At 45.1% G+C, this 72,089-nt stretch overlaps 4 long non-coding RNA genes across 6 annotated transcripts; 3 read left to right on the forward strand and 1 right to left on the reverse strand.

The window, feature by feature from the left end:
* Nucleotides 1-6,340: 6,340 nt before the first annotated feature.
* Nucleotides 6,341-10,016, forward strand: LOC123157804 (uncharacterized). 2 transcript variants are annotated; one of them, XR_006479083.1, is made up of 2 exons: nucleotides 6,341-6,927; nucleotides 7,182-10,016. It is a non-coding gene; the product is annotated as an uncharacterized lncRNA (long non-coding RNA). The 2 variants fall into 2 exon arrangements; XR_006479082.1 differs by having other exon boundaries at nucleotides 7,209-10,016.
* Nucleotides 10,017-30,314: 20,298 nt separating this feature from the next.
* Nucleotides 30,315-32,083, reverse strand: LOC123157139 (uncharacterized). The gene is made up of 2 exons (XR_006478729.1): nucleotides 31,564-32,083; nucleotides 30,315-30,748 (listed from the first exon to the last, which is right to left on the reverse strand). It is a non-coding gene; the product is annotated as an uncharacterized lncRNA (long non-coding RNA).
* Nucleotides 32,084-32,127: 44 nt separating this feature from the next.
* Nucleotides 32,128-35,657, forward strand: LOC123157140 (uncharacterized). Its single transcript, XR_006478730.1, has 3 exons — nucleotides 32,128-32,314; nucleotides 33,748-33,817; nucleotides 35,371-35,657. It is a non-coding gene; the product is annotated as an uncharacterized lncRNA (long non-coding RNA).
* Nucleotides 35,658-44,811: 9,154 nt separating this feature from the next.
* Nucleotides 44,812-45,767, forward strand: LOC123160093 (uncharacterized). Of its 2 annotated transcripts, XR_006479996.1 has the most exons (3): nucleotides 44,829-45,098; nucleotides 45,173-45,343; nucleotides 45,427-45,767. It is a non-coding gene; the product is annotated as an uncharacterized lncRNA (long non-coding RNA). The 2 variants fall into 2 exon arrangements; XR_006479995.1 differs by having other exon boundaries at nucleotides 44,812-45,343.
* Nucleotides 45,768-72,089: the final 26,322 nt, after the last annotated feature.

The following is a 72,089-nucleotide window of genomic DNA, read 5'->3' on the forward strand; positions in this document are numbered from 1 at the left end:
ACGTGTCTTGCAACCCTTTCTGTCACTGGGTAAGAACACCCCAAGATTGAACCCAAAGCTAAGCACTTCTCCCATGGCAAGAAAGATCAATCTAGTAGGCCAAACCAAACCGATAATTCGAAGAGACTTGCAAAGATAACTCAATCATACATAAAAGAATTCAGAGAAGATTCAATTAATATCCATAGATAAATCTGATCATAAACCCACAATTCATTGGATCTCGACAAACACACCCCAAAAAGAGATTGCATCGAATAGATCTCCACAAGAGAGGGGGAGAACATTGTATTGAGATCAAAAAGAGAGAAGAAGCCATCTAGCTAATAACTATGGACCCGTAGGTCTGAGGTAAACTACTCACGACTCATAGGAGGGGCAAGGATGATGATGTAGAGGCCCTCCATGGTCGATTCCCCCTCCGGCAGAGTGCCGACCAAGGCTCCAAGATGGGATCTCGCGGATACAGAAGGTTACAGTGGTGGAAATTGTGTTTCGTGGTGCCCTCGGATGTTTTCGGGGTCCGTAGGTATATATAGGAGGAAGAAGTATGTCGGTGGACGCCCGAGGGGCCCACGAGACAGGGGGCACACCCTACAGGGGGGCGCCCTCCTATCTCGTGGAGGCTCTGGTTGTTTCTTGACTTGCACTCCAAGCTCTCCGGATCTTCTTCATTCCAAAAATCACGCTCCCGAAGGTTTCATTCCGTTTGGACTCCGTTTGATATTCCTTTTCTTCGAAATACTGAAATAGGAAAAAAACAGCAATATGGGTTGGGCCTCCGGTTAGTAGGTTAGTCCCAAAAATGATAATAATGTATAAAATAAAGCCCATAAACATCCAAAACAGGTAATATAATGGCATGGAACAATAAAAAATTATAGATACGTTGGAGACGTATCAAGCATCCCCAAGCTTAATTCCTGCTTGTCCTCGAGTAGGTAAATGATAAAAAGAGAATTTTTGATGTGGAATGCTACCTAGCATAATTCTCAATTGTAATTTTTTTAATGTGGCATGAATGTTCAGATCCAAATAATACAAAATAAAAGTTCATATTGACATAAGAAATAATAATACTTCAAGCACTAAGCAAAGTAATCATGTCTTCTCAAAATAACATGGCCAAAGAAAGTTATCCCTACAAAATCATATAGTATGGCTGTTGCTCTATCTTCATCACACAAAGTATTTAATCATGCACAACCCCGATGACGAGCCAAGCAATTGTTTCATACTTTAATAATCTCAAACTCTTTCAACTTTCACGCAATACATGAGCGTGAGCCATGGACATAGCACTATATGTCGAATAGAATGGTGGTTGTGGGGAAGACAAAAAAGGAGAAGATAGTCTCACATCAACTAGGCGTATCAACGGGCTATGGAGATGTCCATTAATAGATATTAATGTGAGTGAGTAGGGATTGCCATGCAACGGATGCACTAGAGCTATAAATATATGAAAGCTCAACAAAAGAAAACTAGTGGGTGTGCATCCAACTTGCTTGCTCACGAAGACCTAGGGCATTTTGAGAAAGCCCATCATTGGAATATACAAGCCAAGTTCTATAATGAAAAATTCCCACTAGTATATGAAAGTGACAACATATGAGACTCTCTATCATGAAGATCATGGTGCTATTTTCAAGCACAAGTGTGGAAAAAGAGATAGTAGCATTGTCCCTTCTCTCTTTTTCTCTCATTCTTTTTTTTCTCTTCTTTTTTTCTTTTCTTTCTTTTCTTTGGCATTCTCTTTTTTTTCTTTTTCTTTTTGGCCTTTCTCTTTTTTTTTGTAAAGTCCGAAGTCTCATCCCGACTTGTGGGGGAATCATAGTCTTCATCATCCTTTCCTCACTAGGACAATGCTCTAATAATGGAGATCATCACACTTTTATCGATTTACAACTCAAAAATTACAACTCAAAGCTAGAACAAGATATGACTCTATGTGAATGCCTCCGGCGGTATACCGGGGTATGCAATGAATCAAGAGCGACATGTATGAAGATTATGATGGTGGCTTTGCCACAAATACGATGTCAACTACATGGTCATGCAAAGAGCAATAAGACAATGATGAAACGTGTCATAATAAACGGAACGATGGAAAGTTGCATGGCAATATATCTCGGAAATGTCATAATAGGTAGGTATGGTGGCTGTTTTGAGGAAGGTATATGATGGATGTATGGTACCGACGAAAGTTGCACGGTACAAGAGAAGCTAGCAATAATGGAAGGGTGAAAGGGTGCGTATAATCCATGGACTCAACACTAATCAAAAGAACTCATATACTTGTTGTAAAATTTTAGAAGTCATCAAAAACCAAAGCACTATGCGCATGCTACCATGGGGATAGATTGGTAGGAAAAGACCATCCCTCGTCCCCGACTGCCACTCATAAGGAAGACCTTCAATAAATAAAATTGTGCTCCAACTTCATCACAAAGCGGTTCACCATACGTGCATGCTACGGGAATCACAAACTTCAACACAAGCATTCTTTAAATTCATAATCACCCAACTAGCATGACTTTAATATCACTACCTCCATATCTCAAAACAATTATCAAGCATCAAATTGATCATAGCATCCAATTCACTTTCTATGATAGTTTTTATTATACCCAACTTGGATGCTCATCATTCTAGGACCAAATTTGTAACCAAAGAAAATACCATGCTGTTCTAAGAGACTCTCAAAACAGGAACAAAAACAAAAAACACAAAGGAAATTGGGTTGCCTCCCAACAAGCTCTATCGTTTAACGCCCCTAGCTAGGCATAAAAGTGAAGATAGATCTAACGAGTGCCATCTTTGGTACTTGATTCATAAGTAGCCCGCATGATAGATTCATAAGGTAATTTGACTTTATTTCTTGGAAAGTGCTCCATGCCCTTCTTTAATGGAAATTGGAATCTAATATTCCCTTCCTTCATATCAATAATCGCGCCAATCGTTCTAAGGAAAGGTCTACCAAGAATAATCGGGCAAGAAAGATTGCAATCTATATCAAGAACGATAAAATCCACGGGCACCAAATTTCTATTTGCAACAATAAGAACATCATTGATCCTTCCCATTGGCTTTTTAATGGTGGAATCCGCAAGGTGCAAATTTAACGAGCAATCATTAAGATCATGGAAACCTAGAATATCACATAAAGTTTTCGGAATCGTGGAAACACTAGCACCCAAATCACACAAAGCAAAACACTCATAATCTTTAATTTTAATCTTTATAGTAGGTTCCCACTCATCATTAAGTTTTCTAGGTATAGAAACTTCCAAATTAAGTTTTTCTTCAAAAGATTGCATCAAGGCATCAACAATATGTTTGGTAAAAGCTTTTTTGACTATAAGCACGAGGAGAATTAACAACGGATTGCAACAAGGAAATACAACCTTTTAAAGAGAAATTATCATAGTCAAATTCCTTGAAATCCGAGAGAGTAGGTTCAACATTATTAGAAGTTGAGGATTCTCCAATCTCACTTTTACCAAATTTAGCATTAAGATCTAAAGACTCCGAATTCTTGGGACGCCTTCTAGGCAAAGTTGATTCATCATCAATCCCATAATCATCAAAATTCATATTGCAAAACATAGATCTAATAGGAGACGCATCAATAACTTTAAGATCCTCATCATTATTTTCACGGAAACTAGAAGAACACGCTTTTATAAAGCTATTTTTCTTAGCACACAATCTAGCGGTTCTTTCCTTGCACTCGTCAATGGAAATTCTCATCACTTTGAGAGACTCATTGATATCATGCTTAGGAGGAGAAGGTCTAAGTTTAAGAGAATCAACATCAAGCGAAAGTCTATCAACGTTCCTAGCCAAATCATCTTCAAGCAAAGCATTAAAATTATTTTGAGAAATCATAAATTCTTTCACACTATTCTCAAAATCAGAGGGGCATCTTATTAAAATTACCATAAGAATTATTGTAGGAATTTCCATAATTATTAGAGGAATTACTAGGGAATGGTTTAGCATTAAAATTTCCTCTATAAGAATTGTTTCCAAAACTATTCCTACCAACAAAATTCACACCCATAGATTCATTATTATTCTCAATCAAGGAAGACAAAGGCATATCATTAGGATCAAGAGGAGTATTTTTAGTAGCAAACATCTTCATAAGTTCATCCATCTTTCCACTCAAAACATTGATTTCTTCTATAGCATGCATTTTTTTACTAGAAGATCTTTCGGTGTGCCATTGAAAATAATTAGCCATAATATTATCAAAAAGTTTTGTAGCATCTCCTAACGTGATTTTCATAAAGGTACCTCCCGTGGCCGAATCTAACAGATTTCTAGAAGCAAAGTTCAAACCGACATAAATTTTTTGTATGATCATCCATAAATTCAAACCATGAGTTGGGCAATTGCGAAGCATCAATTTCATTCTTTCCCAAGATTGGGCAACATGCTCATGATCAAGTTGTTTAAAATTCATAATATCGTTCCTAAGAGTGATGATCTTAGTGGGAGGAAAATACTTAGAGATAAAAGCATCTTTGCACTTGTTCCAAGAATCAATACTATTTTTAGGCAAAGACGAAAACCAAACTTTAGCACGATCTCTAAGTGAAAACGGAAATAACTTCAATTTGACAATACTAGTAAGCGTGCACGTGCAACGCACGTTTCTCAAATATGTTTGGAAACCCATATACTACTAAAGTTGATTTTTATTGGGTTGTTTTTAATTTAGTTTTTTCCACCCAAATAGAATATCATGAGCCTAACGGTGTAAGTGTGAGAGTGCAATGTACGATTCACACACATGACAATTTTTAAATTAAGAAAAGCACACAAATATATAATTATTATTTTTTGAAAAATTACAATTCAATCCCAGTGAAGCAACAATTAAAAACAAAATATTAAGCAACACTATACACTATTTATTCTCTAATAAAGGTCCATCTCTTTATGCCCATGGCATAGATATTGTTTGTTGCTTGTGCATCCATGGTAATAATAAATATTATTTAGGGGTGTTTTGGCTCCCGGAAACATTTGCTCCCGAATGGATAGTACCTAAAAAAAGTGGTAAAATGTTTTTTGAAAAAATCTTAATTTTTTTGGATGTTTGTGTTATTGTTGCAACTCGCAAGCATGCTTGACAATTTTCATGCGAAGTGGAGCAACAATGTTTCGTCGATAAAAAATAAATTTAGGGTGATATTTTCGGATAATATTTGGTGTTCAATTGTTGTTGTTTTTTTGCACAAGTCAAAATGTTTAACTGTTTCTTAAAACTTTGCAGGTAGCATTTGGATGTGACTTTGAATACATAATAAATTTGTTGGGATTACTATGACATTTCAAAAATCAATGTTCGCCCGCAAGAGCACATGCACCCAGGAGCCATTTCCGATATTTTCTATGAGCTCTTTTACAGTACCCGGTAATCAGTATGGACCCTTTATTCTCGAAATCCAACGGTGGTCATCCATCTATACCGCTCAATTGGACTAGCACCATCCCCAGCAGTATTCAGTGGCACTGGGCGCTCGGCCTGCAGGAGCACACATCCTGTGAGGATAATTTAGGGAGGGAGAGAAATCGTCCTGCCTCCCGAGTCCCGACGAAGTCAGCCCTTCCTCTTCCATTTCCCGCATGGCTGCACGCACGCCGGCACGCGCCCGTCGGAGCCCAGATCTGGCATCCACCCCTTCCTCTGTCACGCGGCCGCCGATGCATGTCGTCTTCTTCAGGGAATCGCATCCCTTTCCTCGGCCATGCTAATGGTCAGGCACTCCGGCAGGATGGTACAGTTGTCCGAGCCATTACACTTTTCGTCTACGGGGAGTAGCCTGTACCGACGAGGACGAAGCCGTGCGTGTGACGGTGTGCGGGCAATGTGTGCCCCGACAGGAGATGTGGCTGGATATGCAGCGACGCAGCAGCGAGGTCGACGCGCGCGGGCGGAGGGTGGTGGCTGGAGCACTCGCGGATACAGCGATACGACGGGGAGTTCGCTGATGGCGCAGTCGGCGACGAGCAGGGCGACGGGCGACGGCACAGGGCCCGCGATTTTTCTTTTTCCAAGTACAACGAACAGACCGATCGCTGATGGGCTGAAACAGACTAAATTACCCTCACAAAATCAACGGTTGATGATTTTATACTGCTCCATCCCCTCCGTAGCAGTATAGGGTACCATAAAAAAAGCTCATTTTCTATAGCTTCATACTCATCAGACATATACTATTATTCAATAAACAATATCCAACTTTTTAATAATTTGAATTAAAATTTAACTGCCGTCAGGTCCCTGCCTGACTTAATAAAAAATGACACCCGTCGGACACACACACACAACCGTGGCCACACACACCACTGACACACTCTCATCTTGCTCCCGGACAAGCAGCGCCTCCGCCTTCCCCATTGCATCCCGCCGCCGGCGCAGGGACCCTCCCCCTCCCTTGCTGCGCGCTGCTTCGGCAGGGACCATCCCTCCCCTGCCTCCCCACTCCCCACCGCTTGAGACGGCCGCCCTTCTCTTGCCTCTCCACCTCCGCCGGCGGAGGCGCAGACTTCGTCTCCACCAGATCCTCGGTCGCGGGCTCGACGGGAGCTCTCGAGGGCTCTGCAGCGCTGACCTCCTCTTCCGCGGGACAAGACGCATAACCGGAGCGAGCTCCGAGGAGCGCCAGCGAGGACGCATAGCTCCGATGGGTTGGGCGTGTCGCGAGCCTCACCGTGTGGCCAAGTACAACATGCTCCAGAGTGGATGGTCGATTCCCTCCCCATCTCGACCGTGACTGGTCTTTCGTCATTCCGCTTCTGCTCGGTGTGGCTCTGTCCGATAGCGCTGTCTGCGCCTTGACGCCGCCACCGTAGTCACAGCCCCACGCCTCGCGCCATGGCCGCTAGAAGCCCATGCCTTGGCCGCATTAGGTATTGTGCATAAGTGTTATCTAATAACCAGAAATGTTTTTATGTCAATTGCACATGCAATTCTATAGGCTGTGGAAACTGCTCTTTTACATTGGTACAATTGCAGTCTTAAGTTGGTAGTTTATTCGGTGACTACATAATATCTCTATATAATGCCATACAATAAGGCATATTTGTTTAGTCTTGCTTGGTCTGAATATTCTTACATGTAATTCTGGATGCTCTAGCTAATCATTTTTCTCATTTCTGACAAGATGCATTGTTGTATGGCATATGTGAAGGGAAGCAAGCTTGGATTCACTGGATGATGTACACACAGCAAGTGCACCTCGCTTTCATAATAGCAAGCAACCCCATTCTGAGGTACGTTCTCTTCGCGTGCAGCCTTTTTAAGAGTTTGATTTTTCCAGTTAGTCTCCTCTGATGGTGATCCTTGATAAGTGGTGTTTATCAATGTGTTGTCTCAGAAAATCGCTTTCTCCAGTGGTTGATAATTGTAGCTCTATATGCTTGTGTTGCAAACAGCAGAAGCAACTGGACGACCATTTGGTTCAAAAACTCAAACCACAGAACTTAAAAACATCACCTTCCGCAGCTGGTGTGTATCGTAGTTGGGTGACACGCAGTGGGCTTCTCCGCAGTGTGAAAATCTGTCAGAAAGAATTGGTCATAGATATGATTATACTTGTGATTGCTACATCATAAAGAACAGAAAAAAAATGGACAAACCAGGTGATATGTCCACGGGTGTCTTAGATGGAGTGCACCTTCAATTTAGAAAGGAGATGTAGCTTTGTTATGATCCCTTGCCTCACGTCTCCTTTTTAATATCTCATCCCTGTTTAGTGTATATCTCTCCTCTCCCTTTGTCTCTTCAATTCTTTTGGATCTGCTTTTTGACTTGTTTCCAAAAAAGTCTTCAGGATCTACAAGGTCCAAGTAGGTAAGAGTTGGTGATATAATTATTTACCATGGGTAAATAGCAAATCAAGTAAATAAGAAAGTCTTATACATCTCATTTTGGAAATTTCAAATGATCAAGGGGTGAAGTCTACTTTGATTTTTACCTTGTGCAGACTGAGGTTTGTTGCAGGTCCTTGTAGTCATGGTTTTCTTTAAAAAATCATACATCATTAGACCATGCTGAACTGACGTGTACTCCCTCCGTCCAAAAATACTTGTCGGAGAAATTGATAGAAATGGATGTATCTAGAACTAAAATATGATTAGATACATCCATTTCTCCGACGAGTATTTCCGGACGGAGGGAGTACATATTATGTTTTCAGATAACTCAACCTTGTTATCATATTATGTTTTCAGATAACTCAATCTTGTTACCATGCTGAATTATACTGACCAAAGTATGTACATACCTTACTCTTTAACTGCGTCTAGAAGTACTCAGATCCAGTGCTAGGATAAAAATGCTTCCTAATCCACCACCTCAATCTGATGAATTCCTACATGAATAACCAAAATGACTGCCTGGCCATATCTAATGTTGGTAACCATACTGTAACTTCCAGAATTTGATCACAAGAAAACTTCGCCAAACCGACATCTAGTTATTTAAAAAAAAATCACCTTATTAAGTACAGAAGTGGCACTTGGATTAAGCATTTGAAAAACATTCATGCATGGTACCCAATACCAATTGGCAGGCCAACATATAAGAACAAATTTTGATAACTGTATTGCAGATATTTAGAGAAGCATGTACTGATTTTTATTTGCACAAAATGATTTGTCGTAGATTGTCATAGAGATTTTGCATAGTCCTTTCATTCAGATGGCCTAAATCTAACATAAAAATGTGGCAATCCATTGGCACAAAATGGACTACATACAGTACTCTCAAGTCTGCAATACAATACCAGTTGGCAGGCCAACATTCAGAGAAGCATGTACTGAACTTAGGCTGTAGAAATTCAGAGAAGCATGAATTGGATTTAGCAAGTAGAAATTCAGAGAAGCTTGAGTGGAGGAGCCGAGTCTACCTTATCCTGAATATTGTTTACCTTTCCTATTATCAGTAGGGGTGTAACTTTTTTCTGTTAGGGGGAAAGAGGTGCTCAGGGTCTTTTAGTCCAGAACTTGTTGACTATCTACGTGCATGCTACAAGAGATAGGCATCTCCTAAATTATGTTTGCTAATTCTTTCGTTTAGCCAAGCTGGATGTCAGTCCTCCCTGTTATGTGCTTATATAACAAAACATATTAGAGAATAGAGATACGTTCAGTGCCATGCATTCTGTTTCATGCAAAGCACATAAACTTTATATTACAGGCCATTGTATTTTGTTTACTTGGTATATTAAGAAATATGAGCACAAATATAGTCATGTTTTTTTACTCTTTGTATTTATGAATTTCGACCCAAATCTGCCATGAGGTGAACTTTGACTGATGTCCACCATTTTGGTCAATATTTATTTTGTTGTCGCAAGTGTAGATTCTTCTAATTATGGTACTCCTAATAATTGAATATGTGGGGAGAGTCGGTGTTCCGTGAAACCAGATTGCTTTGCTTGCTACAGAGTATGAGCCACCAAGGTTTGTTTCCCGTCAGCTAGCTTCCTACACCCAGCTTGATGTTAAGGTAAAGAAAAATCTGAGATCAAAGTTTCTACCTGATCAAAGTTTGCTGGCTTGGTGAGGGCCTCGATATGGCGACGGTGGCAGCCCGCGCTTGCACCCATGGGTAGCAGAAGAAGAGCTGACAACTGCGACGTCAATCCGCGCTCATCCCCATGGGGCAGCAGACAACAGAGGAGCGGTGGTTGATGGCGGCGATATGCGCACGCCTCCGTGGGGCAGGAGAGGAGGAGAGACAACGTGTTGTGAAGGCAGAGAGAAAATTACGGGATAGAAATCCCAGAAATCCCCTATCCCCACTAATTGAGGACGAATGGGCAGTCGGCAGTCTGCTCAGCAGAACATTTAATCTGGAACGTTCATTTGTGTGGCAGACTTTTGATGTAATATGGACTGTTAGATGTAATTTAGTTCGACTGATCTAACACCTCTGGTAATCCTGTGTACACTTTGTGGTGTGTCTATAGTGGATATCATATTTGCTCTTTTAATAGTAGTATAGAAGAAGTGGCACTTGGATTAAGCATTTGAAAAACATTCATGCATGGTACCCAATACCAATTGGCAGGCCAACATATAAGAACAAATTTTGATAACTGTATTGCAGATATTTAGAGAAGCATGTACTGATTTTATTTGCACAAAATGATTTGTCGTAGATTGTCATAGAGATTTTGCATAGTCCTTTCATTCAAATGGCCTAAATCTAACATAAAAATGTGGCAATCCATTGGCACAAAATGGACTACATACAGTACTCTCAAGTCTGCAATACAATACCAGTTAGCAGGCCAACATTCAGAGAAGCATGTACTGAACTTTGGTTGTAGAAATTCAGAGAAGCATGTATTGGATTTAGCAAGTAGAAATTCAGAGAAGCTTGAGTGGAGGAGCCGAGTCTACCTTATCCTGAATATTGTTTACCTTTCCTATTATCAGTAGGGGTGTAACTTTTTTCTGTTAGGGGGAAAGAGGTGCTCAGGGTCTTTTAGTCCAGAACTTGTTGACTATCAACGTGCATGCTACAAGAGATAGGCATCTCCTAAATTATGTTCCGTGAAACCAGATTGCTTTGCTTGCTACAGAGTATGAGCCACCAAGGTTTGTTTCCCGTCAGCTAGCTTCCTACACCCAGCTTGATGTTAAGGTAAAGAAAAATCTGAGATCAAAGTTTCTACCTGATCAAAGTTTGCTGGCTTGGTGAGGGCCTCGATATGGCGACGGTGGCAGCCCGCGCTTGCACCCATGGGTCTGCCAAGGAGAGCGGCAGGCAGCCACGGCGCCCAGCGCCCACGTCCGTGGGGCAGCAGAGGTGGAGCGGACAGCGGCGTCTGAGTCTTGTGTTCGCGCCCGTGGGGTAGCAGAAGAAGAGTTGACAAGTGCGACGTCGATCCGCGCTCATGCCCATGGGGCAGCAGACAACAGAGGAGCGGTGGTTGATGGCGGCGATATGTGCATGCCTCCGTGGGGCAGGAGAGGAGGAGAGACAATGTGTTGTGAAGGCAGAGAGAAAATCACGGGATAGAAATCCCCTATCCCCCTAATTGAGGACGAACGGGTGTGCGGGGCAGTCTGCTCGGCAGAACATTTAATCTGGAACGTTCATTTGTGTGGCAGACTTTTGATGTAATATGGACTGTTAGATGTAATTTAGTTCGACTGATCTAACGCCTCTGCTAATCCTGTGTACATTCTGTGGTGTGTCTATAGGGGATATCATATTTGCTCTTTTAATAGTAGTATAGATTGTTATCGGTATCTTTTTTTTTTGCATATCACACAAATCAACAAAATTATTTAGATGGGTAGCGGCATCTTCACTAGGAAGGCCGGCGAATTGATCTTTCATAACAAGATTCAGCAAAGCAGCATTGATTTCACAAGACTCAACATCATTAAGAGGAGCAATCGGAGTACTAAAGAAATCATTATTATTGGTATTCGAGAAATCACACAATTTGGTATTATCTTGCGCCATGGCAACAAGTAATCCAACACACAAGCAAACAGAAAAACGGCAAGCAAAAAGAGAGGAGGAGGTTGGGAAAGAGAGGGCAAATAAAACGGCAAGGGTGAAGTGGGGGAGAGGAAAACGAGAGGCAAATGGTAAATAATGTAAATGCGAGGGAGATGGGTTTGTGATAGGTACTTGGTATGTCTTGACTTGAGAGAAGACCTCCCCGGCAACGGCGCCAGAAATCCTTCTTGCTACATCTTGAGCTAGCGTTGGTTTTCCTCGAAGAGGAGAGGATGATGCAGCAAGTGTAGCGTAAGTATTTCCCTCAGTTTTTGAGAACCAAGGTATCAATCCAGTAGGAGGCTCCTCAAAAGTCACACGCGCCTACACAAACAAACAGAGAACTCGCAACCAACGCAATAAAGAGGTTGTCAATCCCTTCACGTCCACTTGCGAAAGTGAGATCTGATAGAGATAGTATGATAAGATAAATATATTTTTGATATTTTATAACATAGATGCAAAAAGTAAAGATGCAAATAAAAGTAGATTGAAAGCAAATAAGATAAGAGATAGACCCGAGGGCCATAGGTTTCACTATAGGCTTCTCTCGAGAGCATAAGTATTACGGTGGGTGAACAAATTACTGTCGAGCAATTGATAGAAAAGCGAATAATTATGACGTTATCTAGGCATGATCATGTATATAGGCATCACGTTCATAATAAGTAGACCGACTCCTGCCTGCATCTACTACTATTACTCCACACATCGACCGCTATCCAGCATGCATCTAGAGTATTAAGTTCATAAGAACATAGAAAAGCATTAAGCAAGATGACATGATGTAGAAGGATAAACTCATGCAATATGATATAAACCCCATCTTGTTATCCTCGATGGCAACAATACAATACGTGTCTTGCAACCCTTTCTGTCACTGGGTAAGAACACCGCAAGATTGAACCCAAAGCTAAGCACTTCTCCCATGGCAAGAAAGATCAATCTAGTAGGCCAAACCAAACCGATAATTCGAAGAGACTTGCAAAGATAACTCAGTCATACATAAAAGAATTCAGAGAAGATTCAATTAATATCCACAGATAAATCTGATCATAAACCCACAATTCATTGGATCTTGACAAACACACCGCAAAAAGAGATTGCATCGAATAGATCTCCACAAGAGAAGGGGAGAACATTGTATTGAGATCCAAAAAGAGAGAAGAAGTCATCTAGCTAATAACTATGGACCCGTAGGTCTGAGGTAAACTACTCACAACTCATAGGAGGGGCAAGGATGTTGATGTAGAGGCCCTCCATGGTCGATTCCCCTCCGGCAGAGTGCCGGCCAAGGCTCCAAGATAGGATCTCGCGGATACAGAAGGTTACAGTGGTGGAAATTGTGTTTCGTGGTGCCCCCGGATGTTTTCGGGGTCCGTAGGTATATATAGGAGGAAGAAGTACGTCGGTGGACGCCCGAGGGGCCCACGAGACAGGGGGCACGCCCTACAGGGGGGCGTGCCCTCTTATCTCGTGGAGGCTCCGGTCGTTTCTTGACTTGCACTCCAAGCTCTTCAGATCTTGTTCGTTCCAAAAATCACGCTCCCGAAGGTTTCATTCCGTTTGGACTCCGTTTGATATTCCTTTTCTTCAAAATACTGAAATAGGCAAAAAAACAGCAATATGGGCTGGGCCTTCGGTTAGGAGGTTAGTCCCAAAAATGATAATAATGTATAAAATAAAGCCCATAAACATCCAAAACAGGTAATATAATAGCATGGAACAATAAAAAATCATAGATACGTTGGAGACGTATCAGGGCTCCGGCGGAGCTGTTCTGCCGGGGAAACTTCCCTCCAGGAGGGGGAAATCATAACCATCGTCATCACCATCAATCCTCTCATCAGGAGGGGGCCAATCTCCATCAACATCTTCACCAACACCATCTCCTCTCAAACCCCTGTTCATCTCTTGTATTCAATCTTTGTCCCAAAACTTCAGATTGGTACCCGTGGGTCACTAGTAGTGTTGATTACTCCTTGTAGTTGATGCTAGTTGGTTTATCCGGTGGAAGATTATATGTTCAGATCCTTAATGCATATTAATACCCCTCTAATTATTAACATGAATATGATTTATGAGTAGTTACGTTTGTTCCTAAGGACATGGGAGAAGTCTTGCTATAAGTAGTCATGTGAATTTGGTATTCGTTCAATATTTTGATGAGATGTATGTTGTCTCTCCTCTAGTGGTGTTATGTGAACGTCGACTACATGAAACTTCACCATTATTTGGGCCTAGAGGAAGGCATTGGGAAGTAATAAGTAGATGATGGGTTGCTAGAGTGACAGAAGCTTAAACCCTAGTTTATGCGTTGCTTCATAAGGGGCTGATTTGGATTCATATGTTTCATGCTATGGTTAGGTTTACCCTAATACTTCTTTTGTAGTTGCGGATGCTTGAAATAGGGGTTAATCATAAGTGGGATGCTTGTCCAAGAGAGGGCAGTACCCAAGCACCGGTCCACCCACATATCAAATTATCAAAGTAACGAACGCGGATCATATGAGCGTGATGAAAACTAGCTTGATGATAATTCCCATGTGTCCTCGGGAGCGCTTTTCTCTATATAAGAACTTTTCCAGGCTTGTCCTTTGCTACAAAAAGGATTGTGCCACCTTGCTGCACTTTATTTACTTTCATTACTTGTTACCCGTTACGAATTACCTTATCACAAAACTATCTGTTACCTACAATTTCAGTGCTTGCAAAGAATACCTTACTGAAAACTGCTTGTCATTTCCTTCTGCTCCTCGTTGGGTTCGACATATGATAGATCCCCTACACTTGTGGGTCATCAAGACCTTTGACAAATTCATCTCTAAATATAACATACAACTTGGGTCAATTCAACACGAGTGTTCCGCCAACATCGTGCTCTCGAATATCATTGGCATTACAGTCATGCCCCATGACCAGGAAAACATAATTATCAATGAACACATGAGTTAGTCCTAGAGGCAAGACTAGGAATCTTGTTTTACCGTTTATAACTGTACACGTGGTCATGTGTTTTCCTCGGAATAGCATATTCAAGAGCCATAGCAGTTATAGCATAGAATATGAACATCAATTATAAACTTAGAAATAAATAATACTAAAATATTATTGCTTCTAGGGTATATTTGCAACACAAACTACATGCCCTCCTCTTTCGAGCTAGGATCTTCGCCGCCCGCAATGTGGGCCACGCGCTGCGCATGGTAGCCACGCTCCTTGGAAGTGATCTCCAGGAGGCTTCCGCGAGAGCATCTTGTATACATGACTTTCTCGTGCACCATGGTGAACAACTGACGGCAAGCTCGAGCGCTAACGGGGACGCAATGGCAATGCGAACGAGAGTGGAAAAGAAGGGAATGTGGGTGGCTAGGATTTGGCCCCCCTATCCAGGTTTAAAAGCGTAGGCTAGGCTCCTCGGGCAGCGCGTTAGCCGTTGTATCAAGAATGCAGACACGTGGACTGGTGAGCTTCCATGCAGACCGTTGTGTGGATCTGAGTTGCCAGTGGGAGTGTGGGACGTAGCTGGCACATTTGTGCAGCATTAGATCCGCCCCATGTAAGAGAATCTCCAGCCGCGCCCCCAATAGGCCCTCCCAGGCGTTTTTTAGCGCCGACGCCCAAAAATCGGCCAAGTCGCGCCCCCAGGAGCCTGTTTTTCGCCGGGTTGGGCCGAAATTGGCGCCGAAGGACCAAGGCCAACCCGACACGCTGGGGGCGCCCAGGGGCGCCGGGGCAATCGAATTTGGCGCGAAAGAAACACGGGCCCGCCGAGTCAGCGACCCACGCACCTCATCGTCCTCATCGCCTCGATGTAACGCCCCGAGCCCGGCGCTGCAGAAGACTTCTAGCTATTCCGAGCTTTGCCGTGTGTTTTATTTATTTGTTGCATTGCATCATGTCATCATGCCATCATGTCATTTAATTTTTGCAACTAATCTAAAAAAATTGTTTGGATCCTCGATCCATTTAAATTGAGGGAATTCACATGGTGATTTCTCTTTATAACATATCCTTCCAATATTTAGGGAGCTACTATAAAATATTCCACTAGCTTGGAATTAACCGTAACACACTTGCAAAATTCCCATGCCCTTTCTACTTCAAGTTTGGTCCCCAAACTTTGCCAACAATTCTTATCTCATATTCTCGAGGCTCCTCCTAAATACCGAACATTTTTGGACCTTCCCTACCCTCACTTCCTATTCAAATCATTTGAATTTTAAATCAAATGAGTTGAATTCAAATCTATCAATCCTGGCCTTTTCTATTTTCTCGGAACAAGCACATTTTTGTGAGTCCGGAAAAAACTATCTGCGTGTCCAACTTCTTCCCCTAACCCCTCTTTCTTTTCTTTCTTAATCTCTGTTTTTTTTCTTTCCTTTTAGTAGTAAGAGAGAGCCCAGCCGCAACTTGCAGCCAGGCCGGCCCATTTGCGTCATGCCCATCCAGCCCACGTAAACATATAACCCTAGCCCCGAGCCCCCCTCCCCATCTCTCCCTCTCGTTCCCGTGCCCGCTGCCACACCCACATCATGCCCGATCCCCTCTCCCCATCGTCCTCCTCCTGCGCTGCGACACACAGAGAGGAGCAGAGCCCCGTGCTCGGCCTCCGTAACCTCATCGGGGTGGCCAACTCCGGCGGGCGGCGGCCCTCCGTCGCCTGCGCCCGTGCCCCTCGTCTGCCTCGCCTCCTCCTCCCGCGCGTCGTGCCCGATTCCCTTGGACGCCGCTGCCACGACCGTCGCTCGTCTCCAGCACGCGCGTGCCTCACACTGGGTCTCCTCCCTCCAGCGCCACCCTCCATCTTCCTCCGTCTTCCTCGGCGCCCTACGCCTCATCTCTGCCTCCTCCCTCCGCCAAGCGCCGCCACAGGCAGATGCCCCACGGCGTCGACTTGTTGCCAGTGCCCTGCATCCTCTGCTTCATGCAGGACGAGGCGCCCTGCTCGCCCGCACCTTGCCTCCACGCCGTCCATGTCGCCCTCCTTGCCTTGCTTCGGCCCCTCTTCTGGCAGGAACGGAACCCCGGCGACCTCCCGCGACCGGTGTCGGCAAGTGCGACGCCTGCGCCCATCTCTGTTGCATCTCCGCCGGCCTCCTCCTCGCGCTATGGAGCTCCTGCCTGAGCCGTCCCCTCCGGCCAAATCTGCTTCCACCGCTGCTGCTTTGACCTCCCCTGGTTCAACTCGTTTCCAATGAACAGCAGCCCGATGGCTTCTCTGTTCCAAGTGCCTCCAGCAGGCCAGGTCTGTGCACCTCCTCCGCCTTTGTTACCGCCTCGCGAGACGTTCCCCGGATACGCCAAGACCCGGACCAACGAGTACCACGACGTCCGTCGATCGTCAAGTACCCCTACACGTGGATACGCCAAGTTCCTCTTCGACCCGTGTACCACTACCGTCGCTAAAGACCTGTGTAACGGAACCGTCAAGTCCGACTACGACGTGCACGACTACATTCGATGTGGATTTTGTCAAGTACCCCTTCGGATATGCCAAGGTCGACTACGCTCGGCGATGCAACAAGTACCTCTACCGATGACCCCGACATCTACGAAAACGTGTACAACTACCTTCGTGTGTACCACTACTTCCACGACGACCCGTGAACGACTACTTCCCTCGAAGATTTTGAACCACCCCGAAATGCACGCTTCGAAGGTATAACCCCGCGACGAGTCGTCCGCCGAATGCATTGTGTTGTATGAGATGCTCGTGTTTGCACTGCGCCCGTATTGTCACTTTTCCATGCCACCGATATGTGGGACACCCGGTTACCGGGAGCACCCCACCATCCTTGCATGACATGCTCATGCCCACTTCTTTTGCACCGTATCTCCATGAGCTACCGGAATCGATATGTTGCCGTGGCATCATTTTCGAATTTGTTGCCGTGGCACCCTTTCTTTTCACCACGGTGACAAATGCTTCATAACATGCTCTTGTCAACATTTTCATAAAAATTGCATATAACTTACACATGTCATCCGCATCATGATAACAACAATTAAAATGTTTAAAATTGTGTTTGCATTAAATTGGTAAATGACATGAGGATTTTCCGGAATTGTTGTATGTTATTTTCGGCCTCATTTAAATTGCCTAGCTAGGTAGTTTTATTATGCTTCACCTCTTGCCATGTTTAACAACATTTAATATTGTTGAGTAGCTTAAACGAGATGAACTAAATAATTGTTGTGAAGTTTCGTCAATATGCAACCTCGTTGCATATTGAGCTCCACTTAACTTGTAGTGTGGTTTGTTGCACTTTGCTTGCCATGCCTCATTAAAATGGACATGCATCATACTTGATTGTGCATCATGCCATGTTTATGTGATGTTTGTTTACCATGTTGCTTGCTTCTTTCCGGTTTGCTTCTCCCGTTAGCTTCGGTTTCGTTCCGGAGTTGTGAGGATTCGTTCGACTACGTCCGTTTGTCTTCTTCATGGATTCGTTCTTCTTCCTTGCGGGATTTCAGGCAAGATGACCGCTACCCTGGATCTCACTACTATCATTGCTATGCTAGTTGCTTCGTTCTATCGCTATGCTGCGCTACCTATCACTTGTTCTTCAAGCCTTCCCAAATTGCCATGTTCAGCCTCTAACCTTTTCACCCTTCCTAGCAAACCATTGTTTGGCTATGTTACCGCTTTGCTCAGCCCTCTTATAGCGTTGCTAGTTGCAGGTGAAGTTGAAGATTGCTCCATGGTGGACAGGATTATGTTGGGATATCACAATATCTCTTATTTTAATTAATGCATCTATATACTTGGTAAAGGGTGGAAGACTCGGCCTTATGCCTGGTGTTTTGTTCCACTCTTGCTGCCCTAGTTTCCATCATACCGGTGTTATATTCCCGGATTTTGCGTTCCTTACGCGGTTGGGTGATTTATGGGACCCCCTTGACAGTTTGCTTTGAATAAAACTCCTCCAGAAAGGCCCAATCTTGGTTTTACCATTTGCCTCACCTAGCCCTTTTTCCCTTGGGTTTCCGGAGCCCAAGGGTCATCTTTATTTTAGCCCCCCCGGGCCAGTGCTTCTCTTAGTGCTGGTCCGAACCAGAGCCCTTTGCAGCGCCCCCTCATGGAAACTTGAGGTCTGGTTTTAGTTGTACGAATTGCTCATCCGGTGTTGCCCTGAGAATGAGATATGTGCAGCTCCTATCGGGATTGTTGGCGCATCGGGCGGCTTTGCTGGTCTTGTTTTACCATTTTCGAAATGTCTTGTAAACCGGGATTCCGAGTCTGATCAAGTCTTCCTGGGAGAAGGTATATCCTTCGTTGATCGCGAGAGCTTATCATGGGCTAAGTTGGGACACCCCTGCAGGGTATAAACTTTCGAGAGCCGTGCCCGCGGTTATTGGCAGATGGGAATTTGTTAATGTCCGGTTGTAGATAACTTGACACCATATACAAATTAAAATGCATCAACCACGTGTGTAGCCGTGATGGTCTCTTTTCGGCGGAGTCCGGGAAGAGAACACGGTTTTTGGGTCATGTTTGACGTAAGTAGGAGTTCAGGATCACTTCTTGATCATTGCTAGCTTCACGACTGTTCCATTTGCTCTCTTCTCGCTCTTATTTGTGTATGTTAGCCAACATATATGCTTAGTTGATGCTGCAGCCTCACCACTTTACCCCTTCCTTTCCCTTTAAGCTTTGCTAGTCTTGATACCCATGATAATGGGATTGCTGAGTCCGTGGCTCACGGATTACTAGAACAACAGTTGCAGGTACAGGTTATGCGATGATCTTGACGCGAGAGCGATGTTTGCCTGTCTTGGAGTTCTTCTTCTGCTTCTTCTTTGTTCAGTGGATAGGTTCCAGGTCGGCAGCCTGGGCTAGCAGGGTGGATGTCGTTTGAGTTTCTGTTTGTGTTTCATCCGTAGCCGGATGGTGCTCTTATGTAAGATGATGTTGTATTCGTGAGGCATTGTATGCCTTTTGTATGTATCCCCATCTATTATGTATTGTTGATGTAATGATATCCACCTTGCAAAAGCGTTTCAATATGCGGGTCTATCCTTGGTGGGACCTTCGAGCTCCTTTTGGATAGGGTCGCATATTGGGCGTGACAAGTTGGTAATCAGAGCCTCGACCGACCATAGGAGCCTCCTTGATTGTTGGCCGTTGTTGAGTCTAGAAGAAAACTATTTTGAGTCTTAGGATTATATATATCGGAGAGTAGGAATTCTTTTTACTCCTCAGCCCCCTTCGTCGATCTGGTGAGGACTCCTGTCGTAGATGTTTTGCCTTTCCTCTCCTCAAATCTCACTAAAAAAAATTTAGGATCACGCGGGTATCTTGGAATCGTTCTGATGGTTTTATGACGAGAACATTGTTCTTGGTGCCTCCTGTCTTTTATGTGGCAGTGACCCGGGGAGTTGAGCTCCGAGGTGTTGTCGTCATAATTTTATCGTTGCAGTTCTGGAATACCTGAGTTTTGCCGACATCGAAAATCTCTTTTATGCAGTTGTTGGTGAGATAACCTCGACGCCATCCAGTACTGGGGCGGGAGTTCAGGAGTATTGCCATAGCTTGTATAACAGATGCTTTTCGAAGGTTGAGGTACACGATTTCCGGAGGTTTCTTGGTTATGTGTTGACGGATGGATACAGCTGGATGTAGGTATTGTTAGTTTGGGTGAGATATATTGCTTCCCCTGTATCCCCAACACCAGATTGCATAACCAGAAAGTTTCGGGAGTTTATAGGTGGGAATTCAAGTAGCTCTAGTTTTATCTTTCCAACAGACACATGATACGATATGGGATCTATCATATGTTTGTTTCCGGCTTATTTCTGCAAGCCAATCCTTTGTTTTGTTTTGAGTTGTGGTATTTGAGTTGCTTCAATGTCAAGTGTTGATTCCATACCTTTCAAGCGGTGTTCTCATATTTCTATGGGAGTACTAATCCTTTTGATCATTGAGGTTGTCATGTCAACTCTTTTCCAACCGGTGTGCTTCTCTTCTAGTGGATCCGATCATTTTCAACATCCGGAAGATCAATTCTAAGTTTTCTCAACGGTGTTTGTTCCATCTTCCCCAAGTTGCCTTTGTTTTCCCGCCCTCCCACCCTTTTTCTTCAAGGACTCAGATTTCTTAATCATGTATCCTTTTATTTGTGGGAAGTCTCTTCATTCTTTCCTTTCAGTGTTCTTATCCGGTGATTTCCCATGAAGATGCTCAACAGTTTCAAGTTCATCATTCTTCATTCTCGTATTCTTCTCCGGTGGATCCAATCCAAGCTTTTGATATTCATCATATTCCTTTCCTTGTTTCTAATGCTTTCTCATGCCGATGCACCTCTTAATTGTTCACCTCTCTCTATTCTTATCCGGAGTGCTCAAGATATCTCAGTAGAATCATGTTTCCATTCTTAATCCGTTCGAGTACTTCGGGGTTTTTTCTCTCATTCAAGCTATTTAATTCTACCGGTGCAATCTCTCTTCAAAATTATTTCAATGGTGTTTCGTTTGAGTGGGCCCTAACCCACAGGTCTTTTCCCAGGATCTTACCTGACTCTTCTAATTTTCCTGGAGCTATTCCCAAATTCTTTTCAAAGTTTGATGTAAGAATGGGTTATCATCAGTCATATGTCTTTCTCCAAGATCTTTCAAATTCTTTTCATCGTTGGTTCAACCTTTCCAATTTTCATTCCAGAGGCCTCAACAATTCATGGTGGTGTTTCTCGTCGTCATTCTCGAATTTTGAAGACTGAAGAAGAGTTCCTCTTAAATCCCTACCCGTTCTTCCAGAGATTCATGGTTCAAGCTTGATGCCATCCTCTCATAATTGTTTTAGATTGTGAAAATTCTTTTCACCCATCCGACGCATTTCAAGGGTTGCTTTCTTTTCTCGATCATCTGAAGGCCATTATTTCAGAAGATCTCTCGATTCTGAATTGATGCCTCTTCGTTCGTCTCCATATTCTTCCGGTGCTTCGTTCAAGTATTCTTCAATCAGTTCATGGCCTCTTCGTTCTCATGTATTTAAATCCCCTCAAGTATCTTCATTCGTTTTCCAATTCTTTCCGGTGAATTGTGCCCTTGCTACTCTCTTTTCCAATTTTTACGGTGGTTCGTTCAAGATTTCACTTCCTTTGTTATCATATCAATTTATTCGTTGTTTCCAAATCCCACCGGTGGTTCCATCAATACCTTCTGAAGTTTGCGCTATATCTCTATCTGTAATCATTTTTCAATGAGAATAAGTAGTATGCCAAATCCATTGCTTGTCATCAATTTAATTTAATGAAGGATAAGCATACAATAAATCTTATTCTTATTTCCACGAGGTGATTCAATTCTTTTCTTCCGGAGATTGTTCATGATGAAGTAATTCTCGGTTCTAGTGTTTCATCTTTTTCTTTTCCGGAGTTCCAAGTTTTCTCGGTTATATCGCCACGAAGCTCCATCAAAATCATTGCAAGGCTTCGCCTTGTGTTTTCAACTTCTCTTTCTTTCTATCATCCTTTTATTACCGGAGTTCTTCATGGAGGATCTACATGATGGTTCATCAAGGATTCCTTTCATTCTCATTTTGTTCTTCAAGATTTCTCTCGAAGTTATGACCCACCAAGCTATACTCAAAAGTAAACATGGTGCTCAACACATGTTTTGTTTTGAGGCGTTCAAGCATTCTTCATCTTGCATTCCGAAGTGCAATCCTTTCTACCTTATCTTTTGAGATGCTGTTATGTCATCCTTGACAATTTCTCCTCGTGCTTCATGATTCACAAGTTGTCAGGAATGAGTTAATTAAATCCATCATTTTCTCTTCGTTCAAGATATCTTTTCGACCAATCAATCTCTTTGTTGGAGTTATCTTGGGTTAGTTTTCACCTAAAGCCTTCCCTAAGGAATGTTGCTCATAGTGGTGACTATCAATGATCCAAGTTTTTCTCCTATCCTATCGGCGAAAGGAGTTGTCATCTCCTTGTTGACCTCAATCCAATCTATTGTTTCCGTTAGTGGCAGAATTTCGCCTCAATTTTGAGAAGTTTTCCATAAGCCCACTACAAACTTGTGTTTTTCGTTGTTGATTTTCCAACAACTCCGTTCAATCCTTCTTTGCAAGGATGCTTTCCAAGTTCATTTGTGGCAAAAGATTTCATTTTCTTCTCCGTCCCTTTATCCCAACAATCTAACTTCTATTCTTTCGTCCTGAAGGCATTGATGTTGCTCTCTTCACTCATCATCTCGATTTGAGGATCGTGCTCTTTTCGTGCTTATCCATTTAACCGGAGTGTTGAGTTCTAATTCAAGTTCTTTCAACTTGTCAAGTTTTGCCTCTATTTTCAACCTGAGTGCTGTCTGAAATCCTTCTTACCCATTGTGCCATTCTTTCAATAGTTCCAGAGGTAGTGTGTTGTTGATTTCATCAAGTATCATCCCATCTTCTCAAGCTCATGTTCTATTCCTTCCATGTTCAACCGGAGTGCTGCCCGAATTCTTCCTCTCTCATCTTGTTTTAACCAGAGTGGTTTCGAATTCTATCTTGTCCATTAAACTCTTGATTCATGTCTTTGCAACCTTCAAGTTATCGTAATGTTCCTCGTTCCTCTTTTCTAACGGATTGTTTGCAATCTCGTTCATCTCTGCTGTACTCTTTATTTTAAATTGCTCAACCTCTCAAGGTTCGTAGTTTCACTCGTTCGTCAAAGAAGCAACTTAGTTTTACCTCTTCTCTTCCTCTTTCGTTTCTCTCCGGTGCCATCCTAGATCTCGGGACGAGATCCTCTTGTAGTGGTCGAGTGTTTTAACGCCCCGAGCCCGGCGCTCCAGAAGACTTCCAGCTATTCTGAGCTTTGCCGTGTGTTTTATTTATTTGTTGCATTGCATCATGTCATCATGCCATCATGTCATTTAATTTTTGCAACTCATCTAAAAAAATTGTTTGGATCCTCGGTCCATTTAAATTGAGGGAATTCACATGGTGATTTCTCTTTATAACATATCCTCCCAATATTTAGGGACTACTATAAAATATTCCATTAGCTTGGAATTAACCGTAACACACTTGCAAAATTCCCATGCCCTTTCTACTTCAAGTTTGGTCCCCAAACTTTGCCAACAATTCTTATCTCATATTCTCGAGGCTCCTCCTAAATACCGAACATTTTTGGACCTTCCCTACCCTCACTTCCTATTCAAATCATTTGAATTTTAAATCAAATGAGTTGAATTCAAATCTTTCAATCCTGGCCTTTTCTATTTTCTCAGAACAAGCACATTTTTGTGAGTCCGGAAAAAACTATCTGCGTGTCCAACTTCTTCCCTAACCCCTCTTTCTTTTCTTTCTTAATCTATGTTTTTTTTTCTTTTCTTTTAGTAGTGAGAGAGAGCCCAGCCGCAACCTGCAGCCAGGCCGCCCCATTTGCGTCATGCCCATCCAGCCCACCTAAACCTATAACCCTAGCCTCGAGCCCCCCACCCCATCTCTCCCTCTCGTTCCCGTGCCCGCCGCCACACCCGCATCACGCCAGATCCCCTCTCCCCATCGTCCTCCTCCTGCGCTGCGACACACAGAGAGGAGCAGAGCCCCGTGCCCGGCCTCCGTAACCCCATCGGGGTGGCCAACTCCGGCGGCCCTCCGTCGCCTGCGCCCGTGCCCCTCCTCTGCCTCGCCTCCTCCTCCCGCGCGTCGTGCCCGATTCCCATGGACGCTGCTGCTGCGACCGTCGCTCGTCTCCAGCACGCGCGTGCCTCACGCTGGGTCTCCTCCCTCCAGCGCCGCCCTCCATCTTCCTCCGTCTTCCTCGGTGCCCTACGCCTCATCTCTGCCTCCTCCCTCCGCCAAGCGCCGCCGCAGCCAGATGCCCCGTGGTGTCGACTTGTTGCCAGTGCCCTGCATCCTCTGCTTCATGCAGGACGAGGCGCACTGCTCGCCCGTACCTTGCCTCCACGCCGTCCCCGTCGCCCTCCTTGCCTTGCTTCAGCCCCTCTTCTGGCCGGAACGGAACCCCGGCGACCTCCCGCGACCGGTGTCGGCAAGTGCGACGCCTGCGCCCATCTCTGTTGCATCTCCGTCGGCCTCCTCCTCGTGCTATGGAGCTCCTGCCTGAGCCGTCCCCTCCGGCCAAATCTGCTTCCACCGCTGCTGCTTTGACCTCCCCTGGTTCAACTCGTTTCCAATGAACAGCAGCCCGATGGCTTCTCTGTTCCAAGTGCCTCCAGCAGGCCAGGTCTGTGCACCTCCTCCGCCTTTGTTACTGCCTCGCGAGACGTTCCCTGGATACGCCAAGACCCGAACCAACGAGAACCACGACGTCCGTCGATCGCCAAGTACCCCTACACGTGGATACGCCAAGTTCCTCTTCGACCCATGTACCACTACCGTCGCCGAAGACCTGTGTAACGGAACCGTCAAGTCCGACTACGACGTGCATGACTACATTCGATGTGGATTTTGTTAAGTACCCCTTCGGATATGCCAAGGTCGACTATGCTCGGCGATGCGACAAGTACCTCTACCGACGACCCCGGACATCTACGAAAACGTGTACAACTACCTTCATGTGTACCACTACTTCCACGACGACCCGTGAACAACTACTTCCCTCGATGATTTTGAACCACCCCGAAATGCACGCTTCGAAGGTATAACCCCGGGACGAGTCGTCCGCCGAATGCATTGTGTTGTATGAGATGCTCGTGTTTGCACTACGCCCGTATTGTCACTTTTCCATGCCACCGATATGTGGGACACCCGGTTACTGGGAGCACCCCACCATCCTAGCATGACATGCTCACGCCCACTTCTTTTGCACCGGTATCTCCATGAGCTACCGGAATCGATATGTTGCCGTGGCATCATTTTCGAATTTGTTGCCGTGGCACCCTTTCTTTTCACCACGGTGACGAATGCTTCATAACATGCTCTTGTCAACATTTTCATAAAAATTGCATATAACTTGCACATGTCATCCGCATCATGATAACAACAATTAAAATGTTTAAAATTATGTTTGCATTAAATTGGTAAATGACATGAGGATTTTCTGGAATTGTTGTTTGTTATTTCTGGCCTCATTTAAATTGCCTAGCTAGGTAGTTTTATTATGCTTCACCTCTTGCCATGTTTAACAACATTTAATATTGTTGAGTAGCTTAAACAAGATGAACTAAATAATTGTTGTGAAGTTTCGTCAATATGCAACCTCGTTGCATATTGAGCTCCACTTAACTTGTAGTGTGGTTTGTTGCACTTTGCCATGCCATGCCTCATTAAAATGGACATGCATCATACTTGATTGTGCATCATGCCATGTTTATGTGATGTTTGTTTACCATGTTGCTTGCTTCTTTCCGGTTTGCTTCTCTCGTTAGCTTCGGTTTCGTTCCGGAGTTGTGAGGATTCGTTCGACTACGTCCGTTTGTCTTCTTCATGGATTCGTTCTTCTTCCTTGCGGGATTTCAGGCAAGATGACCGCTACCCTGGATCTCACTACTATCATTGCTATGCTAGTTGCTTTGTTCTATCGCTATGCTGCGCTACCTATCACTTGTTCTTCAAGCCTTCCCAAATTGCCATGTTCAGCCTCTAACCTTTTCATCCTTCCTAGCAAACCATTGTTTGGCTATGTTACCGCTTTGCTCAGCCCTCTTATAGCGTTGCTAGTTGCAGGTGAAGTTGAAGATTGCTCCATGGTGGACAGGATTATGTTGGGATATCATAATATCTCTTATTTTAATTAATGCATCTATATACTTGGTAAAGGGTGGAAGACTCGGCCTTATGCCTGGTGTTTTGTTCCACTCTTGCCGCCCTAGTTTCCGTCATACCGGTGTTATGTTCCCGGATTTTGCGTTCCTTACGTGGTTGGGTGATTTATGGGACCCCCTTGACAGTTTGCTTTGAATAAAACTCCTCCAGCAAGGCCCAACCTTGGTTTTAACATTTGCCTCACCTAGCCCTTTTTCCCTTGGGTTTTCGGAGCCCAAGGGTCATCTTTATTTTAGCCTCCCCGGGCCAGTGCTTCTCTAAGTGCTGGTCCGAACCAGAGCCCTTTGCAGCGCCCCCTCAGGGAAACTTGAGGTCTGGTTTTAGTTGTACGAATTGCTCATCCGGTGTTGCCCTGAGAACGAGATATGTGCAGCTCCTATTGGGATTGTCGGCGCATCGGGCGGCTTTGCTGGTCTTGTTTTACCATTGTCGAAATGTCTTGTAAACCGGGATTCCGAGTCTGATCGAGTCTTCCTGGGAGAAGGTATATCCTTTGTTGATCGCGAGAGCTTATCATGGGCTAAGTTGGGACACCCCTGCAGGGTATAAACTTTCGAGAGCCGTGCCCGTAGTTATGGGCAGATGGGAATTTGTTAATGTCCGGTTGTAGATAACTTGACACCAGATACGAATTAAAACGCATCAACCGCGTGTGTAGCCGTGATGGTCTCTTTTCGGCGGAGTGCGGGAAGTGAACACGGTTTTTGGGTTATGTTTGACGTAAGTGGGAGTTCAGGATCGCTTCTTGATCATTGCTAGCTTCACGACCGTTTCATTTGCTCTCTTCTCGCTCTTATTTGCGTATGTTAGCCACCATATATGCTTAGTTGCTGCTGCAGCCTCACCACTTTACCCCTTCCTTTCCCTTTAAGCTTTGCTAGTCTTGATACCCATGATAATGGGATTGCTGAGTCCTCCTGGCTCACAGATTACTACAACAACAGTTGCAGGTACAGGTTATGCGATGATCCTGACGCGAGAGCGATGTTTGCTTGTCTTGGAGTTCTTCTTCTGCTTCTTCTTCGTTCAGGGGATAGGTTCCAGGTCGGCAGCCTGGGCTAGCAGGGTGGATGTCATTTGAGTTTCTGTTTGTGTTTCATCCGTAGCCGGATGGTGCTCTTATGTAAGATGATGTTGTATTCATGAGGCATTGTATGCCTTTTGTATGTATCCCCATCTGTTATGTAATGTTGATGTAATGATATCCACCTTGCAAAAGCGTTTCAATATGCGGGTCTATCCTTGGTGGGACCTTCGAGTTCCTTTTGGATAGGGTCGCATATTGGGCGTGACACTCGATTTCCCACGGGAGTCAATGCCAAGGCTGCTCGCCGGTCAGCCTTCCATTGATTCCTCACGAGCGGTGCGGCGACGCCCTACCTCCCGCCACGCATACACACGACGCCCGCTATATAAGCAGCGCGTCCCCCTCGCCTGAGGCCGCACCCCGCCCACAGCCGCCAAGCTCTCGCCCCGTGCACCGACGTTCCTCTCCTTTCATCATTCCAAGCCGCGACGATGGGCGAGAAGTTCCCCGGTGATGGGGTGGCGGTCAATGGCCTCGGCCACCGCTCGCTGCACGAGTGGGAGGCGTACCTCCTGTTCGAGGCCAACGCGCCAGCGCCGCCAGACATGCGCGCGCCGGGGCAATGGAGGCTCAGCGCTGGTGGCGTCCCCATCCCCCCACTGCCCGACGTCGACGTGTGCCCCGACTACTTCGCCGACAAGGTTGCCCACGTGCGAGCGTTGCTGACGGAGGAGCAGCGGGCCGTCCCGCAGTACGCCGCCGGCAACCACGAGGCCTGGGCGGCGTACTTCTAGCACCGGCAAGCGCAGGGGCTGGCCTCCACCAACGGGCCGCCGGTGGTGCGGGGGTCGAAGAACAGCGAGGGCCGCCGCCTGTGGTGGGGTGCCCCCGGCCGCACTCTCCACGCCGTCCTCCAGCACCTCGAGGGTGGCAACGACCCCCATTGACGTACCCTGCCGCCCGGTCCCCTGCCGGAGCGGCGGCCAATGGATGCCGCGCCGGACCGGCTCCTCCTCTTCCTCCTCCCGCTCATCCTCCCGCTCCTCCCGCTCGTCCGTGTTGCTCGACGTCAAGGCCAAGCCCGCGGAGACCATCGAGACGCCGCTCGGCCGGCGCACCCGTAGCGCCTGCATCGTCATCAACGAGGCGGGCGCGCCTCCTCCTCCTCGGCTCCTCCCCGCTTCGTCAAGCCGAGTACGGAGCCGGGCCTCGCCATCGTGAAGACGGAGCCAGGGCTCGCCGATGTGAAGGCCGAGCTAGGGCTCGACGACGCGGCGGCCTTGAAGTGGGCGCGTGAAGACTGGGCGCGGACGGAGCTGGAGCGCCAGCGTCGCGCCCTGGAGCAGTTCTTCGCTCGGCACCGTGGCCGCGACGAGGGAGGCGTCGTCGTCCTCGACAATGACAGCGGCGACGACGTGCCGCCTCAGCCGGTCCGCCAGGGCGATCCCGTGCAGGGGTCCAACAGTGGCGTCCGCGTCAAGGAGGAGAAGGACGACGACCCTGTTTTGATTTTTTAAGTACTTTATCTATGTAAAAAAAACTATTTCAATTCGCCAAGATAATGTAATGTTTCGCCGAATATTTGTCCCGTTTGCCGAATTTTAGTCAAAAAAAATGTTCAATTTTTCTAAAACAACCGCCTGGTTCCGACCCTGGAGGCGTCGACTGGAAACCCGATCGCCCCAGGCCGACTTTTAGCGCCGGTTCTCCCCCAGGCGGCGATTTTTCGAGCCGCCTGGGGGGGCCAACGGCTGGAGATGCTTTAAGGGTCGGGTTTGAAGATGCAGACCAACACGAACGCATGGGCAGAAGTGGGGGGTCCGTTGGAAAAGGTTTTATGTTTGGGTTTTGTCCGGACCAGGTGAAACTTGTTCAGTTGGAGATGCTTTAATAATACATTTACATTTTATGCAAGTACTTTCTGAAACAAATTTAAGCGATTTTCCAATATCCCCTTAATTTCTTTAATTAGTGCATGATCAAAGTTTGAAAATTCTCCATCTGTTTTTCTTTGCGAACTTTTGAAAACTCTCCATCTTCATAACAGAATGATGGTCAAAGCTGGAAGACTTTTAGCATCAACAGACAACAGGTGGCGAAAACCACCGGCAAGGCCCGGCTCCACCTAGGACTGCAGCGAGCGGAAAATGCGAATGGAGGCCGAGCATCAGGTAGGCCGGTATCCTGGCCATTCACGTGCGCTAGGGATGTGTGCCCTCCCGGTATTTCTGGTTCATGCTCCCTCGTATCGCTGCACCATCGCGTGTATTGTGGGCAGGCCAGCTAGCACGTGTAGGTACAGAATCTAGGCATTTAAGTAGTTGTTCTCAGGTCCATTCGACTTCACATCCTCTCCATAGTACATCTCCCACGGGCACAGTCAAAGGAATCCCGGCAGGCACGGCCGACCACCAGCTCGGTTATTGCACACGTGGCTTAACTATGTCCAACAGACACGGATCTAGTAATAATTAATAAATAACCAAATCACTAAGCCGCCTAAACAGCAGCTCGCCAAGATGATGTCGATTTTGAGGCTGTAAAACTAATTTACAGGGGCAAATGCCAAGTTGCGCATAACAATAATGACCGAGTCAGGAGCACTGAATTTTGTCTAACCACCGGCAAGCTGACAGTCTTAACAACCTAATTAAGATTTTTGTGAATGTTGCATAAATTAGTGGGTAAACAGACCCGACCCTGCAAGATAGTAGCTGAAAAACTATTACCATGTTAATAAAAATGATTTGTACATTTAATGCATCAACATTAACACACAAATCTTCTGATCGTCCCACATGCCATATGCACTGGTGCATGTCTGAACTTAACTAGGATTGGTAGGAGCAATCAACAGATTATCACACACAGGGTAGACAAATTTCCAACATACTCTGTTATGCCTAATCATTTGCATTCGTAGGAGCAATCAATAGAACCTAATCATTTGCATTTTTTAACAACAGAAAAAAGCACCATTAGCCATGAAAACATCATCAACCAACTAAATCAAGAAGTAAAAGCTGAAGAATTCCTCACCTGATGAGGAAACTAGTTATATCAAGATTGATCAAGATGCTTATTTGTCTCAGTGATAAAGAAACACACAATCTGAAGGCACCAGATGCATATTTGCTTAAAGATATTGCATTTTTGCAATTTTTGTGATGGGCCACGTGCTTGCTCCCACTGCCAGGCATGACTACAGTACACATATTCTTGGAAGCACTAAAACAACATAGGCAAAATGAAAGAATCGAACTAGGGAGGTTATGTGTGGAAGCATCTGTTCCAAGCTGTCAGAAAGTTCAAGGATGATGTTTCCAAGGAACCCAACTATGCATATTGTTGGATGGCATCTTTTTCTCTGGGGGCAGAACTGCACATTTTTTCAACCATTTGTCGCATTTTGTCATCTTGCATTCTTAGTTGAACTGAACCTAAGACAAATCTGCGGAATTTGAAGGGAATATGGATTAGAAAGAGTTGGCAAAAAAACACAGAAGATATATGTTAAAAATGTCTAACAAAAATTTCTGATGCTAGGCATAACAAAGATGTTAACAACCGCCAATTCTGCACATTGGGGAAGGGCACTTGTATCTATCCATGGCACATGTGAGTTGGCAAGAAGGCAATACTACAAGATTGCAGAAATAGGAAAATGCTTCAGATTAAACACCTTCTACTTCAGGGTTGAGATCACAGACCATATCAGCATGGTGCTGATCAGGAACCACAAATGCATCATCATTGTTTTCTGCACATCTAACCCAGGCCATAGATGCTATCCATCAGAAACCAAGCAAAGGAGCAACTTAGGTTTTTTCTTTACATGAGAATGGGCAGTGCAAAAAGTTGGGACTGTATGAATTAGCACCGCAAAGAACACATGTTGGCAAAATTAAGCCGATGTGGCACATACGCATGGGTAAGGATAACATTTTTCTCTCATGATTATCCGTCACATATATTGTCTAAAAACATCACAGTAAATTCGGATCTAGGCAGCAACAGGATGAGGAGAGACCTATCCAGTTCAAACGAAGGGGATTACAAGCAAACAAAAGGAAATCACATCTGTACAAAAGTACAAGCATCAGAGAGCACTCTATTCTAGATTATCAACACAAATGGTATACATCTGGATCGAGCCATGCAGCCAAATCAGCCGTACCAAAGGAATATAAGGAACAAACTTGAAATTGCCAAGAAACGTGCAAATCTAGAACAGATGAAACCCATCTAAGATAAAAGCTTAAGTACATGAGGTGTGATCCAGCCTCGCCGACGGAAACAATGAAGAAAATGATTTCTCCCGGCCGGATCCGTGGACAAGGACCTCGCCCTGGACAGATCCGGTGTTCCGCAAACTCGAGGGGATCCGGTCGCCGGAGTGGAAGAGGACGCGGGATCCGGGTGATTTGGCTGTCGGAGTGGAAGAGGGCGAGCGCTCGGGCCGGCGCTTCGGTCGCAGGAGCCGAGGGAGGGTGGGGCTGCACCCGGTCTCCTGGCCACGGCTGAAGGGGAGCGTGGTCACCGACGACCACCACCGCGGGAACTACGCACAGATGAGAAAGAGAGAGGAAGGGGGATGGCTGGGCGACGGAACAGGAACGAGAACGACAGAGAAAGAGCATCACAGGTTGAGCAGAGAGGACACGAGCAGGCTGATGGGCCAAACATGTACGCACGGGCTGTATCCCAGACCGTATATAGATGCATAGGCTGACACGAGCCGACACGAGCCTGCCAAAAAGGTGACAGATTCCCGATCTCAAAGCCCATTCCAACAGCCAGGATACCGGCCTGCAGCGAGCGCCTTTCAAGCCAGCGGCCCTCGGAACGGCTGAGCAACGACACGGCGGCGGCGGCAGCGGCGGCGCCTAACCGCTTCGCCCACTCGAGCCGGACGCGAGGAGCACGGGGAAGCTCCTCCTCCGTCACCGGGAAACAGAAGATCCGCCGCCCTGGTCCCTGCTTTCCCCCGTGCCCGTGGTGGGTGGGCGAGCAACAGGTGGTAGATTCTCCTCCAACTCGCGTTGTGTGGTTGCTTGCTAGTGCTTTGTGGCTCCGACTTTTTCGGTACTACAGCTCCTCTAATCGCTCGACCCTGTGGATCACGCATATATGAGTCCCGTACACACTGCTGCGCTGGGATATTGGGATTTTCTTTTGCCGATTTCGTGAAACGTTTCAGATGCATAGCGATACCACGTTTCAGGTGTCAGTCAAAAATGGGCTGGCAGGTTCATAGTGTCAATGGCACATTATGTTTTCTCTGCATCGGCCAAGTCGGGAGATGGACCTTTTGTCAATGATGAGAGTATTACTTTCAGAACACTTAGTCTGAATATCTTAGCACACATCTGTCTGAGAATTGAGATACATACACCAATATCGCTGCCAAAACTGGCTTTTGGTGCCAAACTCAAATATGCGTTCACTAATTTCAGCTTGGAGGAAGTTCCTGTCCATGGCGACCCAGTGTTTGCCTTTCGTGGAATTGTTCACCTTTTCTTTCCTTGCCTGTTGATATGTACAGTTACTGTGGAATTATCTGAAGAAATTAATGAAGTGGAAGGGTGCTTGGACTGCCCTTTATAGTTTGGCTGCTCAATTGATTGGTATTATTACCCTTTTGCACATTCATTTGCATGTCATGAAAATTTCTGAAAATCTGCAGTCCTTTAAAAAATATCAAATATAGTTGGCCAATTTCGTAAAATTGTAGCGCATGTTCAGTTGTTATGCAGCTTACATATGGGATATTTGTTATTTTTTTGTTTTTACACATTCGTACCTCTATTCGTGTAGTAAAGATAATTGATGGATATTCACCAGTTATGTTATTTTCAGCTTGAGGCATAACTTTAGCTTTCCTTCCCACATTTTTTTGACTCACTTTAGAGCACTCATTTTGACTAGTTTAAACCTATATCATATCTTTAGTATAAACTGTCCCATGCAAGAAATGCCTGCCCGCTAGTCTTTGTTTCCCCGATCAGAAAGAAGACACACAAGCACACACATACCACCACCATTTATAGATACAAACTGCTAAACACTTTCTAAATAACCATTTGCAGAGAAGATTTAAGAGGATTCACATAGATAATACCTTAAGTGTACGAACCTTTGGGCCTGCAAATAGCAGTGTCCCATGTCAAAGAGCAAGATCAAAGCAGGGTTTATACTGAATGGCAGGGCAATTCTCCTTTGGCAGGGACGGTGATAGCATAGGCCATTGTCCAGGACCTGCTACATTGGCATCCATGCCAGAGGAGAACTGCACTGTGATTCTCACCCTGAACACTCCATAGTCACCAGTTTGTTTGTGGAGGAAGACCGTTGGTCTGTTTTTAGTCACACAATGCTCTTCATGTTACTCTTTCGTGCACAATGTGCTTCTTGCCACTCACTGCATGCTACCATTGCAAATATATATAGGGCAGAAATGAGTAAGAAATCTGGATATGCTGCCGGATATGCTTCCAGATCAGGATAATGCTTTCGAGAGGTATTCCTCTAGCTCTGCCTTTCCCATCTCCTCTGTCTTTTTGAGCTGAACCGTTGGACCATAGAAAGAGAATGACCCTTGCGCTTGTGCTATCCCGTGCAAAGGTACTGACATCACTATTGCTAGTTAAACAAGTTTGATTACTGAAAGAGTTCCGCATATGAGATGACACATTTTGCATTAGATACCAACGTGCATCTTGATTCAGTGGTTAAATCCTATGTAAACTGATTCAAACAGGTTTACTGACGATTCTAGTAAATTTGGTATTTTGAGCTATTATAATTTATACGTCTAGAAGTTCTGATTGGCGCTAATGTGTTGCTTGCAGCTTGCTATGGACTAAAACAAACTGGGTACACTGTACAGCACTTGAGCTTGAGAAAGTGGTTAAAACATACTACAGCAATCAGAAACGATTTTGCATGACTACAAACCATAGGCATAATTTCAAATGAAAATTATTGATTTTCTATATCGAAGAACATGCCTGTTTCACAATTCATACTAAAACCAACTGACTGACCGCTGAAAAGCATGCTAGCAGGCAACACCGCATCACATTAGCATGGGTAACCAGATTTACGCCAATCCCAACAACACCACCTGAACAATGAAATTTGTATTGATGAAAGCATATTTTGTTTGGTACGGGCTTTGTTGTAGGGGGAATTAAGTACTTTGGTCTATGCCTAGTGCATTGGAAAATATGGTGAGAAAGGTAAATCCAACTTTTTAATTGTTTACCTGATAAAGGGCAATGTATTAATATCAAGCTAATATCAATTATACCTGACCTCTGCAACAACACGATGTTAAGGGCAAGTCGAGACATCAAGGATGCGCGTCTAATTTTTTTTTAAAGCCAAAGCAATCAACGGCATGCCACAACAAACATCAACTTTAACCACCACCATTGACAACACCCAAACTACAAGAGAGGTTCTCCAAAAACATATGCCACCACTGCCACTTTGCTAGTGATGTTTGTTCAAATATAAGCTTGAATTTATGGAGCTAGCTGGAATGGCTCACAAGTTACATAATTTATGGAGAAGACATTTGCACTATCTTCTTCTATTGATTCATGCAGCTACTTCCCTAACCATGCATAAACACATTCAAAGGTCAAGCAGATTTTGTTCTTTTTTCATGTGATAGAGGACCATTTATATTATTCTTTGTCGCGGAACATCCCCATGGATCTTCCTATTTGGTGCTGTCACAAGCTTCCTGATCTGTGGAAGAATTTAGTAAGTATCTGATTCTCCTGAAGAGCACTGAGCTTTACAGAAAGCATGCACCAGCTGCTGCTGTGGGCGTCGAAAGGCCGCGTAACATACTGATCTTAAATTGAGACGATCTTTCACATGCCACTCGCAGGGCTTTACCTTTTAGTAGTGCAAAATATACCACGTGTTGCCAAAAAAATTTGTGTGTGTGTGTGGGGGGGTACCACTTGTGGCTATTGATTATTTTCTTGTTATTTTCAGATTTCACCAGAATTTGCAATGTCTTGCTATTTTACCACATTTTGTTACGAAATGTTGCAGATAAGACCGGGAAAATGACAAAGCAGATATCACACTACATTTAGCCTCACCGACGATCTATTCTGCACCAACACAAGAAGTAGAGGAAATAGTCCATCCCTAAAACCAAAGCGAGATGACGGAAAAGGGCAAACGAATGCTGGCTGCGCAAAGTATTACAAATTGCCGACAGATGCTACGGTGCTTACATGTTACTCCGTCTATTCAAGAACATACATAGTTTTTGACAAGACATGATCAACTGTAATGTTAATATTTTTCATATGATCCAAATATCTTTATGCGTATTAGACTATTAGTAGCCAAATTAAACAAAGTTTGTGCATAAGGTTGAACAAGTTTGACCAGTGGTAAATCCTGAAGTCGTCAGTTTTTCCTGGCGAAGCCCGGAGGGAGTAAATTTCATGCCTACTAGTACTGGAAGAATGAAACTTGTTGAAGATGCCACAGCCAGAGGTGCCTGGAGATATGCTCGGTATGCAAGTCTTCAAGGAAGGCAGATGCATAAGCGGATATGCTGATGCCAGCTTCAGCACCAACTGCCATTGTGGAATGCATATAAATACCCTGTTTGTTCGAACCTAGGAATGCACCAAACAATCCCACCCATCAGGTAAGATGAAATAGAGCCCACATAAACTCCCGGTGCATATACCCCATCAGGTAAGCCGAAACAGAGCCCAAATAAACTCCCTATTTATCATGCAAGTTGTAGATTACTGGGCCATTTCTCCTTGGGCAGACCGTGATTGGGCTTCGCTTCGTTCTAGCTGTCTTATTTCGTTCTGCCAAAGGAGATTTGCCCAGCAATCCACATTTGGCGATCTTCAGAACCTGCTCATGTAGCCTGCAAGCTTACTGCTTTCTCTGTTTTAAATTAATTGAAGATCTACTTTTGTCCTACACTTTACTTAAGTTTGACAAAGTCTATACAAAATATGCTAATATCTATAATATCAAATACATATAGATAAAAAAAAACTATTTTGAGGTTGCAGCTGTTGATATAGTTTTCTGTAGTTTTGGTTAACTTACAAAGAAGTTCTTTCTTTGCAGGAAAATGTAAGAAGTTCATTCAGGACAAAGCTAAATTCCAGTTACATCAGAGTGCATAAACTATTTAGTATAGAATAACATCTTTACAATGAAAATATTGAAAAGCATACAACAAGTTTTTTTGTAAAGAGTATTGTAACGTCCACTCTCAAACATATAGTTTTGCTGTTTAGTACACTATTCGCACCCTACTTTTTTCCTTCTTGTTTCTCACAAAGTAAATTGAATATGAAGTTGAAATTTGTATAGATGTAAATACAGTCGTCCCTATCTGTAGACTTTCCTTTTGTATCTAAGAGAACTCGTGCATAAGATTTTTCAAATAGTATTTTTGTATTTCTAGAAGATAACTATTTTCACATGATATTTCCCATGTATGCTATTCTAATCTGACATAAGTTTTAAGTTACAGTTTCAATTTTTTTTATGTCTTCATTGTAGGTATGTGATGGATTTAGCCTTCTAAACTTGGTTGGTTGGTCTACGCTACTATCTTTCCTTTTTTCACTACTACTACTTTTTATTATTATTATTTATAAAGTTTAGACTTGTCTATTAGTTCATGTCTATCATTTTGCTTCTACTCATATGGATGACGAACAACGTTGTAAATAAACAAATCTAACGTTGTAAATAAACAAATACTCTCATACTCACGTGTCGAACCGACACTTTTCAGAATACAAATATTAGAAAAGTGGTCAGATGATGGTCTTAATCTCTTGCGGGATCAATGCTCTTATAAAAGGCACAAAAAAATAAATATGGGATCACAGTCTAACTCAAATGATTGTTCTAGGTTTTTAGTTTCCTTCATCCAACCAACTCTTTTCACCTTGCATCGTATTACACATGACCAAAAAACTGACTTAATCTAATGCGATGAAAGAATTTGTCATCCTACCATCTTTCCTTCCCCATTGTTGTCCCCCAAACTTACCTAGAGATTCAAACTCCAACCCTCAAGGTTTACTTCAAACTGCAGTAACCAACCGGGACAAGTTACTTGTTGTGCCTACTTGCTTTCTTTTTCGTTTCTTATGTAGCAAATGTAACACTAAAGAAAAATGCAGCGCATTCCTAGTCCGGTTTTCTATTGTTATTCTGTTTGGCCGGTTTTTCTCTGTTTTATGTTGTTTTCTCTTTCTCTTTATTTTTTTGTTTTCTTTTCTTAATAAGCAAACTTGATCAAAATCATGATCCTTCCTCAAATGTGTGAACTTTTTCCGATTTCGCGATCTTTCCAAATCAATTTTTTGGTCAAATTCATGACTTTTTTCAAATTACCAACTTTTTTTTGAATCTATGAACATATTCTTACTAATTCGTGTACCTTTTTCAAAACTTACAATTTTTTATAAATCCATGACCTTTTATTCAAGTTTACATTTTCTTTTCATTTTTTAAATTTTGATGAACTTTTTTCAAAATTCTGAACATTTTCAAGTCGTGGACTTTTTAAAATTTCCTGAAAAATTTTCAATTTCACAAATTTTCCTTAGTTTTTGTGAACTTTTTTCAAATTCAGTAACTTTTTTCGTGACATATCTTAATTTAGAAAACTTTATTAAATTTTGTGAACCTTTCCCAAATTCGTTAACTTTTGTTATTTTCTGTGAATATTTTTCAACTTCGAAAGTGTTTTCATTTTTGGGAAAAAAATTCAAATCCATTATTTTGTCAAATTCATGAACTTTTTTTCCAATTTCCTTAGAAAATCATGAACCTTTTTCAAAACCCACAAAAAAAATTCAAATCAGTGACCGTTTGTTCAAGTTTACGATTTGCTTTTCAAATTGGTTATTTTTTGTTTTTTGTGATTTTGTTTTGAAAATTACAACCTTTTTCAAGTCGTGAAGTTTTTCAGTTTCGCAAACTTTCCTTCAGTTTTGTGAACCTTTTCAAATTTGTGAACTTTTTTATTTTTGGGATTTTTCTCAATTTTGAGAACTTTATTTAATTTTGTGAACCTTTGCCAAATTCGTGAACTTGCTTCAAAAAATTGTGAATGTTTTTTCAACTTCTCGGTCTCTTTTCATTTGCACAAACTTTTTACAAATATATGAACCTTTTTCAAATTTATGAACTTTTTTCGAGTTCAAGAGCATTTTTTTTGTTTTGTATACTTTTTTGGATTTTCTATGTACGAACTTTTTAAAAATTTGCAAACTTTTACCAAATTTGCATTTTTTTCTCAAATTGATGGTTTTTTTAAAAAAAATCCGTAAAAAATGATTCCACATTTGTTTTCAACGGTACTAAAAGACCCGCCAATTTTTCCCCTACCAGACCAACGAAAAATCATAGTGGGCAAAGCATGCAAGGCTTGAAGTTGGGCCGTGGGCCACTTGCTTGAACGCGAGCACCAGCTTGCTAGCTGCCGCTTAAGAAAGTTGGAAATAGGGTTTATCGTCTACCCTCTAGGTTAGGGTTTATCGTCTCTGGCGGCGACTGCGCCGCCGTCTAGAGCTTTTTCTCCGGCCGATCGCCGGGCGCCTTTCCTCGCACCGGCACGCGAGTGTGAAGCATGGCGACAGGAGCAGGATCGTCCTCGGAGGGCTGGTCCGGGAAGAATTTGGAGGAGATGCTGCAACACTTGGATCTCAAGGACGATGAACTAGATGACGTGATCATGGGGGTGGAGGAATCTAAGAAGTATGCAGCAGATGCGAGATGGCCGGCGATCGCGAAGGTAAACACGACCCGGATCTTCAGCGCATCCGCTATGTTTGAGACCATGAAATCGATCTGGAGCCTAGCACATGTGCCGCAGTACAGGGAGGCAGGGGAAAACCTATTTATCTTTCAGATGTTTTGCCTGGGAGATTGGAAGAAAGTTGTCCATGGAGGTCCGTGGTTGTTCAGAGGGATGGGGATGCTGATTGAAGATTATGATGGTAAGCAAGATCCGGAATCCGTCAATTTCGATGGCCTGTTTGTCTGGGCACAAATACACAATATACCGGAGCTCTACCGGAAACTTGAAATTGTTGATCAGCTAGCTAGGCGGATTGGTCGGGTGAAGGAAACACAACTATCTCCAAGGCTCTTCTATGAAGGTAACTACGTCCGAATCCGAGCTAGGGTTCTGGTGGACAAACCACTTACGAGGGTTATTCCATTGAACGTGGTGGGTGAGGGCAGGAGACTCCTCCCTGTCAAGTACGAGAAGATACCGTACTTCTGTCAAATTTGTGGACTTATGGGTCATAATCATGAGGAGTGTGGAGATGGAGTTTGGGAGGCCAAGGACAAGCAATGGGGAAGCTGGATGCTGGCATAGAGACGGGAGACAGTACAGGAGCAGCAAGGAGGAGGCCGAGCCTCGCGGGGTGGTCGCTCTGGAGGCTGGGGAAGAGGAAGATCAGGAAGGAGTGCACCACCGCCTCGGCAAACTTCACCTGTGCGTAAGCGCTCGTCTCAGGAGGCTGGGCTGGATCCGAGAGCAGAAGATGGAGAGGAAGATGAGGTGACTAGTCCACTGAAACCGGCTGCCACAACGGAGACGGAGCATGAAGGAGGACAGGGGGCTCGCAGAAACCTGAATTTTGCTTTGGCTGGTAATAACCCAGATGGTCACGTGCAGCAACAGGGTGCGACTAAGGGCTCTGAAACCGGATGCGGGGTCGGCCCGGACCTAGGCCTGGCACTCATGGCGGTACCCCCACCACCACCAACATATGTGTCCCCTCGAGATGCCAAGAAAGCGAAGAAATCAGCATCACCAGTGAAGCAAAACCCAGACAAGATGGCGTTATTGGCGGGCTCCGACTCGGGGCGTCGCCAGGCCCAATGAAAATTTTATGCTGGAACTGCCGTGGGATAGGCGATCCCGCGACAGTTCGTGAATTACGTGATCTCGTGGAGATCAGTTCGCCTTCTATCTTGTGTTTAGTTGAAACCCAGTTACAGAAGGGTCGTGTCGAAGGTTTACGCACGTCGTTAGGGTATGATTTCAGCTTTGGTGTCGGTAGTAGTGGTCGTAGTGGAGGTCTTTGTATTTTTTTGGAAAAACTCTTTGGATGTTTCAATAAAGAACTTTTCGGAGTATCACGTGGATGCCTGGGTCACTGAACCGGGTAACGAGCAATGGAGATTGACGTGTTTCTATGGTGAAGCTACCAGGAGCCTTCGGTATAAAACTTGGGACACCATGAAGCGTTTGAGGGGAGAGAGTACACTCCCATGGATGTGCATTGGGGACTTTAATGAGATATTGCGGCCCGAAGAGCAGCATGGACCAAATGAGCGTGATAGCTCGCAGATAGATGCATTCAGAGAAGCCATTGATATTTGCGGCCTAGCCGACCTGGGGTATCGGGGCCTGGATTGGACGTGGGAGAAGAAGGTTGCCGGAGGGAGCTACTGCCGCGTTCGCTTGGATAGAGTTCTGGCCTCACCGTGTTGGTCTGCTTTGTTTCCCTTCGCATATGTCGAGCACCTCACAGCTGCAAAGTCGGATCATTGTCCAATTCTTCTGGAGACCGAGCTGATTGATACAAGTATTCGCGCAAAACAAAAACAGTTCCGTTATGAATGCATGTGGGAAAGAGACCCAAGTTTTGGAGATGTGTTACTCGATGCCTGGAATAATGCGGGGCGGGCCCAGAGTGTTCCTGCGCTCTCTCATAAGCTGACTGTGGTGGCTGAGAAGTTACAGAGTTGGGGCCGAGCGTCTTTTGGCGCGGTGCGATCTGAACTGCGTCATCTCCGCACACATTTGGAGGAGCTGCGTTCACTACCTGGCCGCGTGGGGCCGTCAGCTGAGGAAGACAGGGTCGAAACCCGTATGGCCGAGCTCTGTTTACGGGAGGATATTATGTGGCGTCAGAGGGCGCGTATTCAGTGGTTAGCAGAAGGAGACAGTAACACAAAATTTTTTCATCGCAAAGCTAGCGCCCGGAAGGCAAAGAACCGGATTGTTGAGCTGCAGCGACCCGATGGAACCATGTGTAAGGAGGAGCATGAGATGGCTGGCATGGCTACCTCTTTTTATAGTAATCTCTACGCCTCTGAGTCCACGGTTGGCATTGAGGAGGTCCTCTCCCATATACCGACCAGGGTAGATGCACCTATGAACATATCTCTGGATGCACAGTATAGTAAGACAGAGGTGAAAGAGGCCTTGTTCCAGATGTTTCCGACAAAGGCCCCAGGGCCAGACGGTTTCCCGGCACATTTCTTTCAGAGACACTGGGAGCTCTATGGTGATGAGGTTACTGAGATGGTGCTTCGAGTTCTTACTGGAGAAGATTCTCCGGAGGAGATAAACAAGACGTTCATCGTTCTAATACCCAAGATTGCTAGCCCGAAAAATTTGGCACAGTTTCGACCGATAAGCCTCTGCAATGTGATCTTTAAGATTGCATCAAAGGTGTTGGCTAATCGGCTCAAGCTTATTCTCCCCGATATCATCTCCGAGGAACAGTCAGCATTTGTTCCAGGGCGTCTCATTACTGACAATTTTATATCTGCTTATGAGTGTCTCCACTATATGAAATCCAGGAAGCTCAAGAGTAACAGGTTCTGTGCTTTGAAGCTTGATATGATGAAAGCCTACGATCGGCTCGAGTGGAACTATCTGGAGAAGGTTATGCTCAAGTTGGGAATCAGCCCACAGTTCACGCAAACAGTAATGAGGTGTGTATCTTTGGTATCCTTCTCTGTTATCTTTAATGGTGGTAAGCAAGAGGAGTTTAGACCCTCTCGTGGCCTCGAGCAGGGTGATCCCATATCGCCATATCTTTTTCTATTGGCCGCCGAAGGTCTCTCTTGCCTACTGAAATCCACAACGCCAGGTGAGAGCATCAATGGTATAAAAGTGGCACCGGGAGCCCCACAGGTAAACCACCTTCTATTTGCAGACGATAGCCTGCTATTCTTTGATGCCACAGCTGATATGGCCAACAGAGTTGAGAATCTTTTGCAAAAGTATTGTATAGCTTCAGGGCAACGCATCAATAAGGAGAAGTCCTCAATATTCTTTAGTAAAGGCTGTTCGGAAGGAGTCAGGCAGGAAATCAAACTCATCCTCTCAGTCCAGAATGAGAAATTGTCTGAAAAGTACCTTGGCCTCCCGGCGGACGTTGGCAGAGCAAAGGAAGGATCCTTTAAGTATCTTAAAGATAGGATATGGAAGCAGGTGCAGGGCTGGATGGAGAAGGCACTTTCTGTGGGAGGGAAGGAGGTGCTTATCAAGTCAGTTGCGCAAGCGATTCCGACGTACTCAATGGCGTGCTTCAAGTTACCACGAGGCTTGTGTCAGCATATAAATGGCCTCTTGAGGAAATTCTGGTGGGGATCCAAAAAGGGCGAGAGGAAGACAGCGTGGGTTTCTTGGGATGTGATGACACAGCCGAAGTTTATGGGAGGTATGGGGTTTCGTGATATCGAGCTTTTTAATCTTGCATTGCTGGCCAGACAGGCCTGGCGGTTACTCCAGGAACCAAACTCTCTCAGTGCACGCATCCTCAAGGCTGTGTACTACCCTTCGGTTTTGATCCTTGAAGCTGAGCTGGGGAAGAACCCGTCACAGGTCTGGCGCTCTTTGGTAGAAGGCAGAGACACGCTCAAGCTCGGGCTGATAAAACGGATTGGATCCGGTGCGGAAACAAATATCTGGACGGATAACTGGATACCACGTGATTTTAAGCTACGGCCGGTGTGCCCGAAAACTTTGAACCCACCGCAACTTGTCTCGGATCTCATTAACCCGGTCACTTTTGCATGGGATATAGAGACTTTGGATGAACATTTGTACCCAATGGACAAGGAGGCAATCCTCAATATCCCGCTTAGCTCTCGAGTTCGCCAAGATTTCTGGTCATGGCATTATGAACAAAGGGGTGTTTTCACAGTGCGTTCGGCTTACAAACTTCTGTCCGCCACCAAGCAGCAACGCACGGACTGGCTCGAGCACAATGATGGACACTCGCAGATTGAAGCAGATCGTGGATCCTGGGCGAAACTTTGGGGAGCTGCAGTCCCTGCTAAAGTTCGCGTTTTCGCTTGGAGATTGGCCAAATGCTCAATTCCTACAGGTGAGGTTCGACAGCACAGAAGCATGGCCGTCTCGGCGGAGTGCTCGCTTTGTCATGCGGCGGTGGATACGTGGCGCCACTCTCTTTTTGATTGCCGCATGGCGCGTTGTGTGTGGGCTCTTGCTGATGAGGACCTCACGGATACAATCATCTCCAACAGAACGGAAGATCCGAAGCTCTGGCTGCTATGGCTGGTAGATACCTTAAACACCGATGATTTGGCCCGTGCCCTTGTTACTATGTGGCCCATCTGGTGGGCGCGGTGCCGAGCCATACGTGATGACCAGTTTCAGAGCCCGTTATCCACTCATATCTTCGTAAACAAATACCTGGCAGAGCTGGAGATGTTGCCAAAGAAGTGTACACAACAAAAGGCGCGAGCTGCAAACCCGAGGGACCTGCATGTGAATGCCAGGGATTTGCATGTAAATACAGGACTACAAGTGGAGCCGGCGGCAGGGATCGGATGGCTCCCACCCGAGAACCATGATTTCAAAATCAATGTCGACGGGGGCTTTTCCAAGATAGGTGACCGGGCTGCCTCAGCTGCTGTATGCAGGGACAAGGGGGGCAATTACATTGGAGCATCGGCGATCATCTATGAGGGCCGTCTCAATCCGACAATCCTTGAAGCCGAAGCATGCAGCGAAGCTCTCTCACTTGCTGCCGATCTTCATCTCCGGTCCGTTTGTGTTGCAACTGACTGCCTTGAGGTTGTAACGAATTTACGGGAGGAAGTTCCATGCAGATACTACCCTATCTTACAGGATATAAAGCATCAAAGTAGGCTTTTCAGCGACCTCAGTTTTATTCATGAAAATAGAAAGTACAATGGAGAGGCCCATGCCTTGGCAAGGGCAGCTGCTTCTCTTAGTCCCGGGCGCCATGTGTGGCTTAGCATTATGCCCGATATCATCTGTATCCCATTATGTTTGAACGTTCAATAAAAGGGTGCGGATTGCTCAAAAAAAAGCTGCCGCTTAAGAAGCACCCCCCCCAAAAAGCTGGCGCTTAAGGCGCTGAAGATGCGCCCTCATTGTCCTTGTATTGTATCTTCTCTCTAATTCTCATCCTCGCATGTTTAAAAAAGAGGTAAATGCAGTGGTGGTACATGAAGTTGTTTAGCATGTGCAGTTTGGTGATTGATGTTGCAAAATACGAAAAAGTGGTGCCAAAACTTGTTTGTGCGAGCACGTACGGTTCAAAACACAGGTGCTGCCGTATCCTGACTCGTGGGGCCCAGTGGCAGCGGCTGGAAGCGGTACGAAGCGGCTGGCGCGTGGCAAGTTTACAGAAACACCCCCGACCTCATAGCGAATCTCAGAAAAAACGCCTGAACCGGCATTTAGCCACTTGTTACCTGAATCACGAATCATGCACACCCGCATCCCTAACCCTTGGAAAATCCCCAATCTCACACTTCTGCCGGCGGCGGCTTTGCGGCGACTATGGCAGGGCCGTGAACCCCTTGAGCGAAGAGGATGGAGGAGGTGGGCGGCGTCGGCGAGCGCAATGTATAGGAGGTGCGGGACCGCTGCAGTCGGGCCTCCCAGGCAGAGATGGCCGGCACCGGCGAGCCATCGTACAAAATTTCGTCGGATGTGTAGTACAACCCCAAAAAAATCCCCGCTGGTGCTCAATCCCTCCTCTATTTCTCTCACTCTCGGTGGTTCCTGTAGATGAATGGGGAAATATTCCTTTTATAGGATGAAGAGCTCCAGGATTTTGATTTTGGGCTGCGTCAGTGCCAATTTGATCTGAATTTAAATGGAGTGGAGCAATTGGTGGATAAGTGCATCTGCCTGCTAGAACCAGCTCGCCGTGTGTGCAGTGAGGGGTTTGACAGTAGTTGAAGATTTGGGGGGTGTCAATATGAGGTCTGTTGCTGCTCACTGATCATTTTTTTGTTGCTTAACTACTTCATAGTGAAATGTTTTTGCTCACGAGATTATTTGCATAGGATTTCAGGGCTTGTCAGTTTGTTGAGTGGGTGGACAAACCATGGGAGGAGAGGGCAAGAACAGCTATTGGTGAGCCGGCTAGCAAGAATTTGATCCTGGAGAATTTAATCAAGAAGGAGTCCAAGAAGGTTGATGAGAAGGAGAGGCACGGACTGGAGAAGAAGCTAATAAGTAGGATGTACAAAGAGAGGCTGAACTATAGAGATAGATGTTAATGTTTGTTGTGAGATCTTTCAGAGAATGTTAAGTGCGTGGTCTTTTTCTTTAATGAGAATGAAGCTTGAATAATTTGTTGTTGGCCATTTCTCTCATATTACAGAGTAAAAAGCATATATAAGCACTTCCTTGGGAGAAATTAAACAAGATCAGTACAAAGAACCTTACTTTTTTGGGAGAAATTAAACAGGTACATATAACAGAATTATTTTGGGAGAAATTAAGCAGGTAGAAAGAACAATGTTTTTTTTTGGGAGAAATTAAACAGGTACAGAACAGTACAATTTTTTTATGTTGCTAGAACAACATACAGTGCACTATGCTTATTGCGAGAATCACATACAGAAGTAAATAACATGTACAAGCAGGTTATATCCATTTTGCAAAGGAATATTGCATCGGAGATGAATTCAGTGTGTCATACATGACAACAATAGTGCATTAACAAAATGAAAAGGTTCAACAACACAAAATAGAAGATTCAGTACATAGTATTCAGTACATAGGTAGTTCATTCATGAACTTAGTGCATCACTTAAAATGCTTCAGGTGTTGTTCATCTACCTGAACTATAATGAGAGGGAATCATGCCAATCATCATCTTGAGGTGCATTCTGTGTGAACACAACCTCTTCCTCTGCTTGGACATAATTTTGTGCTCGTGAAGTTTCTGTTCCTACAACATTATCCCTGTCATCTCCAAAAAGGGGGTTGTAGAAGCCAGGAGCTGCTGCTCTTGCTCCTCTAGCAGTAGTTGTATCTGCTCCTCTTGAAGTTGTTGCATTTGCTCCTCCTCTTGTAGCACCTCCCCTTGTGACACCTCCTCTTGTAGCAGCTGCTTTTGCTCCTCTTGTAGCACGTCCTCCCGCAGCACCTCCTCTTGTAGCACCTCCTCTTGCTCCCCTCCCAGCCCCTCCTCTTGATCCTCCCCCAACAACCTCCTCCCGTTCCTCTTCTTGTTGATTGCTGCCTGCCCTGGACATAGCTGTAGTCACTCTGGCAGGTGGAATCTCAGCTCTTGCATTTGCAATGAAAGTGGACTCAGGTAGTGGACCAAAGTCCCTGGCAGGTGGATATGTGAACCTCTCCTAATAAATCAAATGACATGATTGTAAGTAAAAAAAACTAAACAGTAGAAGAATTTGAGTTGTAGTTTTAGTTGACATAATACCTGCTCTTGCATCATGAAAATCATTGACCCAAGAGTTTGAGTTGGATCCAAATTAGCATGCACTGTGTGTGGCATTATGTCCTGCATATGGTAAAGAACATGTTATGCAGTGCACTTTTTAGGAAAAAAATCATAGTGCTAATAGCTTAGAATATTACAGCAAGGATTGATGGATCATCATAATCTTTTTCTGCTACTTGAGCAACTTCTTCATTTGGAATGTCATTCTCATGCTTGTAATGCCCTTTTTTGTTATGATCAGGTGCTCCACATATGGAGCAGTGTATTGTAGATCCATGCTTTGTAAGCTTCAGCCCTCCATGCTTGTCATTTTTCTCTTCTGGATCTTTCTTCCTATTTTTCTTGGGCCTCCCCATAACTTTAGTGTACAGAGGTGGATAGACAATAGTGCCATCAGTCTTGCATGTCTCCTTGTACTCCCAGGTTCGTAATAAACATGTAGCTGCTCCTGTGTTGTTATCATCAGTCTTGTGGCTGGTCATTGCATCTAGTGTGTAGACTGACTAGCTTACACTTACAGGTTAAAACTTCTCATGGGTTGTCAGCAGCAGGGAGTTATATTGGCTGAGTTAACACATTGTTGGCCCATAAATAACTATGTACTAAATCTGTCCACATATTCAGATAAGTGAGTCTGTCTGTAAATTCAGATAACTGAATCTGTCCAGAAATTCATATATCTGAACTGTTAAAAATACAGTTAACTCATGCAAGCCAAACATTCAGTTATGTGCAGAGGTAAATCAACAATAAATTGATGTATGAGTTAACACACTGTTTCCCATTCCAACTAAATTTACATCTCCATGCCCTATTTGAGTTAACACATTGTTGTACATATGTTCCTCCTGTCGGTCTTTAATAAAATCAGATGGAAAAGGAACCACCTCCAAACCCCCTGTTAAACCCTATAATGATTCTGCTCTTTTGCCCATCCAATCCTTCATGGATGAACGGATACTCAAATCACAACACAAATGAAACGTACATGTAAAATCAGATTACCACGTCATGATCGTTACCATTTTAGCCCTAACCTAAACAGGGTCAGAGAGGCGGGAGAGACAGCACATACGAGAGAAACATAGGAGAAAGGAACTCACCATAGTGTGGCGCGTCCTCGCCGGGCAGCCGACGCCGAGGCTGGCCCGTCATCGCCGCCACCCACTGTGTAGTCCGTGCTCGATTGCCGCCACGTCCGTCGCCGCCTCGAGTTGATCGGGAAAAGAAGGAAAGAAAGAAGGCATACGAACAGGAGATCCCAGAAACAACTGCCTTCTCCCGCTGGTTCAGACGTTATTTTTCTGAGATTCGCTATGAGGTCGGGGGTGTTTCTGCAAACTTGCCACGCGCCGGCCATTTCGTACCGCTTCCAGCCGCTGCCACTGGGCCCCGCGAGTCAGGATACGGTAGCACCTATGTTTTGAACCGTACGTGCTCGCACAAACAAGTTTTGGCACCATTTTTTCGTATTTTGCAACATCAAGCACCAAACTGCACATGCTAAACAACTTTATGTACCACCACTGCATTTACCTCTTTAAAAAAAATCTGAAATGCCATCCGCAACAGCCCTCACATGGCCGTTTTAGTGGAGCAGTTCCCCTGATGTATGGCAGGTCACTAACAAGTGGGATGGGTTTCTAGTGGGCCCACATAATGGCACCCTGCTGTACGTCTGGGGATCCTCGTCCCGTTTTCAGTTGCTACAGTGCTTCACCGCATGCAACCCCCACGTCGACTTTTCCCTCTCATTTTTTTCGGAACTACTCCCTCCGTTCCTAAATATTTGTCTTTTTAGGATTTTAAATGGACTATCATATACGGATGTATATAAACACATTTTAGAGTGTAGATTCACTCATTTTGCTTCGTATGTAGTCACTTATTGAAATCTCTAGAAAGACAAATTTAGGAATGGGGGGAGTATGTAACAAGCATCGGGAACCAACACTCTTCTTATGATTCGCATGCAAGTGACCAAACTGCTCGCTATTGTTCGTAGCAATATATTGTGTTTTATACCAAAATCATACCGAAATAATTTGGTACATACCAAAATGAACTGTATTTTAATTTCATACCGCATTTACCGATGTACCAATACCATAAAAACCAACAAAATTAATGCCACATGGTTACAGAATAGCACAAGAAAACAAAATAAAGAAAAAGGCAAAAAAGGGGAACCCTAGAAGCAAGGTTGTCAGAATCGTGATTTTGAATCGGATCGGAGCTTCGATGGTAGGATCGCAAATTGTAGAATCTTCACTATCAGGATCGTAGAAACGTAGATTCTAAGAACTAAAATCGTAGAATCATAGAGGTTAGTTCGGATCGTAAAGTCGTAGAATCGTATAACAGAATCGCAATTCTGACAACCTTGCCTAGAAGAAAACCTCCATACACAAAAAACGAACGTAACAGAGAAAACCGTACACAAAAGCATGAGAAAATCGTTCACCCTTGCCTCTCTTTGCTTAGAGCTCATTGTACAGTTGGTCGGCCAATAGATTGACACATGATGCACCAAGAGTCAAATAGGGTTTGCCCCACACACGAAGTTTGAAAATAGAATAACAGGGTACCGGGGTAAAGATGGCCTGGCCCATGACATAAGAAGCCATAACTAAAGGTATCGCTATTCAAACTCCTAAAAGGACTTCAATTCTTAGAAGATGCTATTTTTAGGAGTTAAGACACACCTAGACAAACTCTTAAATGGTTACCCCCTCAAATATTTGAGGAAAAGTGTGCGTCGTCTCTCAAATTTGAGCAGGCGAAATGAACTATCAGCAAAAGATTCATTTTTGGTCGCTACTCCCTCTCGCTTGACCACCTCCACGGGGGAACCTCCTCCACCACGTTCCTTGCCTCTACCGGCAATTGTGACCACGCCTACCGACCACCCCCTTTGATTCGCTACTGGGACGCGCTGCAGCCGGAATCTCCGCATATCTTTGTCGGCACCGCTCGGAGCTGATGGATGGGTAGGGTCACCGCGACGCCTCTTTTCGCCGAGAATGGAATGGGCGCAGAATCACGATGGTGTAGAGCACCCGTGCTCAATCTAAATGGCGTCGGGATCACGAGCGACCTTCTGAATGCTGGAATTCGGACTCGGTGAGCTTGCTTAGTGAAGGGCGAGCACGACCTCCTCCCCCCGCCAAGTGTTCGATGAATCGCCTAGGTACATTTTTTTCTCTTTTCTCTTTGTTTTCTTTACTATTTCTGCAATCAAATTTCATCATTCGGTATTGTAGTTTGTATATTAAGAGTTAAGGGATATGTCCTTTGATGACTCTTCATATGAGGAGGGGGAAGAAGATGGCGATGCTTTTGAGATGGCCATTGTCGTGATCGTTCATGGGGAAGATAGGAGACCAAGACTAGGTTCTCAGTTTTGCCACTTGTATATCAATTGTGATAGGGTAGAAGATCATGCCAAGCTTGTCAGAGATTACTTTGCTCCTAATGCAAGGTATGCAGATAAGTATTTTGGCGGTGATTTCATATGTACCGAATTCTCTTCTACATCATTTGCAAAAGTTGTTTAGGGTTATGATCCTTGGTTTAAACTAAGAAGGAGTGCATTGGGAGAAATTAGTGCTAGTCCATTGACGAAGTGTGTCTTGGCTCTTTGAGTGCTTGTCTATGAGTGCTCGGTTGATGTCATTGATGACTAAACCCACATTGGGGAGGATATAATCCTAGAGGTGGTTCAAAGATTCACACAAGCCATGATCGAGATCTACGGACCAGAGTACTTGAGGGCACCCAATGATGAAGGCACAACAGGGCTCATTGGTCTGAGTGAAGAACGATGATGGTAAGGGATGCTTGGACCAATTGATTGCATGCATTGGACACCGAAGAGTTGTCCTGTGGGATGCAAATGTTAGTACAAAGTCATTCCGGGAAACGTCAGCACAAAGGGCATTGCAAAGATTCAACTATCATCCTCGAGGTAGTTACACTAGAGGATCTTTGGATTTGATACTCGTACTTCAGATTGCGTGGCTCTTATAATGACCTTAATGTCCTTTCAAGATCACCGACCTTGTTGCTAGAGATGGTCTAGCTTGAAACAATCTTATCAATGGCCGTGAGTACATGATGGGGTACTACCTTGTCGATGGCATCTATGCTCAATGGGCCACATTGTGAAGACAATTCAGCCTCCTAAAGGCAACAAGAGATCCCACTTTGTAGCATGTCAAGAGCCGGCAAGTGATGTTGAGAGAGTTTTCAATGTGCTTCAAAAGCACTTTGTGGTTGTTCGTGGCCATGCCAAGTATTGGAAGCCACATGTCCTCTGGCAGATCATGCCATGTTGCATCATCTTGCACAACATGATAATCGAGGTTGAGAGAGGAATGCCAAAGAACTTTTGGTACATCTTCGATGGGGATCCTATTGAGCTGGAATGCACTGCAAACATGATCCAGAGATTCCTTGCGGCGCATCGAAGGATCGAGAACTAAGGTCATACCCAACTCCAAGATGATCTTGTTGAGCACTTGTTGGCACTTTATAGCAATTGATTCTTATATGTTTTAATTTGAATAATAAAATTTGTGAACTTTGAATTTGTACATGTTGTCGAATTGTATGAATATAAATTATCAAGTTTTCACTTAATATGTGTGCAAATGTCTAATTGAAAGGGAGTATGTAAACCAAAAAATAGAAGAATGGACAAAGAATTTTGTTTAGGGAGTTAAGTTTTAGGAGTTTGATTAGGTCCATGTTGTTTTAACTCCCCAAATTAATGGTCAAAAAAAGACTCCCAAAATTAAAGGAGTTAAGGTTTAAGGAAGCGTTTGATTAGTCAAATGTTAGGATTTCAGTTGGAGATATCATAAAGCTGGGTTAACTGGTTAAGGTCAGAAAAAATAGTCTTGGCTAGAAAAACCGGGTGTCTTTGACAAATACTCCCTCCGTCTGAAAATACTTGTCAAAGAAATGGATGTATGTAAACATGTTTTATTTTTAGATACATACATTTTAATTCATTTTGGCGACAAGTAATTCCGGACGGAGGGAGTAGTATTATGCACGATCACACTGGCCTGGCTTTACAACCACCGTTACCATCTTCATAATCATAATCTACAATGTTCCTCTAGTCCTAAAAATCACAGTATCATAAAAATTTTCCCATCTTCTATCGGGTCCCAAATGAAGCAGTTTGCTTCTACGATCATGATGCTGAATTAACTACGACGATGATCATGATGCTGAATTAACTACGACGATGACAATGATGATTATCCCAAAATCCAGACTCTTGTGATTGCCCAAACGATTAGGTGTGTAAAGACATCGCAGAAGAGAACAAGGGAGCTGTTGGAACAGAACCATTGCTTGGTCAATGTTTATAAAGGAGACAAAAATACAATGTGTTTTCAATATCAAAAAGAGAATCCCCTCGCATGCCGCATGCATGGATCCACTTGACGGTTTCTTAATTTGATGCAGACGGCAAGTCTCTCTGGCTCATAACTCACCCCACCCCAGCCGGCAGGCAGCCAACGAGAAAACTGCAAGTTGACAGTACCATAGAGATCCCGTAATCTCCCTGCCCACGTCAGTGATCGGGGCTCTCCACCGGTGGAGTATGGGAAGATTAGCGCTCTGCTCTCCACACCTCACCGCCGTTGCAACGTCAACAGCGGCGGCAGAATCATCAGGACTAGTGTCCAACTCGAGGCTCCTCCATCGACCCGCCCGTCACAAAGCTATTACTATTAGAGAAAGTTGCACCATTATTTCACGTGCAGTGCATGTAGCTGATTCGTCGCTTCACGGGTTCCATGGTTTCCCCGGCACGGCATGCAACCTCGCGACTGGGAGCACGCATCCGTCGGGCCTGCGGGCCTCAATCGTGGACCAAATGTCTCCGTATCTCGCAAGGCAGCGAGCAGTGGCATCAGCATCATTGATCACTATCTTCAAGTACTTTTGTTTATTAATAAGTTGCGCCTTCATCGACGTCGCCCATACTGCCCTGCCCCTCACGACCTCTTGATGAAGTCATGGGCCGACAATCATGCATCCCGGATAACAATCACGCAAAAAATAATAATCGGGAATTGATTTTCATTATTTTGCATGAATATTGTCTATTCTCTCCGTCCCTTGATGTAAGAGCATTTTTGTCATTAGTGTAGAGTAGTCCGATCACGATCTAAACTTTTATATATTTTTTACAGAGGGAGTACGTACTTACAAATCTACTCCTTCTGTTTCTAAATATAAGTCAGTTTAGACATTTCAAATGAATTACAACATACCAATGCATATAGATGTATTTTAGAGTGTAGGTTCATTCATTTTGCTCCGTGTGTAGTCATTTATTAAATTTTTAAAAAAGATTTATATTTAAAAACGGAGGGAGTAGGTAGCATGCCTCGGTCTCAAAGCTACCCCGTGCGAGCCTTCCCTCGACGGTTGTCACGAGATGACGTTTGACTGCGCCGCTCGTGTCTAATTAAATTGGCGGTTAATCAAAGCAATTGCAACAACCGGTCGATGGAAACAATGATCGTGCTTCCCGGCTGGTTCAACCAGGGAAGAATTGTTAATCATCGCTCGTGGCCACACGTGCAGGGGTTTGTAGATGGAGACTGGGGTTGAGTTGAATTCCCTTCATCACAAGGAACACATTGGGCACGCGAGTTACCTATTTCGATCGGCCAACGACTTTCTCGCGGTCTATCCAGCGCGTGATCCCAGCATATACGTGCCGCCGTGAGCATGTAAAGACGAATCTCTCGTGATAACCTTGCTAGAGGGCATCTTCAAGAGCGACCCGTAAATTTCTTCCCGCATCGTGTCCGACACGGATGCGAGAGGTCATCATCTAATGTTATCCGCATACATTTTAACCCTCATTCGAATTAACCAGATAAAATTCATACAAACTAGCTGGTATTCATCAAAGTTCGGATAGAAAATAGCATAAATCATTCATACATAGCATGCAAATTAAGTCTAGTACAACAACGTCTTCAATACTCCGAGAAAGATTTCTTCTTATTATAAGACCTGATTTGATCTGCATATGTTTGATAAAAAACAATCTTCTCCTTTAATCATATGTGTTTAATTAGAACATGAAAACATGACTCAGTTGGTCTTAGTTAGTCTTCGGGACAGAGTGAAAGAAGGGTGGAGCCTCTTGAACGAGGAAAAGGATCCCTTCGAAAGAATTGACCGAGGAGCCGTACGAGGTGAAAATCTCATGTACAGTTATGTAAAGGGATGGTAAGGATGACTTATCTGTCGACTTTTCCACTATCAATCCCAAAAAGCCTAACTCTGCCTTACGTAAAGTTGCCAGAGTACGATTAACCTCTGGATTTGGAATCACTGCTTATATAGCTGGTATTGGCCATAATTTAGAAGAAAATTTTGTAGTATTAGTAAGAGGAGGAAGGGTTCCTCGGTGTGAGATATCGCATTATTCGGGGAACCCTTGATGCTGTCGTAGTAAAGAATCGTTAACAAGGGCATTCTAGTGCGTTGTAGATTGTGCTTTCGTGCATGAAATGATTCATGCACTTGCTGCCAGAAGGTCTCCTCTCTGCTTCTGCCTACGAAATCCGCGGATACGACACCCCATGCTTCACACAACAACTCATCCTTCATGGTCAAGTAGCTTGTCTTTCTTCGTACTCTAAAAGCGACATAGAGTTCGAAAATAAGCTCAATGGCATGTAACCGAACACCTGCCGAGCGTGGTGTTCGCCATGGAAGTCTCCTGGTATAGACGGCTCCAGGGTGGACAACACCATCGTAGAGGCGAGCGTGCGCGTCGGTGCTGGTTGCGGACGTCCGGCAATGACTCTATGACGGCCGGAGGCGTACAAAAGCGGCGACGAAGGTGGATGCGGATGCAAAACAAGGGGAAGAATGTGCGGAGTGGAAGGAAATGGGGTCGGCATGGGGGATTGGGTGGGCCGGGGTGCCGGAGTGCTACATGTCTGTTGTACGGACTCCCGCAAAGCTCTCCCCACTTTTGACTCCAATTTCTGAAAGAAAGTGCATTCAGACAGACGTGCAGACCGATACAGGCCTGCGTTGGTTGACTTTCATTGTCCGGACAACGCGGTTCAAATGGATGCAGGTGGTTTGAGAGTCGGCGTTGTAGATGACCTTACTACTGTATATTCTTGCTGCTAGTTGGACTCAGTTCGTGGCCGCTGATTTTATTTCCCCATAATATTATATTAATTACATAGAAATAGCTGAAATAGAAAAGGTTAATTAGCCAAACTGAAAAAGATGGCAAAAAGCATTGTAAAATTGGATTATCTTAATCCAGCTCGACCGCAAGCAATGTGTTTCTTTTTTCTTTTCTTTTTGAGAGACGCTTCTGTTCACCCGACAGATCTTTTTGCGCACATCAATCGTCTTTGTGGCCATCAGATATATCTCTAACGATGGCTCGGGAGCATCATTTTTCTTTAATAACTGGGTTATTGTTACAATTTTCTCACCCGCAACAACTAGTTTGTTGAGAGATCTAGATCCCCTCAGCCACCAGACAAGCACGCCGTGAACCTCCTTTCTCTCCTCCATCATCGGGCCCAACCTTCTCTCCAGCTCCATCACCTCAGTCGTCGTTCGCCTCTCAATTGTCCGCCTGAAGACCTCGCCTGAGCCGCCTCCTGCCGGATCCGCGCCGCTCCGGTGAGATCTGCACAACGCTACCTTGGCCGCCTCCATCCCACGGTCATCCCCGAACTTGCTCGCGTCGAACACTGCTTCTAGACAAGGAGGTCGCCATGGAGAGTGCATTCGTCGTGCCGCGGTTTGCAGTGGCGCTCATTGCCGGCCCCAACCGCGTGGAGTGGGATCTGCACTCGAATTTTGTTTTCTGCAACATGGTGTTTTAAAATCGTTCATAGGATAAAACAATTTAATTTTTTTTGCAACAACAACTTTTTGCGGGGTTTTTGTTTGCAACATGACATGCGTTGCAAAAAATACTGCACCGACACATTTGTCGCAAAGATGGTTGATCACGCTGGGTGTAAAGTGTAGGGTTTGGAACTGATCGACACCCTTAACGGGTGTGGCTATCTCATATATAAGGGGGGGGGTACATAAAAGTGTACAAGGCAGATTACAAGACATGTACAGAGGCTACGCATTTATACAGTCTAACACCCTCCCTCAATCTTAACTGCGGCCTGAGGTACAAAGCAAGTTAAGATTGCGCCTACAATCTACAAACAACGGCTGTGGTAGAGGCTTCGTGAATATGTTAGCAGTTGATCTTTAGAGGAGATGAACTTGATGTGGAGTAGCTTCTGTGCAACTCGTTCCCTCACAAAGTGATAATCAACTTTGATGTGTTTCGTCCAGGCATGGAATATTGGATTAGATGACAAGTATGTTGCACCGATGTTGTCACACCAAAGCTTGAGGGACGCCCAACTCTCTCAATAAGGATTGTACCCATATGATCTCAGCTCTGGCATTGACAATTGCCTTGTACTCAGCTTCAGTACTACTGCGAGACATTGTAGACTATATGCGAGCATTCCATGCAATCAGATTGGGACCAAGAAAGACTACATATCCCCTCGTGGATCGCTTGTCATCAGGAATCCTAGCCCAATCCGCAACAGAAAATGCCGAAAGCTCACATGAAGATGCATGTTGAAGAAGTAAGCCATACGATGCAGTGAGACAGACATAGCGCAGAATACACTTCATAGATGACCAATGTGAAGTCCGAGGAGCATGAAGATACTGACACAAACAATTAATTGCATAGGAGATGTCAGGTCAAGTGATAGTCAAGTATTGCAAACCTCCAACAATATTGCGGTGCTCAGTGGCATCATCAGAAGTGAGAGGATCTCCATCAAGAGCAGACAATCGATCTGTGGTAGACATAGGAGTAGCAGTAGGTTTGCACTTCAGCATACCAGCACAGCGCAACAAGTCCATAGAATACTTGTGATGTGTAAGAGTCAACCCAGTAGAGGACCGAGCAACTTCCAAGCCAAGAAAGTAATGCAGAGCGCCAAGTCCTTGACAACAAACTCACCACTCAGAGAAGACATGATACGATTAGCGGCAACACCTGAGGAGCTGATGAGAATAATGTCATCAACATAGACCAGCTGATACATCGTCACCTCAGGCCATTGAAGGAGAAATAGTGATGTGTCAGCCGTTGAAGGGACAAAACCAAGAGCTCGAAGAGCGGAGCCAAGCCTGGCATGCCATGCACGAGGAGTCTGCTTCAGCCCATATAGCGCCTTCACAAGACGACATAGGTGATGAGGCCGTGCAGGATCAACAAATCCCGGAGGCTGGCACATATAAACCTCTTCAGTCAGAACCCCATGAAGAAAAGCACTATGAACATCCAACTGACGAAGAGACCAGCCTCGAGTAATAGCCAAAGAAGTAGCAGTCGAATGGTAGTTGGCTTAACAACTGGACTGAAAGTATCCTCATAGTCAAGACCGTACCTCTATTTGAAACCCTTCGCCACTAAACGTGCCTTGTGCCACTCAATAGAACCATCAGCATGCTTCTTGACTTTGAAGACCCACTTGGAAACAATAATATTGACACCAGAAACTAGAGGAACCAACCGCCAAGTACCACTTTTCAACAACACCTAATACTCTTGTTCCATGGCACTACGCCTGTGAGGAACCCCAAGAGTAGCCTAAAAATCTCGGGGTTCAGCAGACAGATCTTCAGACGGTTGGGCCACACAAGCTGTAATCTATGCAACCATTCCATCCGTGTGTTCCTTGGGTCTAAATATCCCAGACTGACAACGTGTGCGAGGCCGCAGTACCGGAGCCGCCAGCAATGCTGGAGGCGACGATGCAGCAGACGATCAAGTCGGCGAGGCCGTCGTCGTGGGTGAGCTAGGCAACGCAGGCGAGCTGGGGGCTAGGCTAGGTGAAGAAGGCCCAGCAGAGGCCGTGTCAACGGGCGCCAAGTAGGCCACCCTGGACACAGAGCCAGGCGACGAGGGGATCGAAGCCGGCTTAGCCGACGAGGCAGGCGTGGCCTACTCAAGCGACGGAACATGCGACAAGGGCGGGTCAGGCGTGCATGGCGCATGCACCTGATCAACACCATGAGCAGATGATGGAGCCTCTACCCGATCCTCCAGCAATTACGGGCGAGCTCCACGACCAATACTTGCAGCATGGTTAGTAAACAACGCAGGAGAGTATGCAACATCAACAAACTGATTAGGAGACGGCAAAATAGAATGCACATGTGGTGATGGAGTAGTGTGGACATTCGGAAGAGATGAAAACGGGAACACACTCTCATCAAACACAACGTCATGAGAGATGTAAACTCGGTTGGACGGAATATGAACACACTTCTACCCTTTATGAAGGGAACTATACCTGAGGAAGACACACTATTTTGACCAAAACTCAAGCTTACGCTTGTTACACGGGCGAAGATGAGGCCAACACGCACATCCAAAAACTTTGAAGAACGTGTAATCTGGAGTTTCGTTAAGCAAGAGTTCAAGCGGAGTTTTCATCCTAATAAGTCGTGTAGGAAGCCTGTTAATAAGAAAAAAGGCAGTGGAAAAAGCATCACTCCAAAAGTAAAAAGGAATCGAGGCATGAGCTAACAAAGTGAGGCCAGTTTCAACAATATGACGATGCTTACATTTAGCAGAACCATTCTGCTGATGCGTATGGGGACAAGACACACAGTGCGGAATCCCAAGCTTACCAAAGAACGTATTGAGGTTGCTATACTCACCCCCCAATCGGTTTGAACATTATAATTTTATGCTTAAGGAGACACTCAACATATGCTTGGAATTGTAGGAAAACATCAAACACAACAGATTTGCGCTTAATAAGATGAAGCCAAGTGAAACGACTGTAAGCATCAATAAAATTGACATAGTAATTATGAACATTAACAGAAGTTTGGGCATGCCCACATACATCAGAAACACAAGCTCTTGTGGAGTTTTGACTACACGACTGGACTCTAAAAATGAAAGCTGGTGACTCTTGCCTTGCTGACAGGCATCACAAACTATTGTGACGGTTTTATTGAACACAACTGGAAGAACATGACGTTGGAGAACATGACGAACTATGGGTGTCGCATGATGACCAAGCCGCGCATGCCAATGAGTAGATGACACACGAACGCCACTGAAAACCTGAGGGACAAGTGACACATCAAGTGCGTAAAGTCCATGTCGCAGGCGACCTCTAAGAAGAAAGTCCCTCATGTACCGTCCTTGACAAAACAATGAAAAGGATGAAACTCAGTAAAGACATTATTGTCATGAGTAAGCTTAGGAACAGGCAACAAACTATGAGTAGCAGAGGGAACATGAAGGACATTGAGGAGATGTAACTATTTGGGTTTATGAATGAGAAGTGAAGCCTGACCAACATGTGAGATGTGCACACCTGCTCCTTTGGCGGTGTGAACCTGATCGTTACCATGATATGGCTCCTGGGTGGACAGCTTTCCCATCTCACTCGTCAGGTGATGAGTAGCGCCCGTATGCATGTACCACGTCGGATCAAATAGGATATGACGGAGTGTCTCCATGCTCATGAGTTGCTAGGGCAGCCTGTTTGTCATTGTTGCCAATGCCATGGAAGTCATGTTTGAAGCCACAATGAGCGGGAGGCGATGTGGCCTGGGAGACTGCAAATCTGGCAGGGGAGCTGGACACCGCGGGAGGGGCACCAGGCGCATGGGCGCCCACCCCTAGTCGTGGGCATGGAGGGCGCGGAGTTCGCTGCTGCAGACCGCTTAGCCTGCTTACCACCAGCTGGTGGCTTGTTGGACTTCCTAGGGCTGCGTGTGGCGGCGTTGGCAGTGGCGAAACTCGGGGTGGCACGGCAAGCCTTGACGCGCTGTTCTGTGGCAAGGAGGCGCGAGTAGAGCTCATGGGGCGGCAACGGGGTGTCACGACCATCGATATTTTTGGCAAGGTTATCATAGTCGTCATCCAACCCGTTCATGACAAAGCTGGTGAAGTCCTCAGGCCGAAGGGTCTGCCAATGGAGGCTAGAGTTTCAGCGAGGCTCGTCATCTTGTTGAAATAGGCAGCGATGCTGAGGTCGAGGAGCTTTGTCTCCCCAAGCTCAGTGCGGATGGCATGAGCACGTGCTTGCTGCTGAGAAGCAAAGCTCGTATGTAGGGCAGACCATGCAACCCGCGACATGGTGGCAAAGAGGACAAGCGATGAGACACCTTCCATAAGCGAGGACTGAATGGCCGAGAGGAAGGCCTGATCCTGAGCCACCCACACATGGTACGACGGGTGATACGGCGGCGGACATGACAGGGTGTGTAAGTGCATCTAGTGCCACCTTTAGTTGGTTTTGAAGTATTGATGACAAACCTGGTTGAGGGACTAATGTGTTTATGAGAATTGCAGGATAACACAGGTAGTAGTCCCTCATTGATTTGGTTTACCTACCGGATATGACCCCTAAAAATGTGTGAAGACATTGAAGACAATGGTGTTCTGTGAAGCTAATCATGTTGAAGACTATGACATGTGAAGACAATGTCTGAAGACTATGGAGCGCGAAGACTTACTTGTTTCGTTGTTTCTCTTCTTCTTTGTTGAGTCATAGGAACCACCGCACTGTAACATCCCAAATTTTCAATTTGGAATGTTATACATAGGTCATTCATGCATATGATATTTTATTTCTTTTTCGCTCGGTCATCCTCGAAATCCTAAGCAACTCAAGGACCCTCGGAGAGAGTTGGGGATTTTCCGGCTTCGTATTTGGATTTTTCCTACCAAATAATGAAACAAGGATTTTTGATTTTAATTATTTCTCCCTCCGAAAAATATTTCATACCAAAAATAAATGTGAGGAGATAATATCGCTTCTCCAAAATAATTGAAATATTGGAGGAAAAATATTAAAATCATTTATTTTATTTTAGTTGATTTTTATTCGGATTTTATTTGCAATAGAAAAATTTGCACGTTTTCAAAATTGCATTTTAGGGCCAAGAAAATGTTCATCTCGTTCTAAATATTTTATTTAGACGGTGAAATTTTGTTTTGGCATTTTTAGATTTTTATTTTATTTTCTAGGATTTTATTTCTGCCGGCGAAATTATTTAAAAAAAAAACTTCCCCGCGCCCGACCGGGCCTAAGGCCTAGTCGAGCAGGCCGGCCTAGCCGCCGCCGACTCGGACAGGAGTCCGAGCCGGACTCCACCGCCGCCGCCTTGGCCCCTACTCCAAGCCGCTGCCCCCCCTTTATATACTCCCCCCGAGCCCCCACCACCACCAACCACTGCTGCCAACGCAGCCGCCCGAGCCGCGCCGCCTCCCGCCGCCGTTGCAGCCCGCCGCCGCCGTGTCGCCACCCGCGCTGTCGCCGAGCCCCGCCGCCCCGCCGAAGGCCCTCGCCGGAGCCCTCGCCGGAGGTACCGAGCCGGATCTGAGCCACCGGTTTTTCTTAAAAACCTTCAGTTTTTTTAGAAACCCTAGTTCTTTTTTAGATCAGTTCACCGGTTTTTCGCGGTTCTTTTATTTAGCGGATGTTCGTCCGTACGTTCGTCAAAACGAATGGTTTTCTTTCGTTAGTTACAGATAATGAACGCTTGTTCGTTAGCCTGTTCGTCAGTTTCTTTTATCGGATTTATTTGCGATTATTTTCGGTCGCGATTTCTGATCCGATTTTAGTTTTTGTTTTTCTTTTTGCTCGTTAGTCGGAATCAGGTGATTCAAAAGCCTAAAGTTTCGTCTCGACACCCTCTTTCTGTTTAACTAACTTGAACAAGATTTTGATATTGCAAATTTTGACTTTAGATCAGATTAGTAAACGGATCTTGTTTCTTTCGCCGTTTGAGTTTCGTTGCTCCGTTTGATTTGAATCTTTTTGCAAACCAGGGTTCTTAAGTTGAACTTTCTGGTCAATCTCTCTTCTTTGAAGTTTGATCGTGCATCTTTGCTAGTTGCTTATGTATGTTGTTGTTTGTTTGCGATAGAGTTTCCGGAGTGCGAAGCGTGTTACTACGAGTCTCTAGGATTCACGGATCGTCAGCAAGGCAAGTAACACATTGATCATACTCTTTTCGTACCCAGTTTTCATTGCATTAGTTCAATCCTCAAACATTGCATGGTTAGGATGTCTTTAACATGTGGGTTTTGGGAAGTAGTTGATGAGGTAGAACCTATTGCCCTGTTTATTATCAAACCCTTGGGAGTTACTTCTACGTTATGCTTATATTGCTATGCTATGCTCGTAGACGTGGATTGGGTTTGAGTGTTCCATGACAGATGTGAGATTATTAATTAATGGTTCAACTTAAGGTGGCAACTTTAATACACATCTGGGTGGATTGAGGCACCTGGGGAACCCAGTGATTGCCTGTTTTTTTGGAAATCCCGGGGTTACCGTGTGATCTTCCTATGGACCGACACCCAGGCTCAAAGGGAACTGAGATGATTCATGCTAGAAAATTCCGTGTGAAGCCACAAGCTATTATGGGCTCTAGCATAGCTGAGTAATTTATGTGAAGCTCTTGAACAGGTAGATCAGCAGGTAGTGGGTTTTGTAGGTTTGGTATGGTCTACCCGGAGTAGAGAGTTAATGTTTCTGAAAGACTATGTCTCGGTCATCCGTTTCTCAAACACCGTGTAGTGCGAGAAATCCAACGGAGGCGATCGAGTCTTGTGGGGAAAAGTGCGCAAACCTCTGCTAAGTGTACAATCTAATCATGGTTAGTCGTGTCCCTGGTTATGGACAATTCTGAGTGTCTAGTACTCGGGTTATCTTATGTATCTCAACACTCTTAATTAATATTGTTGGGTTGTTAATCACTTTAATTGGGATTGAGTTGGGGTTACCTTCTCAATGTTGTTCAACTACCATGATAGTTAAATTAAAATTTATTCCTTTGTAGTAGGGAAAAATTGGCTTTACGCACAACTGTAACCATAGAGCTTTTCCACCAGCCAAATATGCATGTAGTGATAGCATTATTCTGTTCTTGCTCTACTGTGTTATATTGCCATCATATTCCATGTGCTGACCTGTTTCTCGGGCTGCAACGTGTTATGTTGCAGACTTTTCAGATGAGGAGTAAGGTTCGTTAGGTCGTTGCCGTGCAGCTCAGCTATGCCGTTGGAGTTGATGGACTCACTTTATCTTCCAAGCCTTCTGCTGTTATCGCATTAGATGGCCTTAAGCGATATTATTGTAATAAGTTCTCTTCTGAGACATATAGTGTAATAAGTGTGTGATTGCTACTCTGTTATAAACCCTTCGAGTACTGTGCGTGTCAGCATTACTGATCCAGGGATGACACTGGTGCACAGTGACTTGACCGTTTGAGGTCGGGTCGCTACAAGATGGTATCAGAGCACACGCTGAGTGTAGGACACGACCACTAAGACAAACCATAGGTCACTCTTCTCTACTCATTTCTGTTTCCTCTTCCCTTTTTCCACTCTTTAGGATGCCAGAGATGAAGAACAAGTTTGCGCAACCGGACGAGGATACACCTTTTGGACACCACTTGAAGGAAGTCACAATGTACCTGAACATTGGAATACCAAGTTTCACCGGGACATACAACGCCACCTTACCAGAAGAGGAGCGCCGGATGATTCAAGTACAAGTACCAGGAAGGACATTCTCACCAACTTCTAAACCCGTAGAATTTTCCTTCGATGCACCAACCTGGAGCCTAGGCAAGAGCATGGCAGCCCACATTACCATGGGACGCATTGGAGAAGTCTACAGCAAGGAACTCAAGGACACCATCTATCAAATATGTGGGCGTCGAGACAAGCAATGGGAGATGATTAGCACCAAGAAGGATAGATCCATTGCATCTTTTATCTAGGAGCAAAACCAGCACATTCGACAATAGGAGAACCAGATGTGCACAAACATGATGGAGTTGAAGAAGGCAAAGACTAAGATCATCGAGCTGGAGGAAGAACTCAAGTTCACCCGCGATGGATATGAGGAGGAAATCAAGACGCTACTGGAGAAGAACGATGACCTGGTTAAGAAGATCGGGATATTCATGGGAGAACCAGCACCGGGAGACGAAGATGACGACCCCACTTGCCCGGACAACTACATCATCATCAACGACACTGATTCTGATCCTAGTGATGATGATTATGAAGATGAAGCTGGAGCTGACATTATGGAATCTTCCACCGATCAAAATTTCTAGATGACCACTAGATAATAGTAGTATTTCCCCCATGTATTTAGTAGTAGTTGAGCACTTTTGCGATAGTTCTAGACCGTTGTATGCCCTTGCTTGATTGATTGAGTGATATGATTGTGTTTGCCTCATGTGCATATGGGTAGTGCTTTCTCCCTAGACCTTTTTCTATTCTAATCTCTTCCCTCTAAACCCCTCAGATGCCTCCGAGACGTCACACCGGTTTTGCTTTCCCGCCGGAGCTCACCCAGTTGATCTAGCAACAGAATGCTTTGATGCAATTGTTAGTTCAGAACCAGGGGAACAACAACAACAACAACAACAACCCTCCGCCAGCAGACAACCTAGCCCGTTTTCTAAGGTTACAACCGCCGGTGTTTTCTAGTAGCACCGAGCCAATAGTTGCTGATGATTGGCTACGCCGTATCGGAAGGGAGTTGACCACCGTAGGGTGCACAGATGTAACACCCCGGATGTAACTTTCCATATTTGTATCTCCAACTCTTGCCATTTTCGGCGATGTGATATGTTATTCCCTATGTGGTTGGGTTTTGTCTTTTGTTTTTCATTTTATTCATGTCATGCATCTCATATCATGTGATCATGTGCATCTCATTTGCATACGTGTTCATCTCATGCATCCGAGCATTTTCCCCGTTGTCCGTTTCGCAATCCGACACTCCCACGTGCACCGGCGCACCCCTCTTGTCCCTTTTCGTGTGCGGGTGTTGAACGTTCTCAGAATGGACCGAGCCTTGTCAAGTGGCCCTGGTATAGCACCGGTAGACCGCCTGTCAAGTTTCAGGTCATTTGGAGCTCGTTTGATACTCCAACGGTTAACCGCACTCCCGCAAAGGCCACTTTTAAGTTGCAGCCCAACACCCCTCCAAAACATCCCAATAACTCATCTAACTCCCCTCCATGCTCTCGGTCGTTCGATCACGATCGTGTGGGCGAAAACCGCACCTCATTTGGACACTCCTAGCTCCCTCTACCTATAAATATGCCTCCCCCTCCGAATTCACGGGCGAAACCCTAGCAATCTCCCCTCTCCGTGCCGCCGGACACGTCCGGGCGAGCCGGACACGTCCGGGTCGCCCCGCCGCTGCCACGTGGCACTCCGCCATTCGCCTGCGCCACCGCCCCGCGCCGCCGGCCCGGCGAGGCCCCGGATCGGGCCCCCCCGAGCCCATCTCCTCGCGCCGCCGCCCGCGGGTGACCCCGCCCGAGCTCCTCCGCCCCGCCGCCGCGTCGTCCGCCGCCGGCCGCGCCACCCGCCGCCGCCTCCGCCGCGGGATCCGGCCGGAGCCGCGCGCTCCGCCGCCCGGCCGCCCGCTCCGGCGCCCGTCGCCGGCCGACCTCCTCGCCCGGCTATCCTCCACTCTGGCCACCGGCGCCCTCCTCCGGCCGCCGTCGCCTCCGCTCCAGCGACAACCGCTCCGGCGACCTCGGATCCGGCCAGATCGGATCTGAGCCCGAGGTTGACTTTCCCCGAACCCCGAAATCGCCTAAGTCATTTATCTGCTGTTAAAATCATTGCTTATTTGTCGCATCGCCTCTTTGCACCCATAGCTCCGTTTTGGGCGTGTAATATGTCAAATTGTTCGCCTCGAAGAGTACATCAATTAATTCCATTGCATCGTTTGCATTTGAGGTCATCTTGATGCCCGAAATGCTGTTGGAAGAGGGCTTCATAATGTTAGTTTCAGAATCTTATCAGCACGAGCTCTTTTGTCATTTTTGCCACGATTGATGTGTGCATCCTATGGACTTGGTCCCTAAATGTGTTTTGAGCTAGGCTATATCTTATTTTCAGAGGTGCTTACCATGTAATTTTGTGACCAATGTGGTGACTAGCACAAGCATGCAAACTAGGCTTCGTGTTAATGCTGATTTTAGTTCCTGTTCTGCTGTAATTTTGATGCCTTGTAAACATGTTGCTACAGAGAGATCCATGCATATTTTGAGATACTTCAGTAAGGGTGTTTTGAAAACATGGTTATGCTCTATCCATCCATGGTCCTGGTTGCAATTATGGAGTAGTCTAGTATGTCATTTTTATGCTCTACTTTTGCTTCAAAATGTTTCCTGGCAGATTGTTTACATGTTATTCAATTTGGCCGAGGTTGTTGTAGTTGGTCCGGATATGCTATGATGTTGTTTCTTGCCATGTATAGCTTCTATGACATGTCTTCTTGATGGATGTATGCTTAGTTTATCATGAGGTGCTCTGTAGTGAGTGCATCGAGCTCACGAAGGTGCCTTCGTAATTATTTCAATGCCATGCTTTGTTTGCTGAAATCTGTTAACGAAACTTGCTATGTTTACGTGGGTGCCATCATATTTTCTGATCCTTTTTGGCTTATGGTCAGTAAGGGACTTTTGATCTATGCTTTGAGTAGATTCATGCCATGCCTTGCTTTGCTATTATAAGTTCCTGTAGCATGTTGATAACCTGCTCTGAACATTGCTTCGTGATGCTGTTTATGCCATGTCCAACCTGATAATTTTTTGCACTTTCTCCATGCTTGTTTGAACCTGTTATGATGTGATTTAGCCGTAGCTCAGTGTTCCTCTTTTGTAAAGCATCTCCTGTAGATGATCTCCATATGCTTTGTTTTTATGTTGGGGTGCTGTAGCATAGTTTCTTGTTGCATGCTAAGTAGCATCGTGCTGTTAATCGCAGCTTTGTGCCATACTTGTCTTGCTTGCCATTTGCAAACCGTGCATCCGAATCCGGTGATCTTTATATCGATTTCAACCGAAATCATCTCATCTTTCCAGCGGCATACTTGGTTTGCCAAGCTGATGCCTTGTTCATCATCTTTCCTTCCGAAGCACGCATATGCATTGCATACCACATCTCGCATATCATGACATGTATCGCATCATGTTGCTTGTGCATTGCACCGTGATTTATTGTGGTTCCTTGCTTGTGTTCTTGCTTTGGGTAGAGCCGGGAGACGAGTACGTGCACGAGGAACCTGTTGAGTACGCTAACGAGGATCCAGCCTTCGACAACTCTGAGAACCTTGCAGGCAAGATGACCATACCTTCGAAATCATTTCTATCTTTGCTTGCTAGTACTCGCTCTTTCGCTATGTTAGCCCTGCCTGCCTTTGTTTACCATGCCTACCTATTGCCATGACAAACCTCTAACCCACCTGTCCTAGCAACCATTGATTGGCTATGTCACCGCTTTTGCTCAGCCCCTCTTATAGCATTGTTAGTTGCAGGTGAAGATGAAGTTGTTCCAGGTCGGAACATGGATATTTTGGGATATCACAATATCTCCTGTTTAAATTAATGCACCTTATATACTTGGTAAAGGGTGGAAGGCTCGGCCTTATGCCTGGTGACTTGTTCCACTCTTGCCGCCTAGTTTCCGTGATACCGGTGTTATGTTCCTTGATTTTGCGTTCCTTACACGGTTGGGTGATTTATGGGACCCCCTTAACAGTTCGCTTTGAATAAAACTCCTCCAGCAAGGCCCAACCTTGGTTTTACCATTTGCCACCTAAGCCCTTTTCCCTTGGGTTTTCGCGAGCCCAAGGGTCATCTTTATTTAACCCCCCCCCCGGGCCAGTGCTCCTTCGAGTGTTGGTCCGAACTGAGTAGACTGCGGGGCCACCTCGGGGAAACTTGAGGGTTGGTTTTACTTGTAGGATGTCTCATCTGGTGTTGCCCTGAGAACGAGATATGTGCAGCTCCTATCGGGATTTGTCGGCACATCGGGCGGCTTTGCTGGTCTTGTTTTACCATTGTCGAAATGTTTTGCGAACCGGGATTCCGAGACTGATCGGGTCTTCCCGGGAGAAGGTCTATTCCTTCGTTGACCGTGAGAGCTTGTGATGGGCTGAGTTGGGACACCCCTGCAGGGTATATAATGTTTCGAAAGCTGTGCCCACGGTTATGTGGCAGATGGGAATTTGTTAATGTCCGGTTGTAGATAACTTGACACTTGACCTCTTTAAAATGCATCAACCGTGTGTGTAGCCGTGATGGTCTCTTCTCGGCGGAGTCCGGGAAGTGAACACGGTTTGTGTTATGCTTGACGTAAGTAGTTTCAGGATCACTTCTTGATCACTTCTAGCTTCTCGACCGACGCGTTGCTTCTCTTCTCGCTCTCACTTGCGTATGTTAGCCACCATATATGCTTAGTGCTTGCTGCAGCTCCACCATATTACCCTTTCCTACCTATGAGCTTAAATAGTCTTGATCTCGCGGGTGTGAGATTGCTGAGTCCTCGTGACTCACAGATTCTACCAAAACAGATGCAGGTGCCGAGGATACTGGCGCAGATGGCGCAACTGAGCTGAAGTGGGAATTTGATGAGGCCCTTGGTCGTTACTATGTATCGTTTCCAGATGATCAGTAGAGGAGCCCAGTCGGGACGATCGGGGATCTAGCATTTGGGGTTGTCTTCTTTTCATTTGAACTTGACCGTAGCCGGTCTATGAGTGTATTTGAATGATGTATGATCTTAATTATGTATTGTGTGAAGTGGCGATTGTAAGCCAACTCTCTTTATCCCATTCTTGTTCATTACATGGGATTGTGTGAAGATGACCCTTCTTGCGACAAAACCACCATGCGGTTATGCCTCTAAGTCGTGCTTCGACACGTGGGAGATATAGCCGCATCGTGGGTGTTACAAGTTGGTAATCAGAGCCATCCCCGACTTAGGAGCCCCCTGCTTGATTGTTTGCTGGCGATGTTGAGTCTAGAACAAAAATGTTTTGAGTCTTAGGATTATATATATCGGAGAGTAGGATTCTTTTTACTCCTCAGTCCCTTCGTCGCTCTGGTGAGGTCTCCTGACGTAGATGTTTTGACTATCCTCTTCTCAAATTTTCACTAAAATTTTTTAGGATCACGCGGGTATCTTGGAATCGTTCCGATGGTTTTGTGACGAGAACATTGTTCTTGGTGCCTCCTGACATTTAGGGGTTGTGGCAGTGTCCCGGGGAGTTGAGCTCCGAGGTGTTGTCGTCACAATTTTATCGTTGCAGTTCTGGAATACCTGAGATTTGCCGACATCGAAAATCTCTTTTATGCAGTTGTTGGTGAGATAACCCCGATAACCCAGTACTGGGGCGAGCTCGGGAGTATTGCCATAACTCGTATAACGGATGCTTTTCGAAGGTTGAGGTACACGATTTCCGAAGGTTTCTTGGTTATGTGTTGACGGATGGATACAGCTGGATGTAGGGATTGTTAGTTTGGGTGAGATATTGTGCTTCCCCTGTATCCCCAACACCAGATTGCATAACCAGAAAGTTTCGGGAGTTTATAGGTGGGATTCAAGTAGCTCTAGCATTTCTTCCCGCAGATATTTGGTTTGTGATTGGGTAATCCTTACCACTTATTTGTTCCAGTTGTACCTTGTTTATTTCATTCATCAATCTCTATTCAAGTGGCTTCTCACCTTATGGACGTGTGATGTTTACTTTGGAATTCATTCGTTCATCTTTGTTCGAATGTTTATTGTGAAGACTATATGTTGCAATTTCTATCCGTTGATTCAACTTGTCTATCTGTCTATCAAGATGCTAACGGATGTCACCCTCTTCAGGATGGCTCCGCCAACGCGTCAGAATCCGGATCGCAATGATGGGAGTCAGGCGAACCCTCCACCTCCACCTCCGCCTCCGGAGGCATGGCAAGCTTTGATGGCAGCCTCTAACGCCCATGCTCAGATGATGATCCAGCTCATGCAAGAGCGCAACCAAGGCCAAGGCAACCAAGGGAATCAAGGTCAAGGGCAGTTCAATCATCAGCCTCAGTTTCCTACCCTCAACCAATTCCTTGCAAATCAGCCGAAGTCTTTCAGCTACTGTGTCGAGGCCACAGACGCCGATGATTGGCTCGTGGATATCAACAAGCATTTTGAATGCAGCAATGTCAGGCCTGAGGACTATGTCAAGTTCGCTTCTTTTCAGCTCAAGGATCAGGCAGCTGATTGGTTCCAGCAATACAAGGATTCCAGAGGTGGTCGAGTGATTACTTGGACTGATTTCTGTCGGGACTTTAAAGCTCACCATATTCCTACCAGTGTTGTTGAGAGCAAGCGTGAGGAGTTCCGCAATCTCAAGCAAGGCAACATGTCAGTGTATGAATACAACAAGCAGTTTCAGAAACTTGCTCGCTTTGCTAAGCAAGATGTTCCAGATGAGAAGAGTATGATCTATCAGTTCAGAGGTGGCCTTAGAGAGGATCTGCAGTTAGCTCTCGTTCTTATTGAGCCTACTCAGTTTGATCAATTCTACAATATGACACTCAAGCAAGAAGGTGCTCAGCTCAAGTGTGAGGCTTCTAAGAAGAGAATCAGAGATGCAGTGCAATCTTCTTCTTCCTCACAAGTGGCAGCTAAGCAGCAGAAGTTTTATCTTCCTCCTCCTCCGTTTCGTCAGCCTTACCAACAGAAGAACTCAGGTGGCCGTGGATCTTCCCACCCACCCAACCCAAGCTATCAGAACAAGTCTCAGTCTCAAGCTCCAAGGTCAAATGCTCCTTATCATCGTCCGCTCTCAGAAGTGACTTGCAACAAGTGTCAGCAGACAGGCCACTACGCGAACAAATGCTTGAATCAAAGGCGCCTTCCTCCTCCTCCTCCTATGAGATCTTCAAGCAATGGAGTGGTCAAGCATAATCCAAAGTCTGCAAAGGTCAACATGTTGAATGCAGCTCAGGCAGAGGATTCTTCAGATGTGATCATCGGTAATCTTCCTGTTAATGATATTCCTGCAAAAGTCTTATTTGATACTGGTGCATCGCATTCTTTCATTTCAAGACCTTTTGTGGCTATGCATGATTTGGTTACTCAAGTATTGCCGAGTCCTTTGTCGTTTGTTTCCCCAGCTCGGCAGATGACTTCTCGAGCTTTCGTTCCAAATGTCGGTATCAAGATGGGCGACTATAAATTTCTGTCTTCTCCAGTTGTTCTTGGCGATTCTGATATTGATCTTATTCTTGGGATGGACTGGCTTTCTAAGCACAAGGCTCAGCTTGATTGTGCTGCCAGGAAAATTCAATTGACACACCCTTCTAAGGATGTTATCATCTATGCTGCTCGTGATGAAACCATTCGGTTGTTTTCACTCAATGAGAAGGGCGAATTGGATGCTATTTCTCAAATTCCAGTCGTTTGTGAGTACCAAGATGTCTTTCCAGAAGAGCTTCCGGGTATGCCTCCTCATCGGCCAGTCGAGTTCGTTATTGATCTTGAGCCTGGAACTGAACCCGTTTGCAAGCGTCCATACAAGCTTGGACCCAAGGAACTGAAGGAATTGAAGAAGAAACTCGATGAACAAGAGCGTCTGGGTTTGATCAGACCGAGTTCTTCCCCATGGGGTTGTGGAGTTCTTTTTGTCCAGAAGAAGGATGTCACGGACCGACTTTGCGTCGATTACCGTCCATTGAACAAGAAGACAATCAAGAACAAGTATCCACTTCCCAACATCAATGAGCTTTTCGAGCAACTCAAAGGGGCTAAAGTTTTCTCCAAGCTTGACCTTCGTATGGGTTATCATCAGATTCGCATTCGTGAAGAAGACATTCCCAAGACAGCATTCACAACAAGCTATGGTTCTTATGAATATACTGTCATGTCTTTCGGCCTTGTCAATGCTCCTCCAACGTTCTCTCGCATGATGAACTTTATCTTCAACCCCTACACCAATGAATTTGTTCTGGTGTATCTCGATGATATTTTGGTCTTCTCCAAGAATAAGCAGGATCATGCCAAACATTTGCGATTGGTGCTCGACAAGCTCAGAGAGCATCAATTCTATGCGAAGTTTTCCAAATGTGAGTTCTGGCTTGATGAAGTTCTTTATCTTGGTCATATCATCTCTGCCAAGGGCATTGCTGTTAATCCGGCGAAGGTTTCTGCAGTTGTGAATTGGGAACCTCCTCAGAATGTCAAGCAGCTCCGCAGTTTTCTCGGTCTTGCAAGCTATTGCCGAAGATTCGTTGAGAACTTCTCTAAGATTGCAAAGCCTCTTTCCAACCTCCTCCAGAAGCATGTCAAGTATGTCTGGACGC

The sequence above is a fragment of the Triticum aestivum genome, chromosome 7B, assembly GCF_018294505.1.
Source record: "Triticum aestivum cultivar Chinese Spring chromosome 7B, IWGSC CS RefSeq v2.1, whole genome shotgun sequence".
Lineage (NCBI taxonomy): Eukaryota > Viridiplantae > Streptophyta > Magnoliopsida > Poales > Poaceae > Triticum > Triticum aestivum.